The 68,937-nt window shown below is 40.9% G+C and overlaps 2 protein-coding genes across 2 annotated transcripts in view; one reads left to right on the top strand and one right to left on the bottom strand.

The window, feature by feature from the left end:
• The first annotated feature begins 12,630 nt into the window (after positions 1 to 12,630).
• On the top strand, positions 12,631 to 49,247 carry GRTP1 (growth hormone regulated TBC protein 1). Its single transcript, XM_037375803.1, has 8 exons — positions 12,631 to 12,813; positions 14,978 to 15,129; positions 21,345 to 21,503; positions 26,681 to 26,805; positions 30,020 to 30,116; positions 46,215 to 46,387; positions 46,505 to 46,690; positions 48,761 to 49,247. Exons 1-8 carry the CDS (start codon positions 12,776 to 12,778, stop codon positions 48,848 to 48,850), a joined length of 1,020 nt encoding a protein of 339 aa, XP_037231700.1. The 5' UTR covers positions 12,631 to 12,775; the 3' UTR covers positions 48,851 to 49,247.
• Positions 49,248 to 51,112: 1,865 nt separating this feature from the next.
• LAMP1 (lysosomal associated membrane protein 1) overlaps positions 51,113 to 68,937 on the bottom strand; it is an 18,913-nt gene continuing 1,088 nt past the window's right edge. The window contains exons 2-9 of the mRNA XM_037375802.1: positions 60,456 to 60,571; positions 58,909 to 59,122; positions 58,641 to 58,802; positions 54,794 to 55,008; positions 54,116 to 54,238; positions 53,136 to 53,205; positions 52,789 to 52,959; positions 51,113 to 52,133 (exon numbers count right to left, since the gene is read on the bottom strand). Coding sequence (XP_037231699.1) covers positions 51,994 to 52,133; positions 52,789 to 52,959; positions 53,136 to 53,205; positions 54,116 to 54,238; positions 54,794 to 55,008; positions 58,641 to 58,802; positions 58,909 to 59,122; positions 60,456 to 60,571 — 1,211 coding nt within the window. The 3' untranslated portion in view covers positions 51,113 to 51,993. The remainder of the gene's footprint in view (positions 52,134 to 52,788; positions 52,960 to 53,135; positions 53,206 to 54,115; positions 54,239 to 54,793; positions 55,009 to 58,640; positions 58,803 to 58,908; positions 59,123 to 60,455; positions 60,572 to 68,937) is intronic.

Below are 68,937 nucleotides of genomic sequence, written 5' to 3'. Positions count from 1 at the left end.
AACAGGGAACTTCACTACCGACTTCAGCAGCAGCCACACTCCACAGCACAAAATCATTAAGACTGCACTTGCAGGAGGAGAAGTAAAGGCATATGATGATCATCCTATCATTTTCTTGGGCCCCCTACAGTCTTTAGTAATATGTTGCCATGAATTACAAAATACATATATTGACTGATTGACTCCAAAGGTCCCACACCAAGATCCAAGACTAGGACTCAGCAATGACTCGCAGCATTACTGATCTCTGTGCTACCATCAGCCAGATTCTCTGAGGAGGTCAAAAATTTTGAGTCTGGGTCCCACTGAATCATCACACACACACTTTTAGGGAAATATGTTTTCCATATCTGTTTTTCAAAGTACATATCTCTGTTTTAAACTCATCTGAACTCCTTCGCCAATTCACAAAAGCAAAACCATGAATACTTCACAAAAGTAAAAATATGGTGTTGAAAAGAGTACTTTTAATAGATACAAGGGTATATGTTTTTCCCTGACTGCCCACATGGAAACTCCACTAAGCTCATCCTGTGACACATACGTTTCCTATTGCTGGCTTCCCTCTCTTCCTTTCCACTTTCCTACCTTTCCCCTTACATTTCTGTCCTGTCCAAGGGCTACAAAATAACACCGGAATGTGAATCATGTGTTTCCAAGAAACACAGAGAATTTGCTCAGTGGGTCAAATTTTCCATTTATTTCTCAATAAAGGTTTCTGAGCCCTCCTGAGAACCTCATGAGCAGGAATTTCTTTCCAACATGCATCTGCTCATTAATTCCTGGGAAAACCCCTGAAACAGAGTTTTCAGTAACATAGTAATCTTACCATTCTAAAGCTTCACTGTTACTTTGTTAAAGAAAGCAGTCACAGCCACTCAAAACATTTTCAATGCGCTGTTTTTATCAGCTGTACAAATGAACACAAATACTCCATTGTGGCTGAAAATCTCAAATTTGGTGACAATTTGGTGCCCAAATAACTAAAACCTTTTGGGGGGGGGGGGGGGGGGGGCAGGGAGAGGGATTTTTCCACCCCTCCTGTTCTACAATGCTGTACCTGCTCCTCCCTGGATAGCTTGGGATTTTCCCTCTGTTATCACCCCAGAAGGAGCCTGGGGAGGTGGGGACGACAGATGGACATGCCACACAAGGCCTCTGCATCTTGGAACCCTAGGCAGCACAAGGGACAGACAGCTGCTGCTGCCGCTGTCAGTATTACTACAAAGCAGGTAGCAGCATCCCCTCTGACATCGCCGGCTTGCAGAAGGATGCTATCTCAGCTATCAGACCATAAATGCAGAGCAAATAAGCCAGGGCTGAGCTCTGCCATTGTGTTTGTCTCTACAAGCTGCAAGACCAGATGAGCTGCATGCTGTAATGCAGCACTGATCTGAAACCTCATCTGAACATCAGCCTCCCCTCGCTCTGCCACCACTGCCATGGCTCCCCACTTGCCCACCGCGGAATGGGTGGGTTTTGCAAGAGCCTAGACACATATGTAGTGTATTTGCCTGTGGCTTTTCCTCTGCACACCCAACACCCAGTACAGCAGGGCTGCTGCTATGGCTGGAGCTGCTTGGGTGCTGCTGTAGGAATGTTCTCTGTGTGGGCAAGCAGATGTGGAGCGCAGAAGAGGGTAGAGGTTTCCTACAGTACCAGGAAAGGAGTAACGCACAGCAAAAGCTGAGTGGTAATAAAGAGGAGAACTTCTTGGTTCATGCTCAGAAGAGCATCTTGCTGTCAAAAAGCAACACTTAGAACCTCATCATTCCAACAACCCAGAGACTCTACTTCATTTCTAGGTCTTGATAGCTTGTCTTTGACCCCCACAACAGTTTGTGGGCCATATGGGCAGAGCTAAGGGAGCAGAGGCAATACCTCACTGGCATATTTAACTAGTCTGGGGGTATTCCCTCTCCATGCACAGCATTTGTTGGCTGAAAAAATCCAATATTTTTGGCTGACTAAACCTCCTTGCCTTGCTGAAAGACTCTCTAGGGCATTACTTCTGCCTTTCCCAATGCACGCAGAGCTTCCAGGCTCAGCTGAGAGTGAAGTTGCTACAGGGTCTTAGGAGTAACAGAGCACTGGGGTCTTCAAGTCCCATTACCGCTTGGCACAGAGAGTACTTTTATATCTTATAGGATGGAAATAATTTGACTGCTGTCAAAGATTTGCCTCAGACTACTGTTGACAAAAATAATTCCAAGGGTTTGCTGTTACTTAGATGACATGGTGGTACAGGCCTGAGAGGAAGACTGCACCCCTAGCAATCTCTCTCCAGCAAGAGCAATGGCTCTTGCCACCCCACACAAGGCATTTTGAAGGGTGCCCCTCCCCCTTCCCCGAGATTTCTGCAAAGTTCTGCCACTTCAGGGCAAAGGGAGTTGATGTCGTGTCTGCTCAGTAGCTGTGATGAGCACAAACCAACAGTGAAGTGGCTCTGCCTAGCTGGAGCCTCTGCATTTTGTAGGATCTGGCTCTTTCCATTTTCCAGACTTGAAAAGGTCTGGAGGGTGTTTTGCTGAGATCAACAATCAAATCCTGCACAATTTGCTTCAAGGCCCTTTTGACATTCCCCAATAGTGTCTGCACAGTGATTTGTTTGGCTGTTTTTCTGCTGCCGTCATAGATCAAAGTGCTCCATGTGACCCCACACAGCTTGCCATTCAACTTTCATTCCCCAGCCACCACAGGTAGTCAGAAGCTTTTCTTAACAAGGCTGCTTTATCACGTATGAATATTATAATTTGGCACTGTGGGTAGATCTGCGAGTGAACAGCTTGCTAATAGTAAATAGCAATAAGAAAGCTGCCCTTGGCAAATCAGAAGGAATATTGTTCTGTGACAGCTCCCTTATTCTGGGCCAGCTCAGGATGTTCCTCTGACAGCCTAATGTGTTTTTATGTGGCAAACATGTTCGCGTGTCCCCTGCTAGAGATTATAGGAGTCTTGTTCTCTGTTGTTTTTAGGATTAAGTAATGAGGGAGACAAGTTTCATGTTAGGGATTGTCTTACTTCCAAAAACGTTAAAAGCAACACAGAATAACAATAAAAAGAAGGCAATGGGAAATCACAGTTATCATCCATGACACAAAAAAGCCCCACAGTTTTGTAGTAAAGCCATTCACTCGATTAAATAGTGAGAACTAAAGGCTGTAAAATTACTCTCCAGAGGTAAAAGGTAACAGATCAGAATTCAGGTAATTAACCTGCTTTCACTCCACACTTTAAAGCACAAACTCACCTCCCAGGACTGCCTTTGAATATTCCAGTAGGGAATACTCATAGGGAAGCAGTGCTCTGACTGGTGTCTTTGTGCTATACTTACCCTCCGCTATCAGATTTAAATGTTAATAGTTGTAATTTCTCACCAGTCCTGGGCAGCCATATGCCATACCCAGTTAACTGGCCTAGCCTGATGCGCCCTGAGCCACCCTCCTTACCCTTGCACTCCACACACTTGCTCTTGGGTTGGCTTCCCATCACTCATTTATCTCAGGCTAATTTTGCTGGTGGAAACCTCTCAAGCCCTACTTTGTAAGTCCTTTGTTCCACACAGTCTTATTTTAAAAAACAGCAACCCAAAGGAAAAGAGAGGTAAAGTAAAAGCGTAACTTAATTTGATGGAAACAAAAGAATCAATTTAATGCCTACTTGGCAAAAACGTGCTTTAGCTAAATCCTGGGAACTGCACACAATATCACTGACTCTAAGAAGGTGATTGTCTCTGCTGGTAGTCATTAGTGTTGCTGATATGTACAACAGGTCCTCTAAAAATAGCCATGTTCAAATTAGAGCTCCAAAAACTCTGATGCAGTGATTCTCTGTGGTGTCCTGCCTCATCTCTTCTCACACTCATCAAAGATGGATTTTGCCTCACCTTTTGCGAAACTATTTTTACCCATCTTTAATAACACAGGCCATCAACTCAATTGCTGTATTCAGGGAGGAGATCCCAGATGCCTTTGGTCAACACAGGTTTTTAGTCCAATTAAAGCTAAGTGCTAAAACAGAAGTGACAAGATATGCATCTCTCATGTCATTACTATCAACATTTCAGCATTCACAGCTTTGCTTTTTGCAATCATCTGCTGTAAATTTCTCAAATATTTGATGATATTTCACTGGTTTTGAAAAGTGTTTAGCAAGGAACATTAAATGCAATCCAGACCCAAATATCTGAAGATAGCTCTGTGGGTCAGGGAAGTATAAGTCTCAAAATAAGTTATGCACAGGAGGATCTATTTACAAAAGATACTGCAGGGTGCTGGAGTGGAAAATTAGAGCATGGAAAAGCTAAAACTAGCCATTGATTCTCATGTGAGCATTACCTAATTGTTACTTCTCCCCAGAGAGCAGTCCATCACAACCGTCTCTTGTTTCATTACAAGTGTCCCCTTTGTGAGGACCCTTGACAGCAACTGTGGGGTTTTTAAGTACTGTTCATTATCACCACATAACCTTGACTGCAAGGACCAGTGTTAACTTTCCCTCCTGGGAATATGAATGGTATTGCCAGGGACACACTATCACTGCTGTGGGAAATACAACACCTTGCTAATTTGGCATTTGTTTCATACTAGAAACTACACTGCAAACATTAACAACCCCTTGTAATAACCACACATCAGTATCCTAAAATGCAGCCACCGAAATCAAAAGAGCCACCAGTGGTTTTGCACACAGAGTAAGTCCCAGTCATGCTGGCAAATACTGATAGTGCACATTGAAAGGCTGAGCTCTCCCTAGAAGAGGACTTCCAAGAGTCCTTTTTGTGGAAACTCTCTTTTTTGTTTTTCTTTTCTGAGGCACTGGGTAGGTCTGAGAAAGTTCTCAGGAAGTTGTCCATCTTCCTGGTACCTGACCATTCTATTCTCACCTTGTGTATAGGCACTGGACTTGAAATGTTGCTGTGAGCCGCATTTGATCCCGTGATGTGCAGGGGGAAAAACTCTGCCTTGTTCTGCACGATATCCAACACAACAGCATTTTCTCTACTGGATGGCAGGCTGAACTTGCTTTCTCTCTACTTGCAACTCCTTCACATTTGCTTTCCCTAACTACTCAAATGTGAAGTAAAACTGTGGCTGTACCTTCAGATTTAAGACCTGGTCCGCTTTAACATATAGGCCCCAGCCTCTATTTCTTTGTAACACAAGCAAAGAGATGCTATGTGAGAGCAGAACAGCCACATGTAACATATTTTGTGAGAGCCAGTCGGTTCCTCCAGGCAGAGACTGGATATTTTTGGCTAGAAGTAGTGCAAGAGCTTCCCAGGACTGTTTGTCACAGCTCAGCAATCCCGCGTTGAGCCTAGTGGGCTCCCAGCCTTGGGTTGGCTTCAGAGCTGTGCACTGGACCTGGAGATAGAAATCACCTCTTTTGCTTGGGTGAAGGCCTGAGAGTTTTTCACACTGGAGGAGAATCACCTCCCCTCCTTGAGCGACTCATATGCTTTCTGGTCCTGCACTGCCATGGCAGACTGGGACAGGCTGAAACAAAGAACTGAAAATTATTATAAGAGGCATGAGGAACACTCAGCCCTTTCCCCCCTCCATCCCAATGATTTCTGTGAGATTGAATCCGAACTTTCTTTGCTGAAAATTGTTTCATTTACACAACCTAATCTGTTGCACACATACAGAGAACCATTAAATACTCAAAGTCTGTAATTCTCAGCAAATTTTATACAGGGCATTTATGCTGTGATCAAAATGCAAAAAGCTATGTCTGAGACATATTTCCAGAACAGTGTTGTTAAGAGAATTGCAGCTGGAATTGTAGTCAACTGGCTCACAGACACACGGTTAATAGAAAGCCAGTCTGTTCTTTAACTGGGATTCAGATAAAATATGTAAATATCTATAATGAAAAGCAAGAGGCCAAAAGAATTTGAAAACCAAAGGATGTTAATCAACCCTTACAAATGGTTAACAAGACATGGCCTTGAGAGAAGGGATAGACACCATAAATACCTCAAGCTAACAAGTAACAAAATAAGCTCAAGCAGAACCAAATGGTTAATGAGACCAAACAGAAAATTACTTGAACTATGTGTGAACTATCCTAATTAGCACATTAAAAGACCCACACACACACCCCGAGCAAAGAAAGCCCCGTACTAACAAAGCCCCTCCCCACAGAACATGCAGGGTGAAGGAAAGAACACTGTACCTTTAAATGGAGACCAGGCTTGTAAGAACCAACGAGAATTAAGTGTGACTAAATGTAATTGCAAACAATTGTTCAAAGTGTGTAAAATGTTTTATCGTCTGTTAAACTAGTGTACTAGCTTTGTGGTTTAACCACCTAGCACCCAATCTTGCACGAAATCTGAAATAAATGATATCTCGGCCCTGCGTGTGAGAAGGGCTCTTTGCACACTGGGTAGCCAACACCGTTTGTGAGACAACATCGCTTTTGCAAGCACATGGAAAAAATGACTTTGCATAGATCAGGAAAGATAATAATTATCATAAAGTTTACTTAACTGTGTTCAGAAGTTTATCAATTGCTCATGGAGGACCGATAGTGACAAGATGTCATGTAAAAGGAAACTGTTAGAAAAATAATACTAGTGGAGCTTTTGAGAAGAAAATTCTTGAAAAATGTGTTGTTGAGAAAGACGAAAATACAGAAACAGAAGGTACCTGTTGCAGAAGCAATACAAATGTGCAGCACTGTCATATACGATGATTGCTATGGCTCACTGGATAATAATGGCAAATTAAGTTCTATCATTTTCAGAAGTTCACACATAGCTAAAATAAAATTTCCCTGTTGAAAAAAAAACTGGTATATTTTTGACATGTGAGCTACACTTCCAATGGAAAAAGGAATCAAACAGCTGGCTAAGAATATATTATTTTTGTAACCACTTACACAGCAAACCATGAAAATAATAAAATGTTCCTGACAGTTTTCAGTCCTACACATCTCTCCTCAATTTGATTGCTTTAAGACAGGGAAAAACAGTGTCAGCAATACCTGAAATAAAAAAAAGGAAATTTAAATTACATAATTTTGATAATGTATCAGCTAGTGACAACATTACTATTTTGAGGACATTTATCTCCAAATTAAAACAAAATGAGAACTGAATTTTTCCTCCAGTGTTAGTCTGGTGATATAATCTGCAACCTGACCAAGTAAGCCAGAGAAAAGGCATAATTCGATCCTAGCTGTTGCAATCAAAGTTTCTTAACCTTCAAAGGAATTTAAAAACATGATACTTCAGCTGATATTTTGATCACATGTAAATACTGCGGCATATCTGTACAGATGGTTGTTGTTATAACCTTCCAGTTCAATGAAGCTTCAGCTGCTTTTGCTATCAAACCTAAGTTTGGGGTTTCGCAAAACTTATTTTTCTTGCAGCCTATGAGTTTGAAAAATGTGTAGGGAATAAACATACAGAAAGCTACAGTGAAGAACAGCTTCCTTGGGAGCATGTTACCTTTGCAGAGTTTAGTGCTCCAAAGCTGGGACTTACAGAAAGGGGATTTGCTGATCTGACCTAAACTCTGTTCCCTTGTACCTATGCATTATGAAATAGTATTTAATTACAGAAACTTAAGATTATCTGTTTCCAGGAAAACTCCTGCCTTATTCCATGTGAGAAATGGATGTCTTTTCCTGAATGGGTAGCTATATGTTCTTTTTATACCAAATGGTGTCATTACTTTAAGGGTTTTTTTCCTTAATGCATGGTTTTTAGAGAAATCCTTAACTTCACAGAGACAATTAAGTAAAATAGATAATGTCCTTCACAACTAACACTACATATTTATATGCAATGATTGTATTTAAATACCTGTGACGGTAACTCTGCCTACACCTTATGGAATAGGATACTGCTCGAGACAATTGAAATGAGAGTCCTTGCAGAAGTCCTAAAGCAGAGGCAATTGAAGGGCAGGAGGTTTGCCTCCACATTTCCCAACTAGAACCAAATGTAAAATCATAGTAGACAGTCAGACAACATCTGGGTTAAAGCCCATCCCTAATCAGTAGGCCTTGGAGCGTCTGGATTTGCTAGGTGTGATAACTTCACAAAAAAGGGCAAGAAAGAAAAAGAGGGTGGGAGAAGTAAGAAATCCAATCTTGTCTGTCATCTCCCCCTGCAAAATTTCGAAGTTCAGTTACAAGTCTTATACTCATGCAGCCAGGAACGTAGACATCATCAGCATGAATTGAAAGTGCTTTCAGCATACACCTCATGATCATTCAAGCAGATAAGGAAAAACAAACCAAACAGAACAAAGCCATCTAGAAAATACTTCATTTTGTCAGTTGAAATAACAAAAACATTTTAGAGTTGCAGCCTGACCTAAGCTGGATTCATCCAGTACTTAGCCTCTATGAACCTCTCTTTTGGTTTATTCAGTTCCACACCACTGGGTTACTGGCCTGTGATAGTTACTGACCTTTCCTAAGGACATACATGTCCCTGTTTTAGGAACCCTTCCTGCTAATAATGTCCAAGTAGTTTTTCCATATCATTTTTGACATATAATTTTGCTGTGTTTTCACACCAAGGGCTACTATTACACTACTATATCATTTTTCTTTCTGTGCTGTTTCCAGCATTGTCACTTACAGCCTTGAGTCTTCTTTTCTGTCGCAGCTGGAGGATGGCAGCTGAGCACAAAAACCTTTCTGCAGAGATTTCCATGGGTAATGTTGATTCTCCAGGCGGCTGTGGTGGTATGCAGCAAGCTTTAGAGCTCCTTTTTATAGTTGCTCATATCAGTATGCTTTGACTCCTGGGGCCACAGTCATACTGAGAATAATCAAAATACTGGCACTTCCCAGACAACATGTGGATTTGTAACTTGTCCTACCAGCTAGTAACCTTCACAGACATGAAGCTGTGAAGCCTTTAGGGGAGAAAATTAACTTTTAAAAATACATTTCTGTCCTTGCTATGCAGTCTGTTCTTCAGTTCAGTGACTGCTGTTGGAACAATTCACATGAACAGGTTTAATCAGGCCTGCAGACTACAATTATGTAAGCATGATGCAATTTTCTGGGACAAAAATATGGAGGAAGTTCAGCATTTTATTACGTGTCCGGACCCTCAATCTATACCTAGATGAAGGTTGACTAAACTTGGTAGGCAGCTAGTTGTAACAGGAAGCAAAGGTGTCTGGATATGATGGTGGCATTCCTTAACCTCGCTACCTGGATGAGTTGTCTAGTCCTGGAGCACACTGTGCCTAGGTTAGAATATAGACTTACAGTGATTAAATATATGCATACACACATATGTTTACTTCTTATGGATATTTCTATACTGACAAATCTGCTGAATCTAAACTGTTTTCCCTAAGTATGGAGTAGCAGATTCTTTTTAGGTCATGGGAAAACAGCTCAAGCCAAACGGATGGAGAGTAAAGCTCCACGAAAGCAGGGTACGCTTGTGTGGTGTGGTTTACTAAGTACAGACACAAAAATGAGTGGCTGTACGAACAAACCACACAAGCTAGAGAAGCCTGTGGGAACTGTATCACTTACTTGGGATACTACAACATAACGGTCACTAGTAAAAAATATCTTTTTCTCTCTTCCAATGCTGCTGCATTCACATTTTCTAAGCAGGGGCTATAAACTGTTTCGTGAGCAGTTAGGAGTTTTTAATACTTGCTGTCTGGATCTGGAAAAGCAAAGCTGCTAGCTTTGCTGAGAATGGTGTTTCTCACTGGTTTTTCTTAATGAACAGACTCACCATGCTGTCTTAAAACAGTAAGCACACTATATCAAAACACATTTTATCCCTTTCTTGGTCCTATTGCACTTCGTTTCCCCCTAACAATTTATTTTCTTTGACCTCCTTGCAGCCAGTGAAAAGAATCTCAGGCAAGAAAAATGACACCTTTATGATACACAAATTAATATAGATATTTCTTCCTCTCTTGGATGGATAAGAATCCTTATGGCCCCCACAGGCAGCCAAGGAAATACTTTCAGGCACAAATATTATCAAAGGCTTTCTCCTGATGTTCCTTCCCCGGTTCTGGCCTAAAATTAACAACAGCCTTGGGGTGGTATGTGAGGAGCTAGACCATGTTTCAGCACTGCCTGTACATCAAACATGCATGGCGTAGCACACGTTCCACAGCTTTGGGAAAGCCAGCCCAGACTAATTCCTGATAAGACTGAAATTTTTGCAGGTATTGTTATTTAACAACAAGTGTTCTGCAAACACAAGTAGGGAAGCCTTGCTCCCTAAAATACAGGGTATAATACAAGCGAAGCTTTGAATGCCTCAGCCTGTGAAACACTTGTCTGCTGTCTTCATCTGCCTTTGCAGGGAACACATCTAAATGCCTACCCTTAAAGGGAAGTGACTATTTTAAGGACTTACTCTGGCAGCAGCAGGATGGGAACCTCTACCAAACAAGTTCACTATAATGTAAAAACTTCAGGGATAAGGTTCAGATGCAAAAGGTGGAAAAAAAGTTACATAAGGTACATTTCCTTTGTGCCACGCGGTAGGTCGGAAGGCTGTGAGCTTCCTTGGTCTGAACATCACCTAAGCCTGCCCTCCGGCACTCTGCCACTGCCACCAACTCCTTCAGAAGTAAAGGATCAAAAGTAAATAGTAACCTTTTCTGCTGATCGCAACACTCAGCACGTGCAGTTTTCAGATTTGGGAGGTTATGGATTGGTTTCTTCGCATGCCTTGAAAAGCTGCATGAACAATCTGCCCAGAAGAGAGCAGTACTGATACCCTGTGAAGGACAACCAAGGTATTGCCTATCGCCAGACAGCAGGCTGGTCCATACTACCAGCCACAATATGGGGATCCAATTACTGCACTGAAATGTAGGAATTATTTCTATTAATCGATTAACATTCTAAGTAGCTTCCTTAACACGAATCACATGGAGTTTCTTAATAGCAGATTTAGTGTGAAGAAGGCATAAATCTGAGTGAACCACACAGTTGTTATGCTTGTGTTAGAGCAACAGAAACTGCATATGACATTTAAGGCTTGCTGACAGTAAAAATGCACTGTGGTGTACACGAGGCTACTCTTGATACACTGCAGATGTACCCTTAATTAATCACAGAAACAATCTGCTGTTTGCAGGGAACTTTTGACAGATACGTTTTAAAAGGAACACGCATCAAAGAGCCCAGCCTTGTGAGATGAAGTATAACCCTGTCACCAAACAAGCCTGCAGCTTCAGGATTTGGGGGAGAAGGGGGTATTCTGTGTAACTGAGGCTTCCTTCTTCTCATCCGTGGGACAGCATCACCTCCTATTCATAGCTCTGCCAAGGATTTTCTATGCAACTTTGACCAAGTCACTGGGACAGAGCTGTTTGCAGAACGTGCCTCTGCCTACGCTCCACCAAGGCAACGCTGGCAGGATGTCAAAGCACAGGCTTGGCACAGGTACAGGCTGCTCTCCCCCGGCGAGTTTGTAATCAGGTTCCAGTCCTGCCTGTACCCAAGCATGTTCGTGACGCCGCACAGTAATTTGAGCAGGACCACCCTCCTGCAAGAGAAGCCCTATGCCTGCTGAAGCACAGAATTTTCCCACCCCCAAAAAATTACATTTTGCTGAACAATCATGGACGTTTACAGCTCTGTGACGGCAGTTAAACCAAGTACAAATGTCTAATTTTTCCCTGACGTTGCAGCCGAACTACTTCCACATTTCTGTGTGGGTGATTGCCTTTGATCCTGCAGAGAGGAGGTAGCTTTCCTGAGGAGTGTGCTGGGAGGGAACAACTGTTGATCTCCCTTGTGAAATCCCATCTGTTGTCTTCAGCAACTCTTACTTGCTGGCTGAACGAACGAGATAATGTTTCTCCGGCAGTAGCTGTAATTTTCCAAGTGCTTCGCTGGGTGCAAAGTCTGAACTTGATTCAGAAAGGACAAGCAGGAATATAATTTTGCACTCTCCTTTCTGTCAAGCTGCGTGTTACGAATTTTGGTGCTGGCAGTCAGCAGGGCAGAGCCTGTGTGGGTTCTGAGGTTGGTTTGACACCTCCAGAGCCGAAGAGCAGTGTGCTAATGTTAGAGGCGGGTTCCGGAAATGGGGAAGCCTTTTTGGGTATAATTTTGGATATTATTACTCCACAGCTTTGACAACCTGCCATGTATTATTGAAATCGTATTTAAAGGACTGCTTATGGTGGAAACTAAGTCAGCAGGAGCTAAACTTGGGATCATTTCAGTGTGACGAAGCATTGACTTTTATAAATTATTTGGGGAAATTAAATGGAAGAGTGTGAGGGTTTGGGGGGGAAAAAGCCCGAATGAGCCAAGTGAACTTAAATACCAGCACAACCACCTCTTCCCGCTGGCTGTGGGGAAATTCTTTTGGGTGGAAGGGCCGTACCTGGAGCCACTCTCACCCTGTGTTAGCGGGACGTTTCCCCCGAGCTAAAATACTTGATGTTTTTCCAAGATGGGACAGAAACGTGAAAGACACAAATCTAAGCCAGTGTCAGAATCGGGTCAACATCTCTTCGCTGCCGCGGTGCCGGGCCCCCCCGCAGCTGGGCGCCGCGGCTGAGGGGGCGCCGCGCTGCCCGGCCCCGCCGGCCCCGAGCTGCCCTGCCCGCCGCCCGGCCCCTGGCACGGGAGGCGGGACCCGGCGGCCGCCCCCGCCCCTCGGAGGGCGGCAGGAGAGTTGAACTTGGGAGCCGCTCCGCATGGGGCCTCGGCTGCCGCGCTGCGCGGCCTGAGGAGAGCGCACCCCGCGGCCGAGGCGCCGCGCTCCCCGCCGGGGGAGGCCGGGCGCGGGCGGCCGATGGAGCGGCGAGAAGACGGGCGGGACTGGGCGTACAGGTAAGGGCTGCCGGGCGGCGCCGCTTCGCTTCGCCGGCGCCGGGCCCGTGTGGCTCTGGGGCGGGAGCCTGGCAGCGGCCCCCGGAGTGTCCGGCGTGCCCGCCCCCCTGCCGGCACCGGCTGCGGCCGCCTGCCCGCTCCCACCTGGGCTCTCCCGGGGCGGGGGGGCACGCTTGAAAATACCGCTCGTACAACTTCCCTGCGAATCTGAGTGAGGGGAGCCGGGAGCAGGAGCGGTGACTCTCAGCCCCTTGCAGGGAGTTGGGTTGGTTTTTTTTGGTAGTCCCTTAAAATAGGCTTTTCCCCTGCTGTTACTTCGCCGAGAACCATGAAGGGCTGGGGCAGGGAGGAGCCGTGGTGGGGGGTGAATTTGGAGCCGGTGGATCCGGGGGGAGCGAGGCATTCCTGCCTGAGCGCCCGGGGCGTGAGGGGCGGCCGCAGGTAACGGCCGGAGGGCGGCGGGAAACGGCCGAGGGGCAGCGGGGGGAGCCCGGGGGGAGCCCGGGGACAGCCCCCTCTCAGGGGGGACAGTCCCCTCTCCGGGGGGGAGCCCCGGGTCTCCCCGGCACAACCCGGCACACGCTGTGGCTGTTGCCCTAAGGGCAGGCACCGAGGAGTAATGGGCGATAACCGCTGCCTGGAGGCAGGTCAGGGAAGGTAACCTCCTTACAGCCGTGCTTCCTGACTCTGGATTTTCCCCTTTTTACCTCAGGAATGGCGTGGGGCACGGAATTATTCTGTACGTGCTGGCTGGGTAGCCGCAGCCATGAGATGTGTGTTGGTGGAGGTGTTCGGTCTCTGTCTTCAGAGGAACCTCTGTCAGGGGGTGTGGGATGTGGGGTGTCGGTATTTGTTACACCCGTGGGTTTTGTGTCAAATCTGAGGAGTGGGAGAATATACAAAGGTGAGTCTTCTAACTGCCGATCAGGTAGCAACAATTCAACAACTTGAGGTCTGAGTATTTAATTGTTCCGGTTCTGATTCATGCTGTACTACCCATGACGGTCCCATGAGCCAGAGTTTACCCAAGGCTGTGTGGTGCCACTCCATGGGCAAATTCCTTCTCCATGAATGAAGTGGGCAGTGGTTTTGGAAGATAAGCCTCGATGTCTGTCTTGCAAACTCTTCTGCGTGGACAGACCCTGCTGCCTGTTTAACTTCTGTGAAGCCGTTGAGTGTTCTGTACCCAGGTGATAACTGGCAGCTATAAAGCATCCTAGGAAGTTGCCATGAATCCAGTTTAGCAAGGTGACTTGATAGATCAAGCTAAAACGGAGTCAGATTTGCAGTTCTGAAACTCCATTAGTGGTGTGCTGCCTGAGATGATGTGCTGTAACACTGAAAAATCATCAAAGATATTAAAATAAGAATTTTTGATACTACATATGAAGAAGGTAGATTGACATAAGGATTTGTGTTTCCTTCCAAGCCATATACTTTCGTGAAGATAGTTTCAGAAGTTACCCCCTTCAAAAAGAATCTTTGTAACTTGTTACACTTGTACTTTTCGTTTTTAGAAAGCAAGTTCAGGCCATATTTGAGCTGTTGTGCTGTACCTTCCTACTTTTCAACTACTTGGCTGTATTATGGAGAAACATACCCCCCAGAATTCTGTGTAGTCATAATTTGGGTCAGTTTTGCACACAACTGATCCTTTGCTCTAAAAACTCCCAACTTTTAAAAGTACTGAAATCTGTAAAACTGACTGAACAGTGCATGCTTAAATCCATTTACTTAAACAGCTTTGATATACTGAGTGTAACATTTGATATACTAAATGGAGTGTAAATGTTTGCGTAAATCATAGAATCATTTAGGTTGGAAAAGACCCTTAAGATCATCAAGTCCAAACATTAACTCAAGATTGCCAAGTCCACCACAAAACCATGCCTCTAAGCACCACAGCTATGTATTTTTGAACACTTCGAGGGATGGTGATTCCACTGCCTCCCTGGGCAGCCTGTTCCATGGTTGACACCCTTTCAGTGAAGAAATTTTTCCTAATATTCAATCTAAACTTTCCCTGGCTTTTTTTTTTTGTTGGGGGAAGGGAGTTTTGAGCCACTTTTAGAAATAGCAACTGGAAGTTATTTAAAGCATACTTGCATGTGTATTTTTTTCAGCTGTAGGAACATTTGTACAAGAATTCTTTTTTATTTTGTAGGGTTGATCCATATGGGTTTGAAAGGCCAGAAGACTTTGATTATGCATCCTATGAAGCATTCTTTTCCAGATATCTAGTGGTACTCACTAGAAGAGCAATAAAATGGTCCAAGCTCCTAAAGGGGAATAACAGTATACGGAAGAGTTTAAAAGGTGAGCCGTATGTCTGTTTATAGGTGAAAGTGTATTATGTTGGAACCAATCTAAATCATATTAAACTGGTTTGTGGTTTTGAATGTTAAATACTATTTTTGTCTTCAAATGAAAAACTAGTATAAACAGTAGTAATACAAAAGTAAATATGCTGTTAGGGGGATTGTTGATTTGATTAAAAGTTTACAAAGGAATAAAACCTTCTTTGGCATCCGCTATAACATTACATCTGTAACCCAGAGGTTATGGCCACTGGCACTTGAAGATGCCCTTTTACAGCTGTTTTTTGTACTGTATTCTGCTCTGTGCTGTCTTTAAAAAGACATGAGATAATGTAGAAGACAGTGTTTTGAACCCTAGGGATCAGGATGTTAGGGCTCAGAGCTGCCGACTCTTCGATAGTTTTGTAGATTGCTGAGATTTTCTAGCTCTCCTTATCCTCCTTTTGTAAAATCACGTTCACCTTATAGCTAAAAAGGTGTGTACTAAGAACTGATGCTAAATGCCTTACGAAGTGAAGAAAATAAAATTAATGCAGGAGCTAATGCAACGTTGGATAAAATGCTGATGGAACTGTTAATGGCCTCTTCAAAAAGCAAGAAAACCTCTAGTGATATTTTTATCTTGCAAGAGAGACAGGAAGAAATCGATGGAGGGAGTCAGAAGGCGGCAAGGAATCCTGTGAAATTCTAACGTGGTTTTTTTTCTCCTACACTCTTTCTCTGGATTATTTTTTCATGTAAGCATCTAAATTCTCCTCTCTGCTCTTAATGATGCTGTTCCGTTTGCTTTCTCTTTGGGAGCCTTTTGGAGTTGGGGAGAGTTCTCTGTAGATATGTTAAATAGTGAGTAAAACTAAGAGTGAGTTAATCAGGCACTGATTAACAAAGCTGAATACTTAGAGCTGTGCTTCAGGTGCAGACTTTGACTGCTGATTCTGGTGATTTTGTTGTTTTGGGGTCTTTGGGGTATTTTCTTGGCACCAAGAATGGCATGGTAACTAGCAAGATATTTCAAGTGTAACAATGCATTTAGTGTATGGATGTCCGTTTTAAGTCTGAGGAATCCAGGAAAATATAGGTCTGAGTTATAGCTGCTAGACCATATGCTGCTAACCAGAAACTAGCTGCTTCTGCTCTCTTCTTTTTCTTCCAAATGTAAAGAAGCTTTTGTTTAGGGTATCAAGTTTGAATATAGCGTTAACTGTGTGGTGTTTTGAATTAGTGAGGATTCTGAGATTCTGCAGAACTTAGTCTTCTAGTTGTGGAAAAATAATTTCAGGTTTTGATTCATCTCCTCCTCCTCTTAAAAAATGTGTGAACTGTGTGTGAGAGTGGCAGCTTTTAGCAATTTCTATGAGGTCGTTACATTTCCCTTCCCTTGTGTTCCCTGTTCCAGCATTGTACACACAGAATACAAACAGTGTGAACGCCTTTGGTCTTATTTCGGAGCCAAAACTTTGACCAAATCTCTCGACTTGTCCACCAGGCTTCAGTACCAATGCTCATGCAGCCCCACTAGCTACATAATGACCGCAACCTTTAATGTGGTTTCAATTGTCTCTAATAGGCTACTGTTTGTGAAAAATGGGATACCGTAAGTCCACTGGACACAGGAAATGGCTCTTGATCATAGCAAGCCCTTGTGGGCTGGTGCATAATCTTTGATGTTGCTAACTTTTGCTAAAGATGCTTGGATTTGTAGACTATGGCTTCTCATGTATATATCGTAGAGTAGAATTACAGAATCATAGAATTGTTCAGGTTGGAAAAGACCTTGAAGATCATCAAGTCCACCCTTTAACCCAGGACTGTCAAGTCTGCCACTAAATCATGTAATTTTAAGGAGAGTGACTGGAATAAAGTTGAGGAAATGTAGTCTAAGTGTAAATTCAAAGTTGTTACAATTAGCCTCCTGCATTATCCTCCACTGATATCTCAGAAGATGAAGAGCAACAGATTAACTTGTACAATTACTGATTTTTAAATACTTCCCTCCTTATATCACTGTTGAGATTGAAGTCTGTGGCTATGCACTCAGAATTATAGAAGCAGTTGTTTAGGTGTGTGCTTTATCCTGCAAGATGATCCCACAGCAATTTCCTTGCGGACAGGCAGAGAGCAGAAAGTTTGCCTGGTGAGGCACTGAATTTCCCTCCTTTCTAGGACCTCACTTCATTGCTCTGAAGCTTTGTGCAGGAGCTGCTGGTTCTGATTAACTTCCCCTCTGCAAGCTGGCCATAAGCTAGAACTAAGAATACTTTATTTACCGCTTCCCTCTGCCTCTGAACACAATAGCTGGATCTGCAAATCCATATCCTTATTTTGAGTTTTGCTGGGGCCTTTTCAAAATGGGTCCCACTGTGAGTAGATGCGGGAGAGGCATCCTAAGTGTGATATCTCAGTAGCTCCACACCCATTTGTCTTTACATATAGGGCAGCTCATAATTCCTGTCAGGGTGAACAGGAAGATGTGATGATTTGTGTTAATTTTCCAGTTTGGAAATAGGGCGTGTTCACATGCTCTGTGTTTGCCTCATATCCAGGGTGGCATGTATGTATATAATTCTGTCCTACTGTAAAGAAAAATAATTAGACTGTACTTTTAACAGCAGTAATTAAGCAGTATATCCTGTTGTTCTGGATTACAGCCTTCTGGCAGTGTGGGTGATGAGAATTTTGTCTGACAATTCCTTTTACTTGTTTTCCAGTCTTTTTGTTATTTTCTGGTACTTTTTTTCCACCTCTACCCTTGTTATCTTCACTGTTTCCTCTGCACATGTGAATTTCCAGTTTTCAGTCACTTACCTCTTCTTTCTGTCTTGCACTACTGAGATCCTCCTAATTTTTTGCTTTTCTCCATTCAGCTACTATCTTTATGGCGACCAAAAGAGCTTTATGCTCTGGCTTGTTTACAGGTGGGCAACAAACTGACTTGACATAATTGCCCAAAGTAGCTTTTTGACCAAAAGTGTGCTACACAAAAGAATTTGGCTGTAAGTAGATTAGTTAAAACTGACCAGTGGCAGAAGATGCTTTTTAGTCTTTGAGGCTGATAAAATACAGTGAAAGGTGAAAGTAATGATACTAAACAGTGGTTATAACAGGAACACTTCTGTTCCAGCCCAGGGATTGGAGGAAGGAAGGAAGTAGCATCTTAGAAAGTCAGTTTTCATGTTTTACTGTAACCTGAACATTTACAGAACAGATCTGCTTTGTTTCTTCTGTGATGTATTCAGAAAATAAGACTTTCAATTCCTTGTTGTATGCTCTTTTCAACTCTTCTGTAGAAGTTTGCCTGTAGGGTCCAAGTTGGTTTCCTCAGCGTTCAACAGTAATTGTTAGTAACTGAACAGTGCAAGTGCTTCTCAAAATCACACCCTTCTAATATTTTAGACAAGGTAATTTTTGTTTTTAAATGGTGTTTTCCTACATCAACTTAGTCTGTGGTGTAGAGTGAGACAATGTTAATGGGGAAAAGGTAAATACAACTTTATCTAGAAGCAAAAACCTCCAAAATTTTTGTATTCTACCATTAAACAAGGACAGCAGTTTTAAAGTGATTTACTTATTTTTAAGTCTTGTTACTATAAGTAATGCACAGTATTGGAAAATGTTATTTTCTGCCTGGTTTTCTCTTGAATTTACTTTGGGTTTTATCTACCCTATCATGTAACTGCTTTTTCCTGTGATATGAAAAACATATTGGTAAAATGTGACTCTAAACTTGCAGATACTGGCACTGGGTGTCAGAAGTAATGGATTACAAGACTGCTTTTGTTTGCTTAAATATTGATGTTTGTTATTTTGTTAAGGATCAGAGGCAAAAATGTCATGTAAAGATATTTCTTCATGTTTTAAAGCTTAGACCGCATTGTGTAAATGTGACAGTCCTGGGAGTGATTCTGCATGGGGATACTCACGGGTTGGTGGTATTCAGCGGTGCTACTTTTGAGATCAAGCCCCTTGTTTACAATTGGAGTTTGATGAGTGATTGAAGACACATGCACAATTAATCTGTGAAAGCTTCTTAAATGTTACAGTCTGAGGATATTCTGGGGTGTGAACTGTTGCTGGGGGCTTTTTAGTTCCTGAGACTAATGTGGAAGAGGGCCTAAAGACAACAAAATATTTGTATAAAACAATACAATTTTATGTATAGAATATGACATATACATACATATAAAACATACTAAATTGCAGCTGTCCTTATTTTCAAAACTACTTTGCGTCTTTTGTGTGCCAGTTTGCAGATCCTGGCAAGTATGATAATTGTGTGAGGAAGAAAAGCACCATGTAAAGAGATTTTCCATTCCTCGGGGGGTGGGGGAGCTGGGGTAGGTAGTCACTGGGGAGGATACAAGCCTCTGGCTGTCTATTACCATGAGAATGATGACGCTGAGGAATGAGTGTGTGCTGTGCTGCAGGGCTGCTTTCCCCTTTTGCCAGTGTCAAAGGCTTGTCCCTACTTCTCCTGAATTTACTGTGTATTGTTGGATGTGGATGCTGGCTATGCTTTCAGAATTGACAGTTGTTCCAGAAAAAAATACCTCTGGAATGATAGGTTAGAATATGATAATCCAGCAATTTAGCCAGTAAGTTTGCTTCTAGAGATGTTCACGGGCTCATCCGGATGTCTGTTCTTGACCTAAATGGGACTGGTTCCTCATACTCATTTCTGCATTTGCTATGTCCATCTATAGGATTTCTTGAACATTAGAGTTCAAAATCTTGTAAAAAGGATGAAGCGGGGATTATTAAACAACCATGCAAACAAATTATTTCCAGCCTGTCTAAAAAGGTCGTAGTTGATGTTACTTTACAGCTAAAAAAACAGTAGAGATTGTAACCCATAGTATAAATCTTCATTGAAAAGCTTAACAAAAACTGTACCCTGCAGACCAGGTGTTTATTGCAAATGTTAAGGGTAGGAGTGTTTGAGAGAAACCACCAGATTTTAGGTGGGTGAAATGCCCGTTAGAGATGCACAGATCTCTCTGCTCACACTGGGAAAAGCAGCTTTAGTTCCTAGAGGATAGACAGCTGCAATTAGGTGGAAAGTATTTAGAAGGTGCCTGGCTGAGTGGTTGTAAAACCTTGTTTCACTCTGCTGTTTTTAAGGCCTTTAATTCAGGCAGCGTTTATTTTGAGTTACCAGTCTTTGTGATTGGATAAAACCAGGTTAGGTAATAATATTTTGTGTTTGTGTGTGGGCGGAATTTAGGGAGGAGAACTTGATACTGTAATTCATACAGCCTCATTCATTTAGTAAGAAGCATCTGGTTCCTTTGTCAGTTTCTTCACCCTGGAAAAATCTGAAGGATCTCAAACACTTGGCTTTTTGGGTCAGAAGGGGTAATGATGATTTAGGATTATATACCGATATGCAGCATTGGCTCCCTATTCATATTTTTTCATACCATTCCTTGGATAAAGCTGTTTTGGCTGTCATTAGCCTGATGCTTCTTCCTGCAATCTTGCATCCTAGTTATTTACACTGAATCATCTGTTTAAAAAAAAGACACCCAAAGCACACTCTGGTGATGAATATGATGCAGGAGATAAGAGCTACTTTAGATTTGAAAAGACTTCTTCAGTTATTCTAGGAAAAGTCATCTGCTGCTCACTCGCATCTCCAGTTCTTCCAGAGGCTTATTGAGAGGGTAGCACATACTTCATACTCCTCAGTTTCTGCTGTGATTTCAGTGATCAGGTGCTAAGCTGAAATCCTAGAGTTAGGTTAACATAGCTGTTTATGCTAGAGCATAATCAAGCAAACAGGCAGGACTATCGTGTTGGAGGTCATTGGTAATGTATGGAAGGAAAAAGTCAGTGCTTGTCTGAATGAAAAAGGACAAAGATCAAGGAGAAACTTGGCTGTTCTTATCTCCATCCGGAACGGTGGGAAGAAGAGGAAAGGAATCAAAATCTTAATGGGGGGATAGAGGAGGGAAGAAAGCCTGCATCTGGAGATCTGTATGGGGAGTCTGACTGGCAAGAACTTAGGAGTGAATCTAAAATATACTACATAGCTGAGAAGGAAATGCTTATCCTAAATGGTAGCATAGAAGAGAAAGCATAATAATCACTAGTTAAGAGTTTTCCTGCGAGTCCTCAACTTTCTGTTGCTAATTTCCAAAAGGAAAAAAAACAGCTAGATTTTTCATTTATTTATTAAAAACCCACCAAACAAACCCCAAATTTCTTTTTTTGCAGTGAAGAGATATATCAGGAAAGGCATCCCCAATGAACACCGTGCATTGATCTGGATGATTGTGAGTGGGGCCCAAACCAACATGGAACAAAACCCTGGATATTACCACAGGCTGCTTGAAGGAGAGAAGAATGACAAGTTGGTTGAAGCAATCAAAACAGGTTGTTGTCCTGATAAAACTGTTTATCCATGTTTATCCATCCTATGTCCTTACATGTAAGAAAACAAGTTATGTCATGGAAAACTTACATTTCTGTCGTGGTTTCAGTGCTGAATTAACATGTAAATTAGATTAGACTTAAGCTCTTTAACAGCACAGATCTTTCCAGGTTCATCATGGGGTCAAAAGCAATAAGGAAGGTTAGAAGTTATTTGGGTAGGTACAGAGGACAAACTAGAAAACACTCTTATGTCATCTCCTAAGTGATTGAAAAGTTATTATTTTGTACCATGAAACCTGCCTTTGGGTCTGTTTCTCCTTACTTCTGTTCCAGTAGGACGCTGGAAGAGCAGACGGGGTGGTTAAAGATGTGGTACAGTGTCTGTATGAGGCAGGCTTTCTCAGCAGTCTTCTTCCTCAAGTTGAAAAGCTGCTGACAGAGCTATATGAATTATAAATGGTCTGCAGAAGGTGAATGGGGAGCAATTGTTACTTGTTTCTTGTAACATAAGAACAAAGGATACTGAACGAAATTTGCCATGCTGCAGGTTGAGAAGAGCATACCACTGAACTGTGGCACTTGTTGCTGGAGGGTGCTGCTGAGGCCACGAGTGTGAACTGGTTTAAAAAGGCATTTGACAAACTGAGGGGTGGGGAAATCCACCTGATGCATGAAACCCTAAGCACTAAATTTAAATCCCTGAAAGAAGGGAAGTGGAGGAGGAGAAATAGCCCATCTTTGCTAATCCAGTGTCATATGCTCTGTGAACGTTGATCAGTGGCTAATATTGTTGACAGGGTATTAGGGCAACCAGACCTTAGACTGGCCTGCTGGGTGTTTAAAAGAGGCAATAGGGAAGGGACAAGCAAGTAGAAGTTTGATGTAACTGGTATTTGTCCTGAAGATTCTCAACCTGCTGCAGCAGAGCTTTTGTAGAGAAGCTTGTATTGGCAGTATTGCTCAATTAATGAGTCAAGAGGCTGGGCTGTGCTCTGGACAAGCACAGTGCTGAACTGAAGTTGTTTGGTTAGAATGGCAAGTGCAGTTGTTATCTTCTGCCCCTTGAAAAAGCCAAGTAGTTAAAGTTGGGGCTTTATGGATTTTTATTAGAGTTGGATAACCATCTGAATGCTTTTTGGTTTATGCCGAGTTTCTCTTCTGCCTTTCCCCACAACACCAGCAGCAGCACTGTGGGCTTTTGGGACTGCATGCCTTAGTAAGGCATTTTGGAGCATAAACTTTCATTTTCCTACAAATCTGAAGTCTAGTCAGAAATCTTCAGGCCCATATCCTGCTCAGAACTAGAAATGGTAGAGCTCTGACCTACTAAGATGACTTTTGAAAGCCAGCCTTGGTAAGGGCCTGGAGAAGGATCAAACTGTATTCATTTGGGTACAATTGCTGCAAGAGGGATTTGCAAATAATTCCTTTTCCAGTACTAGACAATGACGTGAAGGGTCTTATCATGACAGTAGGTGGCTTTTCACACAGGTTATACCATGCAATAAAAATATTTCTGTGGGGGAGGAAACATAATGGCTGAAGATAAAGATTTTTGTGAATTATGGAGGAAATAAAGTTTTGGAAGAGCTGCTGCATCAATTGTAAGACTGCAGAAGAGAAAACTCACAAGGAGCAAATGAGGGAAGGGATAAAGAAAAATGGCTTGGAGGGTTTTATTGGAGAAAAAAGTGCTAGATTTCCCTTCAGAAAGGAAGAAACAATGTGAACGTGTGAGGGATGGAAGGAGCGAAGTACTTAAGGTGAATGGAAACTTGGTGTTTAATAAACTTGATGTTCCTGTTGGTTGTGCAGATTTTATAGTGGGCTTTAGCTGAGGACTGTTTCGGTGTGAGTTGTCTGATGGTGTTTCTGCCTGTGATTTTTTCCCATCACTGTAGTTGGCTTTGATGGTAAACTAAACTAAGATGTGGAATCTTGCTGCTGTTTACTTCCCATGTCTCCAATTTCCAAAATTTTCAGGCAGTTGTGCTGGTTTTAGTCCTACGGTCTAGCTGTAAAGTTATAGCCCAGGACTATGCTACAGTTTAAAAACAACAGAACAGCAACCATGCTTTCTTTTTTCCAGGGAGAAGGGCAGGAGGACAAGGCCTACCAAAGACTTTATTTCAAATTCAATTTAAAACATGAGTAAGGGCTAATGTGTCCTGTTTCTTTTGCATGCCCAGAAGCAGCAGGCATTTGGAACTCAGTCTCAGTACAGGAATGTCTTTAATGGGATATAATCAGGTTAAAATGTGCAGGTAGACTGTAAAGAAGTGGTTTAATCTTTAAAGAAAGATCTAATTAGTGATAGCAGTAGAAGTATTTCAGCTAAATAAATCTAAACTATCATTTCACCATTTTTACCCCTTAACTTGCTGATTCTTGACTGATGGGCTTTATTGCTGATCTTGTTGTAGATGATCTGCTGTTTGAGCATACTTTTTTTTTGAAGTGTAGGAGAGAGCAGGCTTCTTACTCTAAACAGAAGAATGAGTTTAAAGAGTGCAGGTCTCTAAATTTTGATGGAAATTTTCATGGCTTGGTTTATGTACACATTTAGAAGGGCATGCATTCCTACTGCGCTTTGTTATTCATGCCCTATTATAGTAAAGTTTAGTAAGACAAATTATGTCGGCAGGGTAAAATGTGGCTGTCTTCCTAACACAAAGGCTACATGCTGGTTACAAAAAGGCTTGGGTGTAAGTTGATGTAGTTTCCTTGCAGTAAGCCATGCTTAGGCCAGGCCATTGAATTTCAAAGTATGTCTGTGTCTGCAAGATCTCTCACATGTGCATGCAGCTAATCTCCACATTTCCACTCTTGTGTTTCGTGAGGAGTGGTAGGTGTTGTGAAACCCAGGGTCTGATATTTATCAGCCAGTCCCCCAAGCCTGCACTGCACAGTGTGACTGCTGGCATAAGGGTCTGACTGCATGGTTTGGATCAGGGGTCTTCAAACTACGGCCCGCAGGCCAGGTGTAGTAAAGTGGGGGTAAGTGCTCAAGTCAAATGAACAGCTCTTGCCTGCTCTTGCCTGCTCTTGCCATTTGCTTCAAGTAATCTCTGGCAGGCGTCTTGCAGTATGGCAAAACATACCAGTTTGTGTGCGCTTGGGGAGTGGGTTGACTTCCCTCACCTTGCAGTCAGAGGAGCCTCAGAAGTGGAGGAAGAGGGAGAGCATGCAAGTGGAGCAGAAAGAGGATGATGGAGAGTGAGACCCACCACGCTTAGTGCGCTCAAGTTAATAATCTGGCACAAGGAGTCCTGTGAGACCATGCCCCATGTCTTCTATTAAGGATAAAGACTTCTGGCTCTTGTATCTTGTTTTTGTCTGTGTGCCCTCCCCCTAGACTAAAATACTGTTATTAAATATAAATAAAAGTTTTAAGTCCTTCATAAAATTAGGGAGGACTTCCCCCAGTCCTTGTGGCAAAAACATACTCTGCAATCAAAAAGCAAATTGCAACTGATTCTCTCAACTGCAAACCTTTCTCAGGTTGTGAAATTAAAGATTAGTTCAGTATGAGTAGTCTTTCCTCTGTATGTGATGGACTCTTCGTACTCCTCCCTAACCCTTGTTCTGCATGGCTGAGGGGAAAAGCCATAACTGAAATGTCAGCATTAAACTTTTCTGTAACATCCAGCACATACTTTAATAAACAACAAATTTTAATTATCCAAATACTATGCTGCTCTTCCTGCTAAGAAGAAACAAAACAAATTTATCTATCCTATAACTGGCTATTGCTCAAGTCCTTTTAAAAAGGTCTTTTTCCTTGTGTTTTTCTTTTCAGTTACATGAGAGGTGAAGTATTTCCCTGACATCCCATTTCTGTAAATGATTTGTTCACTTTAAAAGGAAGAAATAGTCATTTGTGAGATAACTTTTTAATGCTTGTAACTTCCATTACACTACTCGTGATTTGGGTAGCTTTCTTCCTTTGGTTGCTTACAGCTCAACCTGTAACAGTCAAAGCTGTAACAGTAACAGACTTCTTCCTTTATGCAGGAAAAGGCTGATAAGAAGTGATAACTTAACAGTAATGTTGTTACTGTTTGTTTTTTTGGTTTTTTTTAACTTGAACCCAATATTTTTTTTTTGTTAAATATAACCAAAACAACTATTTGTATTTTATTAATAAGTCTTAGGTTTTGAAAATCTTCAGAGTTACTTTTCAACAGGATTTTTCCCCCCAGCTTGAACTTCTGAAAATCAAATGCGCAAGTCTGGACTAGTGGCCTTGGGTTCCCTGTTTATAGAGTGAAGCAGGCCCAAAATTAACTGTCTGTTTCTTTCCAGCAACTAAAGGGAGTTTGGGTGACTAGCTCAAACTTGTGTGTCTGATTTTTGGACTTTTGTAAGGAGAGATGAGTCCTACTGTTCATGTTTGGTCTGGAAGAAATGAATGTTCTGAAATGTCAGTAATTGCATAGTCCTTACTTGGCTTAGGATTGATTTTGAAACAGGTGGGATGTGCTCTGCTACTTGGATATCAAAAAATCACTCTACTTCTCTTGGTGATCTCGCACTAATGAAGAAACAACTTTTCTCATGGCCACACTGTGGAGAAATTAAAAAAAACCAGCCACTTTTAAAAGGCGATTTCAAGTGGAATTCACTAACTGCAGGAACAGGACTGGTTTTTTAGCTGTTTGGGACTGTGTGGTAGAAGTTCACTGAATAAATCAGTTGAAAGTTAATCTGATTTGTTATGAGGATATGCTTTCCTAGAGGTGCAGCTCATTTCGTGCCACTTGGCTAGATAAATTTGGTATGTGTTGTTTCTGTCAGACTAATTATTCATTGTTCGTTGAATTATTTTCAATTGAATTATTGTTCATTGAACAAGCAGGTTCAATGTTTGCTTTCATTTAGACTTTTGCAGTCAGATGTTGACAGAGTCCAATCTGAGGAGACTTTCTTTAGTCCTTCTTGAAACTGACTTCTGTATACGAACAGTATTAATCTTTCTAGGAATAGATTATCCTTGAGTGCAGATGGCCAGTTAGCCAAAACAGAGGTAAAGCTCTTTCTTAACATTCATCCACCAAAACTACAGTATAGTGAGCCATAGTGAAGTTTCAGTTGCATTTCAGAAGAGCTGTAAGGGTTTATTTGGAAAGTGAAGGAGGAAATGGCTCTTAATTTTGGTCTTTTTCCTTTTTGTCTAGACATGAACAGAACATTTCCAGATAACGTAAAATTCCGCAAAACTGCTGATCCTTGTTTGCAGCATACACTCTACAATGTATTGGTAGCATATGGGCATCATAATAAAGCAGTAGGATATTGTCAGGTACGTAATCACTCTGTTTTAAGCAATGGTACATTTCACCAATGGTAATTGTTCTTGTCCATTAGAATGTGCGTTTTCAGAAGCAGATCCACAAACTATTTCTGTTATTAAAATGGCCCGAGGAGTAGGGGGAAGTGAATCGCTTTAGGCAAGTTCAGATATCCTTGTGAGTTTCTCTGTGACCTTTTTTGTAGCTAGCTTGATTATGTTTAGTTCCATTTGTTAGCTGCAAAATAAATGTTCTGTCACACATGGTTGTATCAAGATTAGTTGCTTCAGAGAAGGAGTAAGCAAGCTTGCCTTTCCTTCTTCTTCCCTCCTGCCATCTTTCCCAAAACAGTCCTTGTCAAGTATAAGGCATGAGATCTAAATTTCCTTTTTCACTGTCGCATTTTTAAAAATACAGGAAGACTAGCGTTCATGTAACATTGCATAGTTGGGCGGGTGGTAGCATTCATTTAGTGCAATCTCCCTGTATGGACAGGCAAGTAGGAAGAAAATTTGTTTGAAATTCAAGCCGGTATTGCTTAGATGGCAGCTGAAAAAAGCCTCTGTTGTTGCTGCCAAGTACTGTAAGGGTTCTTGTGGGACTCAAGCTAAAGGTTGACAATCAAGAAAGAAGCGGCCGTCTTTTAAGATCATAAGGAAGCAGGAACTGTCATGAGCAAAATGTGTTTTCAGTTCACTTAAGTCCTTTCCTCTCTCCTCCCCTTCCTTGTCAAGGATATGTGTGCCAACCTATACCTCATGTTAGTTGAGAAAGTTAGTACAGTAAATACAACTGTTCCAAAGTTAAAGAATATGAATTGTGTTTCTTGAAATCTGGAGAGGAGAAGACTTAGATTTAAACCTAGACTGAGATCACTATAAAATATTCTTTTTGTGTATCCCAACCTGGTTTAGTACAGAAGTTATTTGAAAAATGAAAAAAAAAAAATTTAAAAGAGGAACTATTTTTATTATTTTCAGTATGATGTATTTATTAAACTATAATTTTAATATTTTGAGACTAACAGAAGAGGGAGAATTATGAATACTCTTTTGTAAGTGTCAGGCTTCTGTATGGAGGTAGTTATACCCACGAACATACACAACTTCTAAACCACGCTAGCTTCTACCCAAAATGCATGTTCAATTGTTACTGGAAAGTTTTGGTACATTAACTGTTTAGTGGACGTTTTAACTTGGCATTATGAACACTGAAGGTGAAAGACGATGACTTACAAAGCCTTATGTGATTTCTTTTTACCTCTGGTCTCCTCATAGGATGAATGTTATCTTTTCTGACTAAATAATTAGAACATAACCCAAAAGTCAGCCTCTCCTTTCCAAGGCATGTTGTAAATCAAACAAAAAAATCACCTTTTCTGCTAGTGAAGCAGCAGACTTCATGAAGATAGATACAGTGATACCCACTGCATGATAGGAGAGATCCTGTGAACGCTAGAAAACAGAGTGAGAAATCAATTTTTTTCCTGTGTTTTGCGGAGCTTTGACTGACTTGAAAGCTGTTAAGGGGTTGTTTCCATAATGCCAGTGCATTTGTGGTGCTTACTGGCATTTAAGTCTCCCATGTGGGAGCATATTAGGCTTTGCATTGTCATGCTGTGACACAGTGCAGTGTTGTCTACCCTGGTATAACTAGTGAAATTCAGTGTCTTGTGAACATATGCTCCAGAGTAGTTTTTGGTCCATGCCACGTCAAATGCCAAATGGTCTTTTGTCACCATAGATGTGACATAAGCTGCCAGCATGAAAACAAATAGTTGCCTTCCTAACTGGAAGGCCAAGCACCATGTAAGGTCTATCCAAGCCATTTGTGTAACAAGTGCTGTGGTGACTCAAAGCTTGAAAATGAAACATTGGAGAAGATGCAGTCCTAATATTACCATGTTCTGGCAGTTTTGCAAAGCCTTCTGAGGTGGGACAGGTGAATCAGACCTGTGGAATGCAAGAAATGAGATCTCAGTTCAGAGAGGAAGCTGCAGCTTGCAGAGGCTGCGAGGGGTGTTCTTTTTGGTAGCTGACATCTGGCTCCCAGCCATGACTGAGAGCACTGCGGAATAACCAGAGATGGTGCTGCCTGTGGCGGTAGACATGCTGGAGAAGTCCAGCTTGGAGGGAGAGAGAGTAGGGAGAAGGCCAAAGAAAGGGATGAAACCAAAGAATGCAATGTAGCCAACACCAACCTTCATAGTCTATAAATATTTAAAGACAATTTTCGGTTAGCTTAGGAAGACCTGGGGTGGGGCGGGGCGGGGGGGGGCTTGCATCTCAGAGGCAGCTTTTGTATATTGTTGTACTGATGTGCTATGTTACTACAGTTGTCAGCTTGTTTACAATGGAAAAGACATACTTAAAAAATGCATAAGGAAGTTAACTACTGTGCATGTAAATTGGTAATATTGCCATAATTAGCAATGTTATGGTATATACAAGAAAAAAGTCCCTGTGACAGAAGCAGTGTGTTTACAGGGAGTACCAGTTTGTGACCTGTGTGTTCTGTATGCCACTTCTCCAGTCAGAAAGGGTCAGTAACAGTTATTAAATTGCACAGCTGGAATTTGGCCAGTCCTGGCTTGACTACATTTAACAATTTTTCTGGTAGCTCTGCCAGTCCCCCCACCTCCCAGTGTTTACCTTCTGTTTGCACATTGAAAGGCAGGGGCTAGAGTGGCCAGTCATTGACTAGCATATGGAGTACTGGAGGTATTATGGAAGCAAATTATTTGTATACAGTCATTTGATGAGTTAAGCAGCAACAGCTTGTAAAAGCTGCTGGAGCTGCAACTTTTTACTGGTGTGTTGGGTTCAGGCATTCTCCTTCTGCAGCTGCACTGCCTACACCTGCAGGTGTGTTGTGTTTACACTGCACATTTAATATGGCTGTGTCTTGGTTCTGGTCAAAGCAGTCTTCGGTTACACTGGGACAGGGCTTTGGGATTTAAAAAAAAAAAAAAAGGAAAATTGAAGGCAAATTATAGACTACTAAGCTTTTGCTTTTAATTTTCCTCTCCTTGATCTCTGTTAATAATTCTTGTGAGCTGTTGTCATGCAGGTTTAATAGCTTACTCAATCGGTGGCCTTTATTATGAGATTTTACTTAATATGCCCCCTATGTAGAAATGTAGTAATTTAGCCCTTAATCAAAAGAAATAAACTAGAAACTCTTAAGATAAATGTATTTGTCTTAAACCCCTCCTTTCTATTTCAGGGCATGAACTTCATAGCTGGATACCTGATTCTTATTACAAAGAATGAAGAGGAGTCCTTTTGGTTGCTAGATGCTCTTATTGGAAGAATATTGCCTGGTATGCTAAAAACACATGTTGTTGTATACTGGAGCTTAGCTTTCATCTTTTGAGTTCTCAGTTTTTAGATGTTTTAGATGTTAAAATGGACTTGCATATACTGAAGGTTTTCTAGGGTCCTGGAAACACAGGACAAAGACACAGCACAGAGGCAAAACTTGTCTGTTTTATAGTTAGATTTTAGTCTTGATGCAGTGGTTTATGTGTGTGTTAATTTGCAGTCCTACTTCTCACTCCCTACTTACACTTGTTAAGTAGATCTCTTCCTGTATCAGTATGATGCCAGGGAACAGGACTTGCAAAGGTATCTGGGATTTGGCACTTCTGGTTGCAGGAATATGGTATGAGACAGGAAGCAGCGACTGCAGAGCAGAGTGAAGATGAGAGGTGTGCACAGTCTGAGCACTGAGCCTGAAGTAGGGATGCCCAGTGGCTTGGCAGGAGGCAGCGTGAGCTTTCTTCAGAAGTATTTGGCAAGGTGGTAGTAGTTTCTACTGTCCTGTGCTTCTGAGCGGGGATGTCTTGGGCACTTTACATGTTGAGATTTTGCAAGGAAGCAAACAAATGTCAAAATCCCTGTCTTTGTATAGGAAGTTCTTGTCAAAGCTCTGTTACAATCAGTGGTGATCTGGCCAGGCTGGTCAATAGAGTCCAGAGGGAAATTCAGCACACCCTAAACTACAGGCAGTATCTACATCTGGTCAGTTCAGTAACTCTCTGTTCCCTTGCCTCGATCTCTGGGTTCGCAGAAGGTGTTTACACAATGTATTTTGCCTCATGTATAAGCTGAATCTCACTGCATGTGTGAAGTAGTTTAAAACCAGAAGCAGACATCAGGCATAGCTATATATTATACTCCTGTGAAATACATTTGGATATGTTTTTAGTATTTAATTACAGACTAAGAATGGTTTCATCATTAATTTCCAATAGCATTGCCCAGGACTGGCTACAGCTACTTCTGTAATGTAGAGCCATACTCAAAATGGAAAACTAATTTTTCTATAAGGAGGCTTTGAAATTCCTTATTGGTCTAGTTTTGCTTTTCAACAGATCTTAATCTTAAATGGTTGGAGACTAAATTCAGTATTACAGTGTCAGCTAAGTGCTGGTCAAGGAGATTAAGGTTGATACTTTCATTTCTGCTTCTTCCTGTTATTGTTTAAGATTAAACAACAAAAAAATATATATATAATTTTTGATTCTTTATGGAACAGAAAGGAAAGATTTGGAGAAAGAAGAAAAAAGAGCTGAGAGAGTCTTTTCATGTTCTTGAACTGCTGTAAGAAATTAATCTTTTACAGTGAATACACCATGTAGGAACTCAGATTTTCCTTGCATATGAGCAGAGCGTTTGAACTTTCTTTGCAGACTGAAAGAGTAGACACAGGTAGGGAGTGCTGTGACTTGTGGAATCGATCTGCAAATATTTGAGGTTTTGCAGCCTTGAAGTTGTCTTTTAAGCTATAAAAACAGTCTAAAGAAATCAACTGTCTGTTGCTTTCATTCAGCCTTGAGAGCTGTAAGCTGTGCAAACAGGTAGCAGACAGGGCTGCTGTCTGCCACATGACCTGCCACTGGCGGACATGGGTGGATGTCTTTCCGTTGGCATCACTGTGTGAGGGGTAGAGCCCTCCGGTATAAGGCAAGCTGTATTGTAAAATGATGTGTGGCAACTTTTGCTTTTAATCTTTTTGATAGTCTTACATGTTTTTATTTGGGGCAAAGGAGTAGGTTCAGAATTTTTTATTCATTGTTTTTGGTAGGCAATTTACTCTAGTTTGTCATAAAACCTTTAGTTCTTGTATATCCTTCTCTACTTTGCTGATACCTAAATGACAAAAGTTGCTCATGTTTTTCCCTCTTAGTTGTTGAATTTATCTTATACCAGTAGCACTGATGATGGGGAAAAAAACCTCATAATGTGAAAGGCAACTACTGTGTGTGAAGGAGATGTAAATTTAGTGAAGTTGTATTTATAGATATATTTTTTACTACCCTATTTACAGATATATTTTTACTACTCTGTAACAAAAGTCTTGTTACAGACTGGTCTGGGTTCAGTACATGCAATACAAGCATCCATCTGAGGTGCTTAAGTTGAAAACATGCATGCTTACGTTTCTTTGATAGTCAATGGGCAGGGGAATAGATATCTAATCAGAACTGCTGATCCGAGTGTGCCCCTTTCCCCTCCACAGTCAGTTTTAAGAAAGCTTGAGGTGTCCCTTCCAGCTTGGGTGCTTCAACAAGAGCTCATGTGAGGTGGTATGAATCTTTTGTGTAGTAAAAATACTTGTATTGAGTAATGCAAGGCTTCACTGTCAGAAAACTTGTTGCTGACAGTCTTTTTTTTTTTTTTTTACCCAACTTTGTAAAAAATATTTTTTCGCTTTTATTCCCAGTGCCTTCCTATATCATGCTTGATTTGTACATTTATAAGATTAATAGCATGATGGATAAAATAATTGGCGTAATTTCAGTGAAATACTGTGTGTATATACGTGAGAGAGAGATCAGACAGGCAGGCAAACTGTATCCATAAAGGAACTTATTCAGGTAGGTAATCACTACCCTTCTGGTAGCAGTGCAAGGTACAGCACATTTCAGGTTAAAGCCCTACAGGTATTTGTTGGGGAAGCAGAGAACATTGCATTCTCCAGATCTTCGGAGGGAAAATTAGCATTCTTTTTTTGTGGGATGCTAACAGTTAGACTAGCCAACGTTTTTCCTTTAGTTTTGTTGCGGGTGCTCTTTTCTTGATCTGTTTGCATTATAATATATGTTTTCCCCTTTCATTTCAACAAATATGCCTCCAGGTCATGTCCTCATTTTCCAATGTGTCCTGTTGTTGCCAGTTAAATCGATGGTGATGTAGGGCAACCTAGAAATCCCTTCTCTGCCCTCTGCAGTGTCCTTATGAATGCTTCCTTCCCCCTGCCCACACACATTTAACTACATTGAACAGTTGCTCTAGTACCTTGATGCTGACAGTATTTTTTTTGGTCGGCAGATGAACCAGGCCAGCCACAGATCAATATCATTGTTTGAAAAATGCAGAATGCGATAGACGGGAGCGTTAGTGGCAGCTTTCTGGGAAGTGACAGAGAAGAGTGCCCAAAACTATGGCTTACCTCCCCATTTGCACTGTTTTGTACATCTGGGTGGAGGTATGTACCATAGAATATGATGAAGGCCTGACTGCTCCACCCGCTGACAAAAGGAGGACAATTTGGGAATGGAACCCCATCAGCAGAGGTTTTCTGGCTGAATTGTTCTGTTATGCCCAAGTGGAGTTGGCTGTCTCTTCCAGCTGTGCTAGCAAAAATCACAGCTTGGTTTGTTGGTATGTGGAGTTTTCCACGATGTTCATCTGGCTGAACATTGCACTACTGGGTATGGCTGGGGGAGGCCAGAAAGATTCTTCTCCTGCTGAAGGCAAGCCCGTAGTCTACTGCCTGTTGTGTCTATCAGCTGCTCAGACAGGGATTTGGGGGGATTAAGACCGTATCTTGTTTAAACACAGCAAGGCAGAAGAGAATTATTGTTTAACTGAAGTTTTGGGTGTTACCAAGATCTTTCATTCCCAGGTTCATTCAAAACAGATGGCTGGAGCAGACAGTATTGCCCACAAGAAGCAGTATGGATTCAATTCAAGCTCAGAGTGGACGCGCCTGCAGTTTGTATTCAGCATAGCTCTAGTGGTTCTGTTCTGTTCATCACTCTGGTTCTTGTTGAGAAATTATTTTGTTCTGTTGAGGAAATACTGGGGAGGTTGCTTTAGAAAGCATCAGGTAGGTGGGGAACTTCTAACTGTGGTACTTTGGTATGTAATTTAAGGAGCATGTTTGTAATTAAATGGTGAGTTTAAGAGAAGAAAAACTTGACAATTTGGACTCCCTTTAGCATGGCAGTTATGTTTATATATAGCAGAACAATTCCCCCCCCCCCCGCTTCAGTGGTTCTCAGTCTTGAAAGCAGCAGTGTTTATCAAGCTATATGCCAATTAGTCTACTAGACTGTTATACTGGAGTTATTTACTCCTACTGAAACCCACTTATAGAGTACTTCTCCAATGGTTGAGAGGTCTTATGATTTCTGCACTAGCCTGGTCATGGCCAATTTTATATCCTTTTATTCTTGTGCCAATGTTGACTTTTAGGGTAAAAAATGTCCCCCTCTCTCTTGTGCTTACCTTTCATGTATTTGTAGGATACAGTAGAGTCATTTTACAGTTCTTTTGCTTCAGTCAAACTCTTCGCTGTTCCTGTTTTGGCCTAATAGTTAGTTTTTGTGCTTGTTCCAATTTTAATTTTTTTTCCCTTTTCCCCACTTGATCACAATGGCACCCTTTTTTTTCCAGTGGGACATGTGCTAGTGCCTTCTGCAGTGGTATTATTGCTCTTTTCACAGCTGAAAGTGTTTTATTTGAGACAGAAAAACTGTAGGATCTTCCTTGCTTTTTTTCCCTTGTGGCACTCTGTTTTTGATTTATGATGTCAGTAATAATGCATGTGCTATTACTCGTCTCTCATTGTCAACAGATGTTTTTTTCCACAGCTTATATGAATTCATAACACCTTTTTGCTGACCTTTATTTGCACATTCTTGTCCTTGTTATTTTTTATATCATCATGTCTCTCTTACTCCAATCTTTTCACTATGTTACTCTGTTGTTCCTTGCATATTGACATGGGACAGTATCTCTGTTTAGGATTCTTAAAAAATACCAGCTTTTTATTTTTCTCCAATGATGTTAATAAAGATCTTACATTAGATGTAGCCTACAAGCATTATTCAAGGATCAGTCTAACAACTGTCCTTCAGCCTGGTACTTCTTAGCCTTTTGTCTTTTAAATATATATTTTTTTTTTTTTTTACCCACATGTATTGCCTGGTTTTTTATAAATGACTAAAAATAAGAACAGAGTTTTGCATGATGAAATAGTCACCAAAGTAGTAAGACTGCACTGAACTAACTGGCTTTATCTGCAAGGACACAAGGTACAATGCAAAAGCCACTTTTGTCAGTAGCTTAGCAACTGCTGGTTAAGACAAATACCTGTTATCTCAACATGCAGACATTTAACATTTCTGTTTTGAGCTCTCTATGGTTCTCAGTTCATAGACTTGCATGTGTCAGCCATAGACTGGCAGGTACTGTTGTGTAAGAGATTAGGCATAGTAAGAGACATGAATATTTGAACTGAATAACAACATAGTTACATATCAAACTCTTGGATATCCTTCTCTTTTGAGATTAATGTTATAACAGTCTTTCAAGTCCCATCATACAGACTTCCAGGTTTGAAGGCAAGGGCCGCTTGAGAAATGCAGAATGCTGTACTACCTTTACAGTGTTTCTGTTTAGACTGCTTGCTTTAATTGCAGTTAAGCATGTATTTATTTCATTCTTGTGGCTGAATTTATTTTAATACCCTGATGGCTATTGCCAGGGAGCCTCTGAATGCAGAACTGGCTAGGCAGCTGTGTCTTTTAAGACCTGCTTCTCCAAAGGGGAGTGGAACTTCTTTTCACATGAAGCATTGTATTCAGCTCTGCAGGTAAAAGTCACCGCTAGACCTGACTTGAGCTGAATTTGCAGCCTGTGATGAAAAGCATGTCCTTTCATAGACAAGACTTGAGCACCACAGACATGTGCCTTTGGTGTGGAAAGCTCCTTGCTATGCATAACGTGCATGACCTCATGCTTGCACAGTAGGTTTTGATAACCAAGCTTTTTTATAGCACCACCCACCCAGAAAATTCCAGCGAATTGATCAGTTCTAGGCTGTTTGCTTATCTTCCTCTGGCAGCACCCAACTACAGGGCCATGAGCTGGCAGAGTTCTTGCTTATCCTTGGAGAGTTCCTTTGTGATCACGTGTGAAGCCATAGCAGTGCCCACCTCTGGAGCACATCACATCTGCTGCTAGGAGAGAGGAATGTTTGCCTGGTAGGCTGAACAATTAGTTTTGAAATATGGGACTCCAACATGCTTAACTGTTAACCAGTAGCCATGATGAAAGCGTTAATGTTTGAACATCATAGGTCAGTTGTACTTACCTAGGAATTAAGCATACAGTGTCCTGTTAAGCTCAAGGCGGAACGTAGGAGCCATCGTGTGCCTGTATTTAGAAACCATGATAAGCCTGAAATGCTTATTACTTACAAATCTGAACTGCTAGGGGACTTGGGAGACTTCAGCAAGCAGGACATGAGTAACTGACATTTTTCTTCTTTAAAATTATGTATATAGTTATACTTTTGGAATAATTTATTTCCTGTATGTATTGTAAGCCCACCCCTTGTCCCCAAATCACAAGCCTCATCAATAAAAGAACAAGCTCAGTATTTAGTAGGTGTACTTTAGGTAGCTGGGTAGAAAACTTACGTTTTTTTCTAGGCAGAAATGTCCTGTATATGACAAGAATATACATGTTGTCAGCCTTACTTTTGTGAGGAAACATGCTAGGTGTCAGCTATGCAGCAAAAGGACCCATAGTGTTTAAAAATGCTGAAGAATATTGTGTTCCTTGATATGGCTGTATTTACACTGGAAGCAGGACCTAAGTGATTTACTCCACCCAAAAAAGTCAAGTATGCCTCTTTCCTTCTAGCAAGCAAGCCTTGTATTAGTATGATTTCATTATGTTGAACTTGAGGTATCTTCAGTAGGCCCTCTGTGCTACTCTGGATGGGATTGCAGCCTTTGGGTATCTGTGCAAGTAGTGGTATTTGCCTGTTTATCTCCCCAGTAAATCAGAGTTTCATCCCTTCCAAAAGTCACCAGCAAAATAAACTTTTCAAAAGAAATCTTAGTTCATTTAGGACTGATCAAAGGTAGAATTTCCTGGCTGTGTACAAAGGAGGAAGGTAGACAGAGTGATAGAAACACAGAAGTGTGGGTTTGGGGGAAGAGGGTTTTTTTGTTGTTTTTTGTTTTTGGTTTGTTTTTTTTTTTCCTGTGTAAAAACCAATTAGTGGCCAAGCCTTAGCGTGCAGTACCATGCTTGCTTAGTTTGTCCTTTGTTTTATTGGAATAGTCATGTTGGAGGGATGTTCTTTTTTTGGTGGGGTTTTTTGTTTGTTTTTTAAAATTTTTAGCTAATGGCTCTAGTCATAAAAGCACTAATGTGTATGTGTGGTATTGCAACTATAGTTTTGGCAGAGCTGTCTTCATGTTAAAGGGATTGTGCTATTCTAACTGTGGAATTAAAACATAGGCATAAAGCCAAAGTAGTTTATTTCATTCCTCATAGCATTTTTTTTTTACCTTCTAATGGCCAGCTAGGGCTCTGCATGTTCACTTACAATTTTAATAAAGCAACCTTCCTGAATATATCACCTTGACAGCAAGAAGCATAGTATAATTGCTGACAAATGTATAATGGGGTTATGGTGCTCAATGCAGATCCTAATACACAGTTTTGTATTTTAACTTGTAAGTTGCCATAAGCTATACTCATATGCTTGAAGTAATCTCTGTGTTAAATACCAAGACTCCTAAAACTGGAAATGTAACTGGATTTGCTGTACAAGAAACCGGCTGAGGAAACAGTGGTATTTCCTCCCATTCCCTCTGCAGCAGACTCGTTTGGCTAGAGCTCATCTTTGTGAAAGGTCCCAGACTTGGTCTGAATGACAGACCCTACCACCACTCCTAATAGTGTATTCAAACTATAAATCACTCTTATTAAAAATGTTTGCTATACTTTTTATTGGAATTTACCTTGTCATAACTTGTAGCTGTTGCTTCTTTTTAGAGACTTCCTCTTACTATATTGAAAAGCCCATAATGCTTACGGTGTTTTCTCTATGAAGTGATCAAGTTTGTTTTTCATTTTCCTTGTATAATTTTTACAAGTAGAGAAGTTCCTTACAGAGCTTGGTGGTTTTTTTTTTTGTAAGTATTGTTTGTAACCTTTTTTTTCCCACATCCTTTCTAGTTCTTCAACTTTCTGCCTTAAATGTGAATATCGGAGCTCGATAAGTTTTCTAACCTCAGTTTTGCTAATGTCATATACAGAGATGACATATTCTCTCCTTGAGTAGTGAATATATCTATGGATTACTTTGGCTTTTCCTGAGCTAAGATGTGCTTACTCTGGATTCATCATATTTGGAACTTAAGATACTACAGCATCGTTTATTTGAAATTGCTCAACTGTATTATCAAGGTTTTTTTCTAATATGGCATAATATAAAGAAGCACTGACAGCAGGCTTTGATATTGTTTCAAAATAATGTACTGCATATCCAGCATATATTATTTGTGGAAGGAGATGTGCTTTGGTAGTAAAGGAAATTATATGAAGAAAATGATGTGCAGAGCACAGTGGTAACTTTTGTCTACATAATAGTATAAGAAGTGACTGTTCAGTTTGAGATGCTTAAGAAATACAACCGTACTTGTTTTGTGTGTTTTATATTCAGAAGATTTGCATGCTTTACTAAGCTTTCAATTAATGGCTAGTGGAGCATTCTCATTTGGTCCTCTTACAGTTTTAAAGCCTGTTGCTTCAAGGTTAAAATTAATTCTCGTTAGCTGCTTCAAGCTTGAAGTAAGAGGATTGTGGCTTTCATTCCCCTTGGCTTCAGACTGAAGGTTTGGATTGGTTTCCCTCTCCAAACAGCAGGCTAGAACTGTATGTGTCTGTCCAGCTCTCTTTTTAAGCCTCCTACTTCTGTTCCAGTCTTTTAAGTAATATGCTTGGTAGTTCCCATGGCGTGACTGTAGTGTTCTTGTAAAGAGGTGAAGAAACTGTAACGCTGGTGGTTTTAAGTGAGAGAATATAAATGCTGTGGTTTGTGCTGAGTTGTTAAGAATAATCTTGTCAGTGCAGTGAACTGATAAAATAGCTATTCTTCCTAATCCTGTAGAGGACTTTAAAAAGCCACAGATCCAGGAATCCTTATTCAGCTCAAGTCATCAGTCATTAAGACTCACTGTACAATTGTAAACTAATTTAAAAAAAATAAAATAACGTTTGTTTCCTCTACAGGCATGACAAGCAGTTGTGGTAATCTTCAGTGCTTGTTCATTAATTTCCTCTCCATTTGAGGAAACTGGTGTTAAAAGTCTGTCAAAGGGTTTTGTGAATTAAAAGCCTTGGCTCCTGGGACCATCATCATCAACCCAGTAAGCTGCAGCCTTCCCCAAAGCATGGAACTTCTTTAGACTGGCACAATTCATAGAGTGCAATGACTGGAGTCAGGCCAGGCCATTTAGAAACAGCCAAGTGGTGAATAACTCATGTCTGTTGGTGTCTATCAGCTCACTGAAACTACGGGAAAAAAAAACCCTATCCACAAAAGGAACAATTCCAATGGTAGTGGATACGAAAAGGGGGAAGAGGGAAGAAAGCTGTCCAACGGAATTTTTCTCAGTTATATTTAACCTGTATGAGAGCACTTTGGTAGCTGTAACTTTAGTCTGGACTAGGTTTTAATGATGCAAACATCTCTACTGAGCAGTACATTAAATAAATAAACTAGCCAGTTTCATTCTCCTTAACTAGAATTTCTGGAAGTTGTGTTTCTGCTTTCTAACATGCTGTGCACTTCAGTTTGTTTCTCTGAATTTACACAGTGAATCTTTGTTTCTTTGTATTTCATCTCTGCCTTCTATAATGTCTAGAAGGATATAATGTTTGCCTTTCTTTCTGTTTTCTTTATAATTAGGAAGCATCCTTCAATTTCCAAATGGTAGCTACTACATCTGCTCAGAATCCCACTGTGCTGTGTGAAAGAGCCCTTTGGTTTCCTATTTGCTTTCTGCTCCACAAGATCCACTTTCCAAGTTTGGGTTCAGAAGCAGAAGATAAATACAGGCAGATGGGGTTATGTAGAAACACTCAAATACTGCCTTTTTGTGCTTGCTGAAAAGTTGTTAATGGTAAATCATTTTTCAAAAATCTATTATTCTAAATTTTGGGTAATCTCAGTATCACAACAAACAAGCATCCATAAAATCCTTGCACATTCTTCCCCTCCCCCCGCCCCCTCTTCCCCCTGGTTTTTTATTTCAAGGTGGTTCTTCCACCCAAAGGAAATGGGCCTTGGTTATGGTTTTGTTTTTTTTTTTTAAAGCTGATTGTTCAATTGTGAACAATATGGCTACTGCCGGTTCTGGTGTGAGTTTAGTACCTCAGGACAGACGTTCCGGTTCAGTGAAGGAAAAATAAAATGTGGCTTGAGCCTCTTTTGGGTTTGTAGTTGATTCCCCCTGCCCAGTTCCCTGGAGGATTAGGAATTTAGGTGTTAAAAATAACATAGAGTTCAGCTTGCTGCTTAACATATATCTGAGGATATCACTTTGGCCAGGACACCTGCAGGGGGTTACTTTGGCCTGATATTGCCAAAAGAATTGGCAGTACTCTTAGCTTTCCTCCTTTTCCTGTTTTGACTTTCTGATTTCCTCTCAAACATAGGTTGTCCAACTTTTTATGCCAGGCTCATGATGTAGATTCTTAGAAGACCTATTGCACCTTTTTGGACTATCCCGTGGCAGAAATAAAATAGCAGAACATTGCCCTGCATTCTTGGACAAAACAGGCTGACAGTTGCCAACAGAGGGAATGAGTCAATAGTTTGTGTAGGGATAGCATAAATGGTATTTAGATGCTCTGAAGGTGAGAAAGGACTGTCTGACCTCTGTGTAACTGAAGTGATGAAATTCATTCCATGTGTTGCATGAAGTTCATAAACTTGACCATGACAGCATATCTTTTTGGGAAGGAAAGCTTTGTTCTGCCAAGATTGTTTAAAATAACCCCTGTGCTCAGTAACATGCAAACAGAGAAGTTCTGTAGTGAAGGATTACAGAAGAGGATTTTTTCCCACAAAGGCATATGGTGGAATCTGTTTCTGTTATGACTTGAGATGTAGAACTGAATGGTTTTCATGAGGTTGGCCAGTTCTGTTCATGGCAACCTCTGCTTTTGCCTGCCAGCATTGAGGCCTGCTCTGTTTGTCTCTTCTGGATTCCAGTGAAGTCCAGTAGCAAATGGTAATGTGCATCTACAGCAAGGAGACATTTTTTAATCTCGCATGTTGGTTTAAAAATGAACCATTTTTGCCTGTTTGGGGGGGGGGGGGAGAGAGAACATTAATTCCCCACCCTGGCTCTCATGGACATTATCAATGTGTTCTTGTCAATAAAATACTTTATGTGGCTTATGACTGGGAAAAGTTAAACCAGCTAATTTTTAATTTTTCAGTTTGGTTAAATAAACTGGATCACCAAGACAAATCACTTCGTTTGTCCCAGGCTGGGTTTTATAGGCTTTCGAAATAATAGTTAGAAATGCTGGAAGATAAGTAGCAGAGCTGAGGTCTTGTCTTGGGTATTTCTGTAACACTAAGAATTTGTATCATCGTGTCAGTTCCTGTAGGAGTATTTATATTTAACCTGACATATGCACAGCAGACTTGAAGGATTCTTTTTTAACTTCTGCAGCTCTGACTTGTAGAGGTAACTTAAGGCTATAAGAGTACTGCTTCTTAAACTTTTATTTTTGGAACCTCTTAATCTATTTGTTACGGAGAACAAGGTCACGCAGTCCCTACAAGCTTTATCCTTATTTCCTGCAAATCTCATTATTGCTCTGGAGCACAAGCAGCGAGTTATGTCTCGGTTCTGGATGTGCTGGTAGGATTCAGGGAGGAGCTAATTATTGTGATGGAGAGACAGTGAAATGTCACTTAAGGAATATCTCTTTGCCAGATACTGAGCTAGAACAGGTTTCAAGCTCAGTGACAACATGCCACAGTCAGTGCAGTGTTAGTAAGAAAAAGCCTTTTGAACAAGGAAGAAAGTCCCTTCATCTAGTCACCTGTGTTGTACAGAAGCAATAAAATACCTGGCAGCTGGTGAAGCTGGCTTTTCCTTTTTGCTGCTTGACTCCAAGAGGAAGAGAAGCTGACGATTCCGGCAGAGCCATGGAGCTGCACTGCTGTTTGGAGTCAGGACCCTGCTGAGGAAGGGGAAACTTCCACGTGGGGTGCTGCCTGCGTTGCCCTCTGCTACTCTCTTGGGCACTCCTAAACATAGCAAGACATCCAAAACTCAGAGGCAGGCACCAGGAACAACAGACTAGGCAAAGCAGGTGCATGTGGGTAAGCAACAGGCAAAGGAAGGCTGAGAGGAAAGTACGGAAAGCCTAGGACCAGTTTAGCACACATCTTGGGAACATGGCACTTTGTATTAGGAAACTTATTTTTCATCTAGACATTTTTCTGGAATTTAATAATAATAATTTAATAATAGACTATAATAATAATTTATAAGGCAATATTTCATTTGTTGCTTTCCAGAAGATGATGATGAAAAGTAATGTAGTATTTGATCACCTAAATGTTACCGTTATCAGTTCCATGTGACAATTTGATGAATAAAAGGAAGCAATCTGGCTTTGTGCTTTTTCAGGGGGATGCTATACTATGAGGACGTTCCTATAAACCAACCTAGATCAACAGATACACAATATAATTAGCCTACATTTGATTACTTTTTAAATTATTATTAGTAAGTGGCAGATTGGGAGCAGTTACTGACTCAGGTCTGTTCTGTATTTTGCTAGATTATTGAGAGGGAAAATAATTAATATGCTAATTAAATGTGGATCATGCAAATCTAGAAATTTTATGTAATGAGTAAGATAAGATATGGAAGGAACATAAAGCTAATGTATTTTGATGATGGGTGAGTAAAAATAATTTGCTGCACAGTATCTTGTGGAAAAACAGCTTTGTGCTGTGGGGGAGGGTTAGGCTTGTGTAGACTTGTTTGTAAACACCGATACCTTGACTTTAGGAGAGATTCTGGGCAGAGCGGCCAATTATAAACGATTAGGAAAATAGGGCACACAGTGAAATGTTTGCAGCAAGGGAGGGCTGCAGGATTTTTGCTGAGGAGACATTTCCAGAAGACCTGGGGGCTGGGCATCCTCAGCAAGGAACAGAACAGAAGAGCCGCCGTAGGTTAAATGTTACCAAGCACTTAGGCACGGAACCAAGTACAAGATCATTTTCACTAGTGAGACCAGATGTGGACCATGAAAAGCGGCTCAGGCATGATGCTGGATCCTCTTCTGACTTGCCCGTGTAGTTCCGGGTATGCCTGCACAGACCTGGTGCGAGTGCCTGGGGCAGAGTGCAGGTGTGGGTGCTGCTGGCTGCACTCCTGAAGGCCTTCCTCCCCGCTGCGGGGGACGCCGCCCTCCGAAAACTGACAGTAGAGCTATCAGGTTAGGTCTGTGCCACCCCCTGGGCTACTGCAATGCTGTTATGTCCCTTGTAAGTCTTCTGTGGGTAAGTCTTACACAAATAGGGGGTCCTGCAGGAAGGAATGTTTCTGGAGACTTGGAAATGTGGCTTTTCTAATTTGAGGCACTAACTTTGTATATGTACATTTATGTAGAAAAGTATATCTATACAGTAAAATTATATATTAAATTATAAGTTCGTATTAATTATGTGTAATAATTGCAACTAATACCCACACTAACTATAATTAATATATAATAATTACATATTAAAAAGTCTTGGATGCATATTCTTTTAATGCAACTTCTTTCTGTTGTGAACTGGCAGCTAATACCCTGGAAAAAACCTGCTATTCAGTTATTGGTATTTGCATAAAATCGTTAGTCACTCCTGCTTGTTTTGCAGTGACGCTGGGCTGAACATCGCAGTGCTGTGTGCCAGGGCGCATGGGGGCTGCTCCTGCTCCAAGAGGAACAGCAGGAGGCTGCCCCAGATAGATGAATAGTTCCTTTTTCCTTTCCGTCCGGCGCTACAATCTAACAAACTTGAATGACATTTTAATTTACACCAAGGCTTCCCAGCTGCTTGCTGCTTCAGTAATTCAAGGAGTGATATACCCAAGTTGCCTGGCTGTTAACTTTTTACTTGCCAGCTCTCAAAGAGCTGGGTGGGTGTCCGGTTGTGTTCTCACTGAGATCCTGACATTTACTTTGCTGTACAAATTAAAAATAGCAGCTGCTGTTGATTCCAGCATATCAGATGATTGCAGTAGAGCAGGGAGCATGTGGGCTGCTGTCCTTCCTCCTGAGGACACTTGCCAGTGGCAACTTGAAGAAGTTTTAAGTACCCACGTGTCTCAGGAGCACAAAAAAGAAAAAAAAAAAAGTTTGTGGATGTATGAGAAGAGGAGGAAGGGCAGGAAAGGGAAGGAGGTTTAGTCTGTTACCTGAAATGTGATTTGGTTTTCACTTACACTAAAGTAATTGTACTGTTTACATTGTAAGAAAGGTTTACTCTGCCAGTTAATGTTACTTTACCTGCATTACAGCTCACAAATGAGCACGACGCTAACACAAAATATGCAGAGAGGTTTTTGTGTTGGCTTTGGAGGTCATGGTGTGGCTCTGGGTTTAGTACGCTTTTTCATGGGAACTACTTGTGCTTTCGCTCTGAGGTTTCCCTACGAGCAACTGAAAGGCAAATGGTTAAAGAAATGTATATAGTGGCAGTGACTTTTACGTCTGTAGAGGAGTTTTACCTGTCATTCTTCAATGGGAGCAAAGAAAAAAGGTCACAGACAAAAAGCTGGATTCTAAAGGTTGAATGTGATGCTTCTTATTACCATACTGTAGATGTTCTGCAGTTTGACAGGGCAAATGTAGAGCAAATAGCTCCTGGGGTGGGAATTCTGTTCAAGAAAACCATTGACACAGGGAAAACTGAAATATTCAACTGTTCTTGTGATTTCGTTAGAGAAATTAAAGTGGTTATAAATGTACTGCATACTTTGGACATCTTCTTAAACTTGTTTGTGGCACTGGGAGGTTTAAAAAACTTATTTCAGACAAATGGGCTTTGCTCTTTCAGCTTCGTTTATCCCCATGTGAATCCTTGGCCTGTGCCGTGTATGTCTAGGAACCTTGGCAGAAACCAACAAAGTTTGAGAAATCTGAACTGTAGCTTTCCAGAATCAGTGAAGGAAAGAAACACAGAGAAAGGTGCTTGTGTCACCAGTTATTTCTTTCAGTAAATAATAACATAGGTCTTGCCAGCAAAGCGCTAGTGAGTGACCAAGAATTGCTTCCCAGGGCTGGAGCAATCAAATCCAGCTTAAATGATTCTGTTGACATCTAAACCAAAAACATGAATTCCTTAAATATCTGTGTAATTCTTGTCCTTTGCTGAACCATCTCAACTCTTAAGAACTAAAATAGTATTTTTCTTCCCTTAAGTATACCCGTAACTGCTTGTTTATAGAACTGAGATTATTGTCATTAAGCCTGCACCTTGGTAATGACAATGCTTACCCTATCAAACAGGCTGCGGAGTGACAGTTGGGTTGTGCTTCATTGTTCTTTACGTTGGATTTAACAGTTTAGTGCAGTGGGCAACAGTGCAGGTGTGGGTCTAATTTCAACCCCTGTCTTGCCAGTAAGTAGGAAGAGATGTCGCTTAAGTGATCTGTCATTCACTTCCTTTCGGCATTATTCTGTGAAAAGTGGGATTTCCTTGGCTCAGAGAAATACAGAGGAAGAACTTCTAACTGAATGGCTATGTCAAACCCTAGAAGAGTTATCAGGCCTCCAGCACCCCTGCATAGCTGACACTCAAAAAGTCACATTTCCAATCTGTGACTGGACCAAGCCTAAAGGCTACAGGTTGTTTGGAGTTCTGGTTGTTTTGTTGAGTTTTTGTCACCTGTGTGGGTGTTGTGTGGACTGGGAGGCGTGCAGCCCCCACATGTGGGAAGGAGGTGGTGGTTAGATTGAACTGTTAATTAGTAAGACTTTTGTAGTTGAAGCTAGCCGTTAAAATCTGCCTAGGTGATCTTTTATTGGGAAGGAAGAATGACCTGCCAAAAAACATCAGAGAGAAAGAAGATGCCTTGGTAGGCTTGAATGAGGTGTTTGTGTAGAGGGATTAGCCTTGGCTGAAAGGGAAGTGCTGTAAGGCCACAGTGCAGACGTCTGGTTGCACGGTTTAATTTACTTCGAGTTGAGATATGTAGGCTCAGCATACCTTTATACACTCCCCTGCACAGGACATTCTGTTCAATTTTGTGGCAAGATCGCATCCACAGATTCCTGAATTCCGGTTTCTTCTCTCCAAGATTATTACAGTCCGGCAATGTTGGGCCTGAAAACTGATCAGGAAGTCCTTGGAGAACTTGTGAAAATGAAAGTTCCAGCTGTGGCAGAGCTGATGGAAAGACATGGAGTCATGTGGACCCTAGTGGTGTCACGCTGGTTTATATGCTTGTTCATTGACATTCTTCCAGTAGAGGTAATGGGTAACAAAGTTCTCTTACTTATACAATCATCGTAATTATTTCATTTGTACTGCTTTAATTACCTCCTGGAAATCAAGAAGCTGTAATCTGAATTCTCTCCTTTCCTGCAGACTGTGCTCAGAATATGGGATTGTTTATTCTATGAAGGGTCAAAGATCATCTTCCGCGTGGCCTTAACATTAATCAAGCAACACCAAGCTTTTATTTTGGAAGCCACGAATTTTCCTGACATATGCGACAAATTTAAGCAGATCACCAAAGGCACATTTGTAACAGAATGTCACAGCTTCATGCAGGTAAATCATCTGCAGCTTTTAATTTTTACAAGTTAAAACCAAGACGGGCTTAGAAATGTTTTGTTCAGTCAAAAAGTTGCATACCGTTGGAAGAAATGCATCTGTCTGAACTTAGCAAAAGGATGAAGAATGTTTTTACATAAGAAACTCAAACCTTTCTAAGAATTTTCAAGAATAATTATTACCTAAATCCATATATAGCAATCCACTCATCTGTTGTACATGGAAAAATTTTTGTTGCCCTTTTTATCAGTTAAAGCAGGAAGGCTGATGAGAAAACAACCTCAGTGCATTCTTTCTGTGAACTATATTGATTGTGTTCCTGTGCTTTTTTTTCCAGATTAATTATAATAGAGTACCGTAGAATAAACAAAGTGAATTTTAAACTTGCATTGATAAATCTTCATAGTGCCAGAATATAAAGCATTGTTCAGAACAAAAAGGTAGCACCAGGTTCTTACTTCCATACAAAACCCCATGAAGCTGAGTGCTCAAGTCTTATGACAATTGCTAACTAAGAATTATTCAGAGATTGGATCCCAAATGTGTATAAAACACTTGTTTTACATTTCTGAGTTGCTCTGAATCATGTTAGCTGCAAAAAAACCCTGTTGTAAACCACTTGGCCAACTCCACTATCATTGTTTGCCAAGTGTGCACAAAATTACATCCCAGCAGGTGACTTTTACCCCCAAAAGAGTTTCATGCTCATGTCAGAACTCTGCATAGATCTGTCATAGTTCAATGTTACTAATGTTACATTTCATTTTTGCTCATGTTGAAGGAAAGTAAGCTTAACTTACTAGTGTTTGTGAGTCTTTTAAGCAAGGAAGCAAAAGAAAAATAAATTGCAGGTACAACTTTAATTTAGAAGGAAGATGTTTAAGGGGTTTTCCCATTCCATAAAGAGTTTAGAATAAGAATTTTGTTAAATATTAACTGCCATGAGAACACCACTTCAGAGGCTGATACAAACACTTGTCCTTAAAGGACTCTCCTTAATTACATTTTACAGCAGCTGGTTTTAGAAAATTAACTACTCTTTATTGCAGTTATGCTCAACAAAACAGTTTAACTGCATTGGTTACTGAGGGAGCTTCAAAGGCAATTTAAATAAACAGTTTAGGTTCTTCTGTAACTTTGAAACACATCGTTTTGGGTTTGGATTTGTTTGGGATTTTTTTCAGCAGTACAGATACTAGTACCAGCAGAGGTGATGGCAGTCAAGTATTTTATGCATCCCTCTGCCTGAACAAAAACATAGGTTTTTGTTTATTGCAATGCAGGTTGCTTTACCAGTATGCTGTTCAGAGCTGGCATGTTTATAATCTCATCTCCAATGTTGTCAGTTATAGCTACAGAGAAGCAAGGGAGCCACACATCTTAACTGTAGCTTGAAGTGCATAAACTAGCACCTTGCTTTTGTCTGGTCAGAAGTTTTAGATGAAGTAGTGGAAAGAAATGTATTGTTCCTGAGCAACAAGCCAAAGGGAAAAAAAAAAAAAATCAAAACAAAACAGATGTGTGATGGCATTGCATCGAATTCTTACATCCATATACACTACTACCCTGAAAAGCATGGTAGAGGAGAACTGCAAAGGTAGCATACTGAGGGATTAAGACTGATTTTTTGCAGTAGGAACATACTGTTTTATGCACGTGTTCCAGGACCTGAACAACCTACGCTAGCACTATATGGGTAACTATATATGCCATAACTATATGGCACCAGTGTGTTTCTCAGGATGCCTTATGATGTTCTGCGTATGCCTGTCATCCACCAACACAAATGCCTTCCAAAATAATTTTAACTGGACACTTATATCCAGACTAGCTTTTATATTGTCATTGTGTCACTTACAGCTCTTGCTAAGAGCTGCAGTTTTACCTTATCTTTACAGCACAGTAGGCAAAGATGCTACCCTGTTACAAGGAGGTCAAACAGCAGTAAACATTTTCACAGAATGGGTATCAAAGCAGGGATTTCACACTTCAGAGAACTACATGAGAATTCCAGCACGTTGTCCAAATCCAGCATTTTAACTATGAATTTTCTCTTTTTGCCCCCAGAAAATATTCACAGAGCCTGGAAGCTTATCCATGGCAACAATCAACAAACTCAGAGAGACTTGCAGAGAGAAGCTGCTTTCTCAGGGATAACAAACCATATTTAACCAGGTGGTCAGATACTACAGCAATTGACACATTCCTCTATTTGCACTAAAGCACACTTTAAGCTTTCCATGAGTTAACTGACACTTGACCAATTTTTCCTGCCTTTCAAGTAAGTGTTGTTAACACTTTGTACTGTATGTCAGACTTGGTAACTGGAACTGGTGGTTCTGTTGCTGTTTGTGGTTGTGTTTTTTTTTTAAAAAGAGTAAAGTGTTTTCAGAGTAGAACATGATCAGTGTCAGCATGCTCCTTTTAAAGTCACAGGGCATTTTGTAACCTTAAAAGAAAACAGGTGTATAAAATTACATATCCTTCCTACCGTACTAACTGTGACACTGCTGTCATTTGTACAGAATAAATTATTTTAATTTGTCAGAACCTGTCACTTGATGTGAAGAGAGTAAAGTGTATTATCTCTTTCCTGATTGCTGTTAGTAGGCTAGAATACAAGCATCTTTCTTCCTTTTTCCTTGCTGCTGTCACTTAAGGAACTCAATAAATACGGCAAAGTGCAGGGCAAGACAACAATGAGGAAGGCAATCTTCATCTTCACTAGCAGTTACTCTATGCAGTGTAGTAATAGCTCTTCAGGTAAAGCAAGCAGGAAAGGGGCAAGTTCAGGCTACAGAGAGCAGCAGCAAGAATTGCTCTATGACTGCGCTTGGTATTTTATATGCATTTTCAGGATTTTCTAGCTCTAGCACAGCAGGTAAAAGTAATTTGACTCAAATCTGGAAGTAGCATTTCTCACTTTGCTGTAAGGGATGCTGAAAGTAGATGCTGTACTTCCACTTCATGCTGGCATACGAAGCTTGCACTACAGGTGCTATATGTCATACACCACCGTCACTAAAAATCTGGGGAGAAACACTTGTAAAGACAGGCACGAACAGACTTCTCCCCTGACAGGGCGAGACAGCGGGCAGTTCCGAAGCTGTACCCTAACGCGAGTCCAAACAGCCTAGCCCTGGGCAGGAGCCAGCAAAGCAGCCGCAGCCTGGCCCTACGCCTCCTCCAGCCCTGCTGGAGCCCGCGGGCTAGGAATTGCTTCCTTGTCCCCACAGCGCCCTCGCGTGGCCAAATACTTCCCCTCACCTTCCGACGGCCGCGGAAGGCAGGGAAGGCAACTGAAAAGAGACCAGCAATTTGTGCTTTTTATTCACCCTGTTGAACGACTACTGGGGAAAGCTTCGCCTTTTAATTCCACACTCCTTGCCAGATTCCACTCAAAGCTATCTTCATTCCTTTTCAAAAAACTTCTTTCAAAAGTCTTTCAAAAGACTTCTTTTTCCCCTCCCCTGCAGCTTTTCTTTCATTCCTCAGCAGGGAAAAAACCCCCACAACTTTTCAGAGGAAGTAGGTGAGCGCTCTTCTCGACAGTAAAGACAGCTACTCCACAGTAGGATTTCAAGCTATCTATCCTTCATGGTACCAGACAGACACCTTTCTCCTCGAGTAGTGAATAAGGACATTAGCAGTAGCATACTTTTGGCACAGCAGCAGGCATTATGAAATACTACGCTGTAATGTTTATGTAATATTATGCTGAAATATTTATTCACCACTGGCAAAATCCAGTTTCCAGGTACCTTCAAGCTAGCTGGGCAGATGATCCAAAGTATGCCAGCCTTGCTGCCATACATTTGGCTCTTGTCAGAAGAATCGTGTCCTGTGCAGTGTTTCAGTGTGCCTTGGTTCCTGCCCTGCACAGCCAGTACCAGTAACACCAAAACATTGCTGCAGGAGGGAATTAGACAAGCTTTAAACACAACTGTTCATTTCCAGCACGTGACAACACACACAGACCTCAACAGACATGTGCCTCCTACTCTGTAGTAAGAATCCAACTTCAACATAAAACACAAAATGTAATTTACATATTCCTTATACTGAGTTATCTTAGCAGCACTTTCAGAAAGTGATGCTTAGCAGGGCAGACCAATAATAAACTGACATTTCTCAGCAAGCAGCAATTTAATGGAAAATGAACTTCTCCAGATGCCAGGTTACTGATACACAGAAGCTTTTATCTGTTTCCAAGCACAAAGTCCAAAACAAGGGACTGTTCTGGAGAAGCATACGCAGTTCAGCCTCACCTTTGTGCCGCAGAGGAAAAACCAAAACCACACTTGGTTAACGTAACTCCACAAAGGATCATTAAAACATCCCAAGTAGAGACAAACCAAGATTTTAGCACTTACCAAACAGCCAAATGTTTTTAAAAGTCATGAGCAATACACTAAGAGATACAGAAAAAAAGTGTCTTTATTAGCATTGTTACAGGCAATGCATACATAAGAACTGATCCTTGAAGTGTACAACCCCCCAGCCAAGTTTAAAGCAAGAGAATCAGCAGATTGAGATCTATATTGTACACGTGTGCAGTAACAGGATCTCTCTGGACCTTCCAACAGAACAGACTGAAGTCACTTTACAAAAAAAAGTAAATAAAAATAACACCCATTTTAAAAAAGTACCAGCTCCTAACAAGCTGGCATAGCATCAAAAATATCAAACAGGGGAGTTGTCCAATTGTAAAGAGTTCCTGTAAGGTTTGAGTATTGCGTCGTTCACACCCTGCATATGCCAGGCATCGAGTTTAAAGCTTAGTAAAAAATACACACCTAAGAGACAAGGTGGAGTTTAGATTTTAAATTCCAATTTTGTCAGTTGTTACTGGGGTTTTTTTTCCCACAATGCATCATCAGTATAATTAACATCATCACTGGATGGCAGCGGTACAAAGACTGAACCTTTTCCCTTTGTTAAGAGCTCTGAAATTGAGTCAGTGTGAATTAGCAACATCCCTCTCTGGAATCTTTAGCTGACATGACCTTATGCCAATTCCAAAAAAGCACCCTTAAAAACTTTTAGCTTGTTTCTAAGTGGGTAAATATTTAAACTAGTTAGCAAAATTAAACACCAGAATTTTCAGAAGTTATTTTTGTGCATAGTTAAATGCTGCAGGATGATTTCACATTTAATAAAGCAGACTTTAAAGAAGAAGCAATTTGCAAGAAAAGGTGTTCCCTTACAATATCAATTTTAGCTCAGGGGAAATGTGTGGGGGCTTTTTTCCCAGGCTCTTGCAATTGCTTTTCATCTATAGTGGATGTTAGTGCAAGTCATTAAATTGTTTGATATCCAGCATGGCTCCTCTTTCTGCCAATCAAGTAAGCAATCAAGACAATTAGAACAAGACCAGCAAGAGCTGCACCAACTATTATAGGGATCAGCATGTTATTTTCATCCAGTTGACATTCTTCCACTGAGGAGAGAGAAAAAGATCCACGTTAGGCACTACGGCAGCAACAGATGGCTCAATTCAGAACTGCAAGCTTCTGCTCCCAGTACACAGATAAAACTGGCTCAAGTTAACTTCTAGCTTAGCTTGCCAACAACCAGGAGGAAGCCACCTCCACTAACTGTGATCATTCAGGACAAAGTCTTTCTAGTACTTGTTGTATGCCCAATAAAGAGGTTTGTAATAGTTTCCTTCAAGAGCTGTTACTCTTACGCACAAGCTTAGCCATCAAATATATCCATGCAGCTCCTCAGGTGGGAGTTTTGTTTTGCTTTAACCACCACAGTCAGAGGGGACAGCGTTAACTAAGAGTCTGTTAGCGCCCAGAACTTTACTATCCCTTTCATACAGCTATCTGCACACAGTTAGGAGGGAAAGTTAACGCTCTTCCTTAATTCTCCTCTGGACCACAAGGAACAAGTTCTAGTTACTTCAAAGCTTTTCACATACTTCTCACAGCAGCCTCAACACGGACGTCTTAGCCTCCACAACATCTGTAGTAGGGCATGCAGAGACTCAGCATAGCACCCCACAGGCTGACCTTTCACTACAAAATATTAAGTTTATATCAAAGTGTACTTCACAAATCTTGGTTTCCCCCCAAATGTAAGCCTCTTACCTGCCCCAAATTTGTCCCCGTCGATCTTGAAAACCTGGATCTGAACATTAAATACATTGACAAGGGCTTTGTCCGTGACCTGGAGATTCTCCTCTGCGCTGCACTTGTAGGAGTTCCCTACTGTAGCCCTCAGCTCACTCATGCTGTTGTTCCATGCTTCAAAATTCGGAACTGTGTTAAGAGAAAGTCTTATTACAGAATGCTGAAGAACAGGAGCTGTAAGCTCATGGGTTTAATTAATTAAATTCATCGCATTCATCCTCAACATTTCTAACGTTATTTAATGGAGATTACCCTTAATATTTATAGAAGTAGTCACAGAAAATAAGTTTCTTAAAAGTCCCTACCTTTTGCTTCAGAAGGCAGAGTCGTGCTTACATTCACACCTTGCAGGAAGAATTTTTCAGTACTTGCATTCTTTTTTTAAAAAAAAGAAACCAGTAGTTGTCATTTAAGCTAATGATGTACAACATAAGCTGTTAACACTTGTGTTCAATTCTGCATGCATTTTGAGAAAGGTTTTCAAAGGATAATCCACAACTGGGATTAGCATCCAAAGGAAGAGCTTAAGGAGAGAAAAGTTACAGAAGGTATGTGCCTTAGGGAAGAGGGGAAAGGGAAGGGGGGAAGAAAGAGGGGGGCTGTCACCCCTCAGACTCCTGATTTGATTCCCCAGCTACAGGCATAGTCCGACCCATGCCAGTGCAATGATCTCACCTGCGCTACACATACACATACAGCTTCAAAGCAGCTCCACAGAGAGGTACCCCACAGAGATGTGGACAGTAATTTATAGCAACAGGTCAAGTGATCAAACACGATCACATCCCCAGAGTATTAAAAGGAGTCTGACAAACACAGTGGTTTCAGTCCCCAAGGGTACGCCACTCTAACAGAGCCCTGGGGCAGGGCTGTGTGAAACAGGATTCCCAACCATGACGAGACCATAAGACAAGCACACATGGCGCTTGGGCTGTACTATTAATGAGGACTTAAATCAGTTCCAGATCTGTACGATTAGGTGAGATGCCTACTTGTCACAGGCTGTTCCCAGTTTGGGCAAGAAGCTTTAGAAACTAGGCAATACAATCGCATTTGATTTTTTTTTTCCATTCCAAACAAAAGACATTTCTATGTATATGTGTGCAGATATACATGTACATATCTTTTCCTCACAACAGTCATAAAGTATTAAACAATTTAAATCCTAGTATTAAAACCAAAAGAATTATTTGCTCCCCCTTCCTGTAGTTGCATCTTTTTTCTGTTGTACTTGCCCTGATTAGTTTTCCCACGTGAAATGTCATGCAGACCCTCAGATACTTACCAATGCAAAATGGAAGATAACCCTCGTTTTCTCAAAAGTCAAATTCAACAAGGCAGACGTATTGTCGCATCTCCCAGAAGAAGTTGTATTATGGGGTATGAAATTCAGCAAATCCAAACCCACCTGTGAGAGAAGAGGATTAGTTACGACATTTAGAGAGACCAACACATCACCGTATATTCAGTCGGCTTCTAGCTTGCTTACACTCACAGCCATACAATGCCGGATTTGCCCACACGTTGCAGTCACTGGGCAGATACCACTTGCAAGTTACAAGCTGGTGTAAGCTGCATCTCAGGCCAAATTCCTCTATTTTATTTAACAGTTTTAAAATCTTGGTTAGATGGCATCTCTGATAACAGGGTTTCCCCCTACTCTTATCTTGACCGTTTTTAATGCTTCTGTGGAATGGCTGTATACACTTACTGGATCTGACAGACAAGTTTAAGCGTCCCTACTGAATGGAAAAATCTTTCATGATCACTTTCAATAGAAGAGAACTAGCTGAACTGTCACTGGTCTAATCCAAATCAAGCAATTCAATAGAGGACAGCCACGAAGGAACACTACAAAGAACTGGGATTTTTAAAGAAAAAAGTTAGCTTACAATAATTTACCCAGTCTTCCCCAAAGAAGGAATCTGAAAGCTTTGAAGAAAAAAAAAAGAAAAAAACATACCTTTTCATCTCTTTTTAGATAGGTGATATTAAGCTGTAAGCCCATGTAGGCAAGTACACAGGTTCCATTTGGACCAGTCACATTGTATTTACCAACTGCAGGATTTGGAGGTGATGCAGTCGGTGCTGGGCTAGTTGGAACCTGGCTAGTAGTATGTCTAGGAGTTGTAGGCACTACAGCAGTAGTAGAGACCATATCTTCAGCACATTCTGTCTCTGGAGGGAAAGGAAAACTTATTACCAAAGAAAATTAAGCTGTGGGATGATCTACCTTTTTAAACCTCAAGGGAAAAGAGGGTAATTTCAAGCAGCTTTTCCTAACATGATAATAAAAGCTGAGAAACACAATGGTAAAGCATTACCTAAACTCTCTTGCAAAGTTTGAGACACTTTTAAAGCCTGGCATCTGAAAATGACACCTCTGCTGTCATTTACAGAAGTTCATGGTGACCGCACCTGCTTTCATTCACGCCTGTCATTTCACTTTGCCATCAAGTCGGGATAAATAAGACACTGCCACACGACAGAGCCAGCGTTCCTGCCGTATGCTCACAGCAAGGCTGAGATGAGTACCCCTCAGACACTCTGGTGGGCACTTGTGTGCTAGAAGCAGAGGAACAGTTTTCCTGCCCACTGTTAAAAACTGCCTCCCAGAAGATGTGCTGTCCTCCTCCCCCTCCCTCAGTTACACTTCCAGGTTGCAAGGACCCTATGTCATTATTTTGGCAATACCCACAGTAACATTAAAATAATACTGGACCTCTCAAGTCCTCATAGCAATGCTGCGGCTCTTCTATCCTTAAAGAAAGGGATTTTAAGACACTGTTTCGCATGGCAAGTGTTCTGCTACATCCTCTCATGTTCACCCTCCCTTTAGTCCTGCATTAGTAGCCACCCACCACCGGGGGTACACGGCTGAGTGAAGATGTGTAAGACTGCCTTCTCTTGTCATCCAGTTCAGCAGCAACTTCCAAGGCAAAAGAAGAGAGAAAGAACAGTGACTCCAATTTATTAGCCACACGTTATTATTAACTTGATCTGGGAGCCAAGAAGGTTCCTGCACTGAACATCTAAGCCAAGACCAAAGGTCATAGTAAAGGCATTATTGTAGAAGCTTCCATGTTCCAAGCCAAGGTCATGTCCACATGTCAGAGATAACAGCTTGCAACTTTATAAGGACAACAGCAACTGCTGCAGCAGTCAATTCTGACTCAAAGGGCCTACCTCTAAAATGTAACCCATATATGCATCTTGTAGATATCTAATATCTAATAACTAGCTTCTTAAACAGCTTTCGACTATGGCTCAAGAAAGAAGAATTCTAACCACACCTTCTGAAGTCACACAGACTCCAACATAGCATGCTTTCCTATTTCTACTCCATTTCTGGAAAGACAAAAAGCAGAGGGAAGGTGGATGAACGGAGGAACAACCCTATCTTTTGTAGACTAATACTGCTCAGGTCCCAACGTGTGATCATTTCCTAATAAATAAACCAAACAGCAACTTTACCTGGTACTTCAAGGGAGAATTTCCCTTCACCTCCAGGACCTCAAGACATGCAGCCTCTTACTCAAGTTGACAGAGATGGAAATGACCAAATCACTTCAGCTCTAAGTTTGTCTTAGGTGGAGTCTTGTACAGTATTTTTACTGAACTGATTTACAGCATAGCTCCTAGTAACTTTGAGACATACTTGAAGATGAGATGTGTCTTCTTCAGAGTTACAGGAAAGCAGCTGACAAAACTATCAACACAGATAAAATGAAAGCTGTCTATTCTTCAGATCTGCAGATAATCACTACCGTAACCTCAGTCACTAACTTCTAGGTACACCGACAGAAGCTACTATCACTAATGATACACAGATGCACTAAATATTGACTCCTCTTCCCTTCAGTAAGCCTTGCCCAGATCAGCAGCAGAAATATTCTCTAATGAAAAAGCTGCTGTGAAAAGAATATCGATAACTAGCTGTCAAAAGGACCGGGGAAGTTTCAAGCCTCCAAGAATGAAAAGAAGAAACTGATCTGGAAAGAACAATGTGATTTCAGGGTCAAGAAGATTTTAAAAAAAGAATAAAGTGAGAATTCTTTAACCATCTGAATTAAAAAAAAACCCACCAAACAAAACCCCCAAAAACCACAAAACCACAAGAGAGAGATAGTTCACTGTGCGGTAGGAATGGAAAAAATATCTGGCTGCAGACCCAAAACAGTAATAAAAATGTAGGGATGATGCCAATTTGAAGAAAAAACTGCACATGGCAGCATGGGTAACAGGAATGTGGAAACAAAAAAGAAACTCCAAAACAAAAAGATTGAATTCAGACCAGTGTTTATCCCAGGATCATAGGAAATCACGTAGGTTTTCTGAGGATCAACAGTTTCATCAAGACAGTGGTACCACAGGATGGAGAAAAGCAACTTTGGGGAAGCGATTGTGGCAAATTAAAGCATTTATACTACTCTAAAATAAGAAGAGAAGAAAGTATAAGAACAGAAAATAAAGCAAATGCTGACAAACTTGTGCTGCATAAGGAATACCTTCCAGAAATAATATATTTTTTTTTTAAAACTAAAGGACTATGTAAGAACATATAATAGGTGGTCTTAAAAGTATCACACAGTAGGGAGGTTTTGTAGAAGTTAAAGAAGCTTTCCTCAGTATCGTGGCTTATGTTCAGGCCTGCTGATAACTGATCACTTACACTTAATTATGGTAATGGGATCAAGACATCGTAATTAAAAAGTGACATGAGTTTTGAATACTGGAATCAGAAATCAAGTTTTTTTGAAATGACAAAGGTAGGTCCACATCTTTGCTGTGGCCTAGTTAATTAAATGGAAAAGGCTGATCAAGAGAACAACACACACCGAAATCTGAGCCAGTCACGTGAGGCAGCCATAAAAGAAGTCAATGCCAGTATTATCATCCTCAGGCAAGGCACTTTTCAGACATACAGGTTGAGATACTCCTGTAAGAAGGCACTTGTTCAATTTATCCATCGCATGCCAGCACTAACTACCCTAGTTTTTAAGATTCATTTCAACTTAAAAGGTGCATAAATGGGATTAACAGCATAAGAAAAGTTCTACATTCCCCAGAGAAGATGAAGACTTCTTACTTGCCCCAAAAGTAAAGCAAAGACTTATCACTCCTTACGATAGCATGGGTGGTCAGTTTACATAGCTCTTTATGATTGAAGACTGTTGCCACAAAAGCAAAGGACATGAGCACACCATGAAGTAGTTAATCTTCTTCTAATCATTACAGCAGTAAAATTCCAAAATGCTTTTCAATACAAGCAATCAGTACAAAAAATTGCTTTGTGATTGAGCCTGACAGAGAAAGAACATCACTGTTACAGTTTAGATAAAGCCTCCTGTAGGAATGTGTACATATCTGCGCCCTACAGGCCAGTTTCCATTGTCTGCCATTTACCACCAATTTTCCCCAAAGCACACAGTAACTAGTTCAAATTACTTTGGTTTGGAGGCATAATACTTGGAAATTACCAGATACTTCTTAAACTAGGATTTTGACTGTGGGCCCAGTCGACCTACTGCAGCACCTGTTTACTCCTGTGAACACTCATTAACAGAAGGAATGTTCCCAAATACCTATACAAAACCCATGGGAACACAGTGCCCTGTCTTCTAGTCATGGATGGTGACACCCCTACAGAGAAAACCTGAAGCAACTCCATTCATTTAGAAAGATGCTGTTATCACAGCTCCAGATCCAGCTTGTACTTGCCTAATACGATTAATAAAGACTTAAAAGGAAATAATCTATTACTGGAAACACTAGCTCACCGCATACATTTTCTGCTGCAAGATACCTACTGTTCACACTGAAATTGCCATTTGTGAGATAGGCTTCCAAAGTAACATTGCTAAAAGTAATGTTCACATTCTTCATATTGACATGCTTGGAGCTGATGCATCTGTATTTTGTGCCCATATATGCCTGAATAATAGTTTTATGTGATACTCTCTTCATTTCACCTGTAAAAAGATTATATTGCATTAGTATGTTAACAGTATTTACAGAAACAAATTAGTATTACATCTGGAAGGGTTACACAATGAGAACAGGAAGTTTTCATTTTACCTGCAGTTGAATTATGGAATAAAGTTGCATCTGACAGATTGTAGTGGAAAACTAGCTCTTCAACTTGGTACTTGTCTGCAGATTCTGAGAAATTCAGGCTTAATGAATGTCCTGCTCCAAAAGCCAACACCAGAAGTGGATGAGATGTGTTATCTTTACCACATGAGCTCTGTGGATCTACTGTAGCATTTTGTGGAAGAAAAAAGTATGCAAACTGTGGGGTAGAAAACAAAACACATTTAAATGGGATGGTGTAACAGCTTTTTCTTACTGCTTTTTAAATATCCTATGAAACCGTTATAAAACATACAGCTGACATTCATACATGCTGTAAGATGTCTACTTACATACCTGTATATAGGAAGTAGCATGTTACTGGCACTTGGATTTCTAAGAATATTGCTCTCTGAAATCTGAGGACAAAACAGTACATACAGCACCTCTTAAGACTTTTTTTACCCCTGAACTAGCACTATGAATTTGCAGGTACGTCTGAACTAGGTGAATCAAATCTGGCAAACTCTGGAAATGGGAAAAACGAGAGAATTTAAGCTTTGCTTCTTGTCGTACAATTGAGCAAACCCAAAAGCAACTGATACAGCCTACACAGTTTGGCTACAATACTTTTGTGTTTATTACACGTTGAGAAGTAACATGGTACCTGAAGACCAACACAATGTTTACTGGGAAGTTCTGAATTTACTGCTTACAAGAATAAACAGCCAAAAACATGTTATGAAAGCAGTCACCTCTGAACGCAAACTTGTATACCAGTATCAGCCAGTTTTCAGGCTATCGGCACCACTGAAAAAGCTGACTACGCAACAGAACTCTCAGCATAAATCACACATACCTAGTGCATCACTGGCATAGTAGTAGGATAGCTAGAAAAAAAAAATCAACTTCAACAAGAGTGCCTCAAAACATGCAACTGCAATGAGATTATAAATAATCCACAATTCCTGTTCAGTAGTGAGATACCAAAAAATAAACTGAAAAGCAGAGTATTTATAAATAAAAATTCTTAACTTTCCATTAACAGGCTTTTCCTGTTAACATGGAACAGCCTGCAAGCACTGCACTAATCTGTAGACACACTGAAACAGAGATTTGCCAAGTGAGAAGATCACAGATTAAAGGGAAGTTTAAAAGCTACACATCAACAGCCACTTCAGTTCAGATTTAGTCCATGTAAGTATGACCAAGTTCACCGAAAGACAACTGGTAAGCATTTTTGCCTTTACAGTTCCAATGAAAACTACTTTAACTACCTATCAGATTGGTGTGGAATTTCAGTTACAAAAGGAATTTCACACATTGTTATTTCTGGTGGTTTCAGGCAGCCTGAACCCTGTTGCTTAGTTAGAAGAAGCATCAGTAATAAAGAAAACTTGATGCAACATGACCGGGAGGGGGGAAATCTCTGCTGAAGCAGTTTTACATGCTTAAATAGTTGTAAAAAATTGGAATGCTGTACACATGCAGAAATACCACACATTTTACAAACACAAGTTAGAGACAAGCAGCGAGATATCGCCTCCCCTTACCTCTTTTTGCCCACTGCTTTTGTATTCCACCGAGAAGGCTACTGTCAGATCAGCGATTATGCAGACCTTACCACTTGAATCTTTCACCTCAAATGAAGACGACACCTGTAAAAAGCCTGTTAAGAATGACAAGTGGTTAACTTGGTGTGACAAACCTTTATTTTTGATCCCGAACAGACAAAAATGTACAACTGTACATTTTGGGAGTACATCCTAAGTAGCACTTGAGTTTGGAAACTTGGGCATTAACAGTTTCTATACTAGCTTCAACATCCCTAATGCAGAGGACAAATTTAACACCCCATTTATGAAAAGACAAAGCCATCCAAACCAGAACTGTTGTCTGGGTCCTCAGAGGCTAAGAAAAACTTGCAACAAACACCAGTGATACTGTTCAAGGCAGCTACGCAGCATTTACCCTACACAGTGACTATTTTGCAAGCTTCAGGCAGAATTGACTTAGCATATTTGATCCTGCACTCATATAGCACTCAGCCTTCCCCAGCAGCACACCACGCAGCCTTTACTCCCGCTGCTGTACCAGGACACTCAGCTGTACATGCACTGAATGCAGCATTTAGAAAGCTTGGGTTGACTGCAGATGTTTTGGATGGACTGCCAAAAATGGTGTGACAGAGCATGTCACCCTTGCCAGGAGAACCTCTCTTTACTGTCATCATGCTTTCTGCACTTGATAGGAGGATGGGTGCCAAGACCTTGACACAGACCAAGGTTCTGTTTTCTTGACTGGTTTAAGCTAACCTCAGACTGAGCTGCTGACAAAAGCTTTTCCCCAACTTGCTCCCCTCCAGCCCCAGGGCTCAGAGCACTAGTACAACTGCCCACACTAGTACTGAATTAACAGGGTAAGAACACGCAGCAAGAGCAGCGCAGAATCATCCTTTCTGACAGCAGCATCCACTGCCAAAGAAGCTTCACCTAGGGGACATGTTGCAGCAGGCTGGAGACAGCCAGAAAGCTGGTTGTCTCATACTTCATTTGCATTAAGGGCTAACCGGACAGATCTCCTGTATCTGAAATCATACCAAGGTGTTCAGAGTTCTTTATTGTAGAATTTTAATTTTTCTGATTCTCAGTCTGTCACCACACACATGTAAAACAAGCCTCACTGCAAAAAGCCTGCAACATTTTCATGCTAGCACTTTATCAGCTTGCATTCGCAACAACTTCAGTCTTGCAGAAAACCTGATAAAAGTGCAGCTCTAGGACATAAACCACTATCTCCAGCAAATAAGCTTTAAAGAGTCAAACGTGCTAATCCATTCAACTGCTGATACAGCAAAAAGATCCAGCTAAGGGATTATCCATTAGCTAGCTTCCCTCCCTAAGAAGTTTTCTAAAAGCAAATCCCGATTTTAAAACTTTTCACTACAAAATGATGGTGCGTACATTTGTGTTAAGACAATTATTATGAAAAACTGGACTTTTGCCATCCGGACTTTGGTAGAAGGCCCTTCAGTTGTAGGAACACATAGGGAACAATTTCTCTGGCACTCAGCAAGCATTTTCCCTTGTTGCCTTCCCCTTAGCAACAATGTATCCTCCCCAGCACCAAAGGGGGCCAAAGCTTAAGCTGGAATTAGTACACTTTATGCAGCTGTTCGAAGAGCCTTGACTTGAAACCAAAGACAGAGAAAAGAAACAAATTGCTTAAGAATGGGTACTGTAGAAAACTGATATTTCACAGCAAAACTGTCCTACCTTTGCCTTTATGTCCACTTCATAATGTTCATTAAGGAACATATATTCACAAAGAAAATTTTATTCATTGCAGTTTAGAGCAGTACTTTAAACAGTCAATGCTCCTTCACATGGAAGTTTCAATTTGCAAAATTGCCTTCAGTTTGAGTTCACATCTGTAACTTGTTTACATTTTACCCAACCCCTTCTTTTCTCAAGAGCAAGCTGCTTATGCTTTCCTGAAGATTTCTAGCACAGAGGCAGGCAATAAGAGTCCATGGCTACTTGAACTAACACTACCAATGGAAAACATACTAGAATGAAAGCCTTCAGTGCACATGCAGACTCCCTTGTTTGACAGCTATTAAAAATCTTGGCAAAATTAGAGCTAAAAATAAAAAAATAATAGACAGTAAAAGAATGAAAGAAGAAAAAAAAAATAAAACTGCAAGAGAAATAAAAGACTGAGAAGCAATTAAGAAAAATGTTGCTGACCTACAGGAAAATGTGACAGACCTGCCCATTATAAATGATTCAGAGAACAACAAAAGACAATGCAGAAGTACCAGAAAGCACCAAATGGAAGCCAGAGTCTGGGAATGAAGAGCTGATAAATCACTTTCAGCAAGCTTTAGTAGTAAGAAAATAAAGGGTGTGAACAAACAGTAAAATGTATCACCTGCAAAACTACTAGATTTTTGGAATGTTAAGTTCACACCATGACACGAATCCCAATTTCGTTAGTGTGGAACAAACGCTATAAACCTCCACTCCTTGAGAAATGTTCAGCAGCTGCTGGATTTGCAGTGTCAGTGATGAGACAGACACATCAAGCACGAGACACTGAGCTGTCCTTGAAGTGGCAAGAGGGCTGTTCCACTGCAAGTAAGCCAATGTGCGTAAGGATGGCGATCAGAGAGCACTGTGCTGCAGCATCATCTGCTCCCATGGTCTCAGAGGAATGCAGAGGAAAGTGTGAAGACTACAGGGGCAAAGAAAAACTAGCAAAAAACCACTGAAGAACAAGTCAAGACACTGAAGGAAAGAAGGTTCTGCCTACTCTTTGCTCCAGCCAGTTTAAGGCAGACGAACAGCTCCCTGGGTTTTGCAGAAAAGCAGCTGTTGAGTTTGTGAAGGCAGTTTCAGTGTTGACTAGTGATTAATGCATGAATCACCACCAGTCCACAAATAGTAAGAGCCTACAGTCAAAATGTCAGGAATACAGAAAAACAAACTGATGCTGAATCAATCTGTCCTGGGAATATTTCTAATTAAGTTACATAAAGTATTGCTCAATTTTATCATGGCATATCTACGAGTTGAGAATAGTGCTTTTACTTCTCATAATATCATTCTCTGCTACTTAACACAGAAACAGATACAACCTCCAGCTCCTTAACTTCAGACTTTAAATGTTCTTCATAAACTGCTGTGCCCTATTTTACAACTATCTGTGGAAGAGCAAGGGCAATATTTCAGATTTACAGAACTGAAATGCTCCTAGACTTTTCAACAGCAAAAAGTAAGTTTTGTGAAGTCCATTATTCACTTAGCTGGAAATACTACATTATGGGTATCTAGAAGAGGAATCATCAAAAACATACTTGCATCAAAGAAATTTCACTTAGTTCAGATGCGTCCTTTGTATTCCAATAGGTTTTGAAAAAGGGCTGCTTACACATTTATTCTAGCTGCATATTTTCAATTTAAAATCATAAAATAAGCTCTTCCTTTATGCCTCATTTCTGAAATTACAGCCTCATGCAAGAAAAGATTGAAGGTGAAACTGTAGAAGCAACAGCTGGATGCGTCACTTGAATTAAATCCAGCATCCTTATCTAACATACCTACATCAAAAAAACAAGCACAGTGCATTAACACTCTGATACAACAAACAAACAAAACTAATACTTCCTTGGTTATATAGCAATTTATCTTAACAGTATCTACCTCAAAAGGTGAAGTTTGTTTTAAACTGAAAACTACAAAGCTAACAGAAAAATCTAGCACATCTGAACAATCTAAATCTAAGCCCTTTTGAATATGACTCTTAGAATGGCTAGATTCCCCATCTCTTTACCACACAAAGATGCTTTCACTTATAACTGAAATCCTGATAGCCAACTACAGCTACCCTTGCATTACTCTCCCATACAATGGAAACCTACTATGGGACAAAGATGAAGGATGGTTGTGCTCTAAAAATGCAATGGCAACTGTTAATGGCAATTGTTTACACTGCTTGCAAACAAGACTTCAGTTACTATAGTTAATGATTCAACTTTGTCTCCAGTTTCCATCAGAAACATGGAACGTTGTCAGCAAGGATCTCAAACAAAAGCTACTTTCATACACCTTGGGTTTTGTTACTATAGTCATGTTTCCTGCATAAGTAAAAACCTCTTCAGCATATTTCTTCCTCCCTCTTGGAAGAAAGGACAGCAAGCCATCCAAATCCAGCTGGGCACGTATTTCACATCATCAGTAATTTAAGCGATATAGATTATCCAGTGGATGATGAGACTGTTCGCAGTTACACTGAAAGCCTATGGCATCAGGGAGGGAAACCACGGATGCAGCATAACCCAGCTCCCGGCTCCCCACAAGCATCTCAAGAGCCGTTCAGAGTATCACCCCCACAGCCTGGTCACACCCATCAAAGCCTCTCTGGCTACAGCCCACCCTGTAATTACTGTGCAGCGCTGCTCCGAAGGTAAGTGATGCTTGCTGACCCACGCCAGCACTACACAATCACTACCTGAGCTACAGCGCTGTTGTGTTGCCCTGCACCTCTGCCCAGATGTTCTTATGGTATACACAGCAGACGCTGCTATCTATGGGGTATTAATCCAAGGAGATAAGAAATGCTGGGTTTTACTTAAAGAATGTTTTTCTATTGTAGGTGCGATCAGAAGTATCCAGCAATTTACTCATTCTGATGGTTCAGAAGGATCCTGTCATCTCAGTGTCATTTTGTGAACAAAGCAGAAAAGCAGTGACCTTAGTCACCACTTTAGACTCTTAAATCTATGCCAGAGAAGACAATGGAAAAATTCCTGAGGAGTTATGCTCTCCTCTAATCACTTGTCTTCTAATGTAAGCACCGCTCCCAGAGGGATACCTTGTACAAGTCCTTTCTCAGAACACCAAGTCAAGATCATTTGCTTAGGATGCAGGATCTATACCACCTTGGGATAGTACAGAAAAAACCCCCAAGAACTTAAAAAATAATGTATTTCTTGAAAGATCACACTATTTACTAACTATACATCTCTGGGAAACAACTGAAAGCAGGAAAACGCCTTGACAGACTTAATGCACGAACCGCTCTACCTGAGACAAGATGGTCTTCATAAAATGATGACTTACACTTACCTGTCACCAGCAGACTCAGAAAACTGAGCGCTGGCTATCTGGAAAGCATAGCAGGAAAAGACAAGGTTGGACTCACTTCACAAACAGTGCTGGAAAGGGGGAAAAGAGCTTAATTCAAGGATGGAATACTTTAGGGGAGAAGAGAATCAGCGGCACTTGTGCAGGTGCAGCACTTGATTATAACAAGTTCCTGATCCAGCCCTAGAAGATACATCCTTGCCAACTAACAAATTAATGCTGCCTCACATTGGTTTTGATAGTGTTGATTTCTGTTAAAGCAGTAAATGTTTGTTTGTCAATTCAAGTTTGCAAATTAATAACCTCTGCCTTTATAAACAAATTTAATAAAAGTACAAAAGCATTATAAAGGAAAGGCTATTTAGCAGCTGTACACTTGCCATTTGGCCAGAGAATTGCACAACTGCCTCAAGTTTAGTCACATGAAGCTTTTTTATGTTTCCTATCTAGAGGAAGGAAGTCTTGGGATAGCTCTACAGCAGCTGATTACATGAGTCCACTGGAAGGTCTGAACTCTCATGGCTAGACCCTTTCCAGCACGCACACAAGTCCATTTTGCACTTGCTCTGGTTAGTGCTGCTATTTCACACCACACAACTAACACACATCCTTCAAGGTAACTGACAGCCCCAAACAACATTTTGGAGGAAGGCATACTGTGTTGACAATTTAAAGAGAAAGCCTCCCCACAGGAGAGGGTATTAAAAAAAAAGATAATAAACCATCTGCCTGAGTAAAACCACTCTCCTAGTCCTGTTGAGAGAAGATTAGATCTCACCCCTGTCAAGAAAAGTAAAGACATCCTGGTGTTCCCATGTTACACAGACTGAATTCTGCCTTATTAAGAAATCAGAAGCCACTGAAGTCTAATACAATAGACTTAAGCGCAGACTGCTGTGCTCAAGCCTGAACAATGGAGAGGGCACAGCTAGACAAGAGTCCACTGCACAGAGCTGAACCATGTCTGAAACTGTACTCTACTGCTGGGGTGCTACTAACATTCTCACACTTCAAATTACAGTAGAAAAAGTAGTACTGACAGTCAGTGGTGCTATCAAGTGACAGAGAAGGTTAAGAAATTGTTACCCTTAGACTGAAAAGGACACCAGTCCATCTTGAAGTCAGGTGCACAAAAAACATGGAAATCTGGTTTACCAAAACATAAGGTACATTTTAAGATATATAATTTAGAATTAAGATAATACAATAAAGTGTGCAAACAGCTGTTGTAACTACTGCCACTCACATACCCAAAAGGGTCTCCCGCCAAGAGAATAAATACCATGAAATCCATTATGACATCAAGCTTTCTCAAGAAATTTTCAAATCATGTCTGACTCAAGACAAACTGTTGGCAGTTAAGGTGCAATAAACTAAGGTGAGGCATGCCTTCTTAGTCCTAGAAATAAGTTATCTTTACAACATAGAAAAGCTTAATAGAGATAATTAGTTAACTTCTCAATAAAATATCCATCTTTTCTTTGAGTAGGGTTCCTCCATACCTGGAGGTAATTCTTCCATTTACCACCTGCTACTGATTCGCAAACATCCTATTCACTACAGAACAATCTAGAAACAGGTTAACACCAAAAATAAAACTTCTCTGTCAGCCTGAACAGGAACCCAGGGAACATATCTCAAAAGCAGCATGTCAGGGAACCTGCAGAGTTCTTAGTAGGTAAGAAGTTACTTTACAAGTCACAAAAGCTGCCAAAGTCAAGCTGACTAACCTATCGCATGACAACAGGCCTGAGACTAGCACACAAATTCAGATCCTTAGAGACTGTGTCAACACACTTAAAGAAGGTATTAAGCAAACACTATGTTAAGGACAGCATTTGGTAAAATAATTTTTCAAAGTCGCACAAGGTAAAAGCAGTTGTATTTTCTGAAAACTAATTTATACTCTGTCTCAGTTTCACGCAGCTAGCAATGCTAAAACTGAGGAAAACAATACAACACCAAATTACTCACTGGCTGGAATGTATTGTCCAAGTTTCTCTTTACTGTGTTTGAAAGGTTTGAAATTCCCCTTTGGACTTGAGTTGTGCAATAGAAACACATGGATTATGTGCCAATAACCCTGAAATAGCATCACACTACCTTGTCAAATGCATTTTTCCTTCCCCAAATCTCAGACACTTCATTATTTACTCTCCAATACTGAATCTACATCTGACTCTAAACTCAGATTTTCAGAAATGTTTTCTCTGATGTGTTTGTGTTTCAGTAAGGAAAAAGAACTACAGGTGCTTTAGGACTCACAAGCAGCTCTGTTGGGCCTGGTACACAATTCAGCTAACCCATTGTGTTCAACAACAGACAAGCACCATCTTCCTCTGTACTTCAAAAAGCAGCAGCTAAATTTGAGGGGAGGTACTTCACTTCCCGTTGTCCCCTTTTCCCCTGTATTTATCACTGTACTACCCTAGATCTTTTTCATTCCATATGCACATTTGATGATGGTGAGGAGATTAATCACAAAATACATAATGCTGACATATGAAATATTCAGCTTAGTGCTTGCTGCTCAATGTGAATGGAAAACTGAAACAGTAAGCGAGGTGTGGTGAGGTATTCTGGAGAGAAAAAAAATAATTCTATTGTCTCAAACTCAAGGTATTGCCAAAGAAGCTTTCACACCTGACCCACCCATGCTAATCCTCCAGTGTCCTGTGTTCACTACCCTATCCTCATCAGTGTTCACTCAGATGACTAAAAGGCTGCAAACAAGCTATAAACTCTAAAGAATTCAGCTCCTATCTTCTCATTATCTCATTTCTTCTCCTGTCACTACAGCCGGAGTCCCACACTCTGGCACAAGATGGTAGACACACCATCTGTACTCCAAGAAGGGGTCTCTTTGCACCACAAAGTTTTCCCCTTTAATATAAAGTTATGCAGAAACACCCAGCTACTAGACACTGGAACAAAGCCCTGACTGTCAGTAAATAGTTACTCTGTAGTAAAATAAACTAGTCTGTTGCCTCAGCTGCAGAAACTGAACACATTTCACATGCCAGAAAGTGACAAATCTAATGCACTGAATCGTATCTGTAACTGCTAATTGAGCAGGGAAAGACTACTACGGTTCCAGAAAATATCTGTGGTACCACTTTAAAACTATGCAGGCTGATCAGAAGTCAAGCAAAAGCAATTCTTCATTTAAGCCTTAACTGTACTAACAAGCTATACAAAGAATTCCCACTACAACACCAGTTCAATGCCACTTAAGTTGTCAATCCTAAAACGCAAGCCAGAGAGCAGTGTAAGCCACCGGCTTGCAAAAGCTGGATATCTGAACCCCTCAGTGCCCCTCGCGAGTGACATCTTTCAGGCTCAGCAAAACCAAAGTACAGTCAACAACAACAAAGATATTTATTACCAA

The sequence above is a fragment of the Falco rusticolus genome, chromosome 2 (genome assembly GCF_015220075.1).
Source record: "Falco rusticolus isolate bFalRus1 chromosome 2, bFalRus1.pri, whole genome shotgun sequence".
Classification (NCBI taxonomy): domain Eukaryota; kingdom Metazoa; phylum Chordata; class Aves; order Falconiformes; family Falconidae; genus Falco; species Falco rusticolus.
Note: the sequence above shows the minus strand (reverse complement) of the source record. Positions and strands in the feature narration are given on the sequence as shown.

Coding starts and splice junctions, on each gene's coding strand:
- GRTP1 (XM_037375803.1), top strand. CDS start 12,776: ATGGAGCGGCGAGAAGACGGGCGGGACTGGGCGTACAG. Junction 12,814..14,977: donor GGGCGGGACTGGGCGTACAG/GTAAGGGCTGCC, acceptor TTTATTTTGTAG/GGTTGATCCATATGGGTTTG. Junction 15,130..21,344: donor TATACGGAAGAGTTTAAAAG/GTGAGCCGTATG, acceptor CTTTTTTTGCAG/TGAAGAGATATATCAGGAAA.